The following is a 72,089-nucleotide window of genomic DNA, read 5'->3' on the forward strand; positions in this document are numbered from 1 at the left end:
GGTATTAATTGACGTTAATTTAACGATAGTTTTTAACTAAATTTTAAACTTAATTGATGTAATTCTCGTGTGAATTAACTTAATTGTTACCTTAATTGAATATGAACTCAATTATATTAACTGAGTTAAAAAATATCATTAACTTACCCAGCCTTGGATTTCAATGACCCAATGTTAACCAACGGTACGCGTTAACTTCGCAACAACGGTCTCAGTTCAGTATTCGAACAGTTCAAGTAACAGAGCGAACTTTCAAATATAATATTTTGAGCTTTTAGAAAATCTTCTAGAACAGATATATACTATAACATGTAGTATCTATGCTGTAGGTACACGCATAAGCGTGCGCACGGGGTAGTCAGGGTAGGCACTTAACTACTCTGTGAACCTTCCCTCCGTCATTAAAATATTCAATATTATCAGAATAATAAATAACCATATTATGTTCAACCACTTCAAAACGTCCGTAAACCGTAAATACATGTATAAGAATATTGGAAAAATATAATTAATATGTTAAATTAAGTTGACCCATCCAAATTTATTGTTAATATTAAATATTAATGTGTTATGTATGATTGCCAGTAATGTCTACGCACGCTTATGGGTATACGTAATGTAATTGTATGTGTGTCATTCGTGTAAGTGAAAATTATAAGCTCATTGTTTTCGGTGGATCACATGAAGTATTTCACTGCGATGTTTTGTGAAGTAGAACTACCCCGGCGAGTGTAAACGTTTTTACGCTTTATATGCGTTTCCTCATAAACAATGTGGTACCGCCGCAGTGAGACGTTAGCCGTACAGAGTTCGTTTTGTTGTGCGCTTAAAACCTTACCGGTTGTCGTCGTTTCCTATACCTTCACTGATTAGTCCGACTAGTACATGAAAAAGCGCAAACATAAGCTCCATATTTAAAAAAAAAAAATGTTATAGGGTGTGCAATGGAAAAAGGATGATAATATATTACTAAACAATAGTAATAAACAATTATTGTTAGTATGATTCAACCATAGAATAGGTCAATATTTAACTCAATCCGTGATTTAACTAAATTGTACTATCAATTAGATGATATTTAATCGACGGTTGAACGTGTTCAAGTCAATAGTTTTTGGAAGACGAGCTTAGACAAATCTAATCTGTTAATATGTTTGTTAACAAGACTTAACATCTCCCAGCTCTCCACGACTATCAATACACAGCCACGGTTCAGTCCGTCGTCAGAAATTATAATTAAGAGTATTTTCGAATGTTATGAGCTACTACATACATAGAATTTTACCGAAGATAATTAATGGCAATCAATTCGTCATAAGCGATAGCGTTCAAAGAAAGCGCGCGGTCGTCGTAGAAAGTTAAAAAAAAGTGAATAAACTAAGAAGTGTGACTGTATTAAATGGACGTTCACGATGACGGATTCTTTCAGTACATTTCGTGAATTATGGTGATGCTGTGTGCATTATGTTTCGTTTAAATTACGATTTGACACGGGAAAAATTACGTTCTGGTAACCCACTGACTGAATAAATGTAATATGTATATTGTTTACGAATATAGTAGACAAGAAAATATATAAATTTAGACATAATGGTTGCTGTTAGCAACTATGAATCACGGTCACTTAGTTTCAAACGCTATGGTTAATGTCGTTATGCATTTTACATTTTTTCTGAAACAATTAACTTTAGTTTTTTGTACCAGATCATTTTGTGATTAATATTTATAAGTAAATTAACTGTCAGATTTTTAATTTATTAAACAACAAATTTCATAACTATTTTGAATGTCATATCCATTTAGAACATTGAATCAACAACTGATTCCCTTGAAAACATACATAAAAAATACAATTAGGATAAATATTAATCTTTTATCGAATTTGCTCTCAACAATAAAAATTCAATTTGGTAGATTACAATCATACAAATCTATAACGTTTCTCTGAGATTTTCGTATTTACCCTTATTCTGGAAAAAATCATCCATAGTACCAATTCAATAACCAAATGAACCCGTTATACCACATACTTGATATCGTCCAATAAGGATCATTCTAACATTCTCCAAAATACTGAAAAAAATAATTCTAAAATGAATCTTATTTTAATCAAAAATAATACTATTCCCAATACGCTGTTTGAGTTCGATTAGGTTAAACGTTCGACTTCACATCAATTACACCGCTTTATCGATGTCATTGCATCATCTATAGAAAGAAAAAAAACATTACTATTTAGGAGCACTTTTTGACGTAGTTCAGACATTCTACTCTACAAACTTAGATTCCTGCCGGCCCCCTAGAATCTAATCATTCAATCCTTTTTTGACAATCGATAATTTAAAGTCTCCTGTGGTGATGTTTTTGTTTGAATACCATTCAATGTTTTTCAAAGAAGTATCCTTGCACCCACTCTCTACAAAATATATACTTCAGATATCCCACATAACGATGACACAACTCTTGACACTTTTGTAGATGATGCTGGTATTTTCTTCTGACACAGATCTTAAATCAGCAACATTTTAACTCCAAAACCACCTTGACCAACTACAGAATAGGTTAGTAATGTAGAGGATAAAAGTTAATCAATCTAAATGGTTCCATATAAATTTTGCATTACGCATTGGTGACTGCCCTCAAGTCTACATCAACAACAGTTGAATCCCATCCGAAAAATATAATATAAAATCTTGGAGTACATCTAGATAAGACGTTTCACATGGATAAGTGACATAGAAACGGAAAAAACAAATAAATAAATACACTAAACCAACTATATCTCTTGTTAAAATTAAACATATCACTTGAAAAAAAAAATATTCATATACAAACTTCTCGTGTTCTCTTTGGCCTCTTATCGGACCCACATTTGGGCAACATCTAAATATTCGAACACCGAAGTCATATAATCGTTCCAATAACCGTTCCCTCAGAACAATAACAAACGGCCTTACGTGGTACGTAAGTAATTGAACGTTAGATAAAGATAAAGACTCAAACGCAATGACCGTCTCTGGCTAAATACACGGAAAACGCGCAAAGGGTTCAAAATTTCATCGAATCATTTCAGTTTCGTTTCGCCGGTTCGGCGATCGATTGCAATCGCAATGTGCATCGCAGTTCGTCCGCGCGTATGCGAAGGTCGTGACAACAACAACAATGGCAACTGTTGTCGTTCGATCGTAACGCGACTGCCGACGGTCGTCATACACCGGAACGACGCCGCGTACTCATAGGCGCGACTAGAGTCCAAATATTGGGGGTGCTGAAATTTCTGAATATTAAATTAAATGGTATTTAACTGTAATTATTATAGATCTGAAAAAAAACAGATGTACTACATTTAAACTCAGGGGTGTTGAAAATCCTATTGTGCGCCCTTAGTTGCACCTATGCGCATACTCGCCAATCCGAGTTCGTTGGAGCCATCGAAAGGATCTAATAATCCTTTTATCGCCTGTCGCGGTCGCGTGTTCGCGCGCGCCGATAGGAGCGGTCACACACTACGTCGTCGTTCACGGCGGTTTGGACGAAGACATTAGACGGTTGTTGCAAAAGAAAACAGAAAAAACAAAACATCCGTATAGCCGCGATATCGCAAATGACTCGTGTTGATTATTTTCTTCGCGACGTTGTAACGTGGTATGTTTCGCGTTGGTTTAGGAACAACAGTTTTTATTTTGAATAGAAAACATAGTAAAAATAAATAAAATGCTCGGAGAAAACACCACTGACAGCAAATGATTCGAATTTGTATTTAATTATTTTAATACGAATTAATACGCTTTGTACATTTGTACGTCGAACATCGTCAGACCCAACTTAGGACCACAACAGACGCAAACGCGTTGATTTTAAAATCAGTTATTTTTTTCAATAATATATAATCAATATAATATATTGATTATATAAATATATATATATATATAAATAATTCAATAATAATCGTAAAAGAATCACGAAATTTGTTCGATTGATTCGATAGCGGAAATTTTGATCATTTATGGTATACCTAATTTAAAAAACATTTTTTGTTTTTTTTCAATACATACAGTTTTTAGGATTAAAATAATACATAGTAAAATAAGCCTTTTCGTTTGGTGTTCATAGTTTTTCGACGAATCCTACTTATTTATGTTCTATTATTTGCAATTACAAAAGGAGAAGAAAAAATATTGTTTAGTCGAACGAAATTAAAATTATATAATACGGCTTTTATTCACAACAAACTGACACCATAAAAGTTGTGACTTTTGCGTTGTGTTTTTGACTCTCATCATCGCTTCTGGGTTGAGATCTAGGTAGGTTGATGATTGAAAGCTTTCAATAACAACTCGTGATGGCACGTTGAAGTCATAATCTATGCGCATCAAATGCACTACCGTAGTAGTCTTCCCTAGTTTTGGCCGTAATCGGCGTAGACAGGCATTACGCTGACAGACGAGAGAATGTCGGTAAATGACGATTACAGTATTTTATAGATGGGATTTTATGAATTAAAGACGAGACACTTCGTTGTAGACGTCTGTTTTGTGTATCTACTGTATTAAACCAAGAATTCGCATAGATTAACCGATAAAGACGACAATTGTTAAGAAACGTGTAAGATTAAATAGACTGTGGAATACGAATATTCGATAGACGAAAATAAGCATATACATTATTTTGAAAGTTCACTTGGTAAACTTGGTAAAGTAGCACTTGGTAAACTACTAGGCACTTGCTAAACGTTTTGATGATAAATACTACAGGTTTTGATATTACTCAAATTGTAAATTATGAAATTCGTATTGACGGTGTTTATCTGAAAGCATTTATCTGATCGGTGTACGAAAATTATATAAAAATAAAAAATACAGTTTTTGAAAGGAATTTATTTTATTAATTTTTTCGTAAGGTTATAGTGAAATATTTCGAAAAAAACAAAGACAGGGAAGAAAAGTAGATATTTCGTTCCTTTAAAATCGTTAAAAAAGAAAAAAGACGCTATTAAAAATAAAAAAAAACTGCATTTCAAATCACAATATGTTGTACCGGTACGAAACATATAGCTCAGAGTTATGCGTATGAAATTCGAGGCAATGAATTAATTACGGAATAGGAAATACCGTTTTGTATGCGGGTCCCGATCCCACAATATGTTAACAACCGATGTAGGCGATATTTTGTTTTGATAATCGGTTAACGGACCCGGCATGATTAATTCGCCATAGTATACTTAGTCAATTATTCAGCTGGAAAAAAATACAATAATACCTGTATTAAAACAATATCCAAACTTTCTATTAGGTTTGTTAACAAAACGTTAACATTATCACAGTGAAATAAATAACCGTTAATGCGTTTTTTAACATACATAATTATTATAATGCACAAAGGTGAACTTCATAATAAAAATAAAAAAAAAGATCATTCGCTTCGTGTTAATTTCCCATAAATTATATAAATTTATTCTTAATATTTTTTTGTCATGAAATGTAGATTACATGAATTGTTGTAACTACATTATTTTACAGTTATAACTCTAATATTTATTCGTTGATCATTCCGAGATAATTGTTAAACATAATTTATCCTTTACTTACAACGATATTTTTCATTGCACTACCCATACCGACTCACAAATATACAACTTTTGATATTGTCTGCACCAGAACTTCATACACTTGATAATTTATTTTCGTTACTATTCCATATATACTGTCGATTTCTGTGTCTTATTATGTGTATAAGAAGAACCTTAGGAATCCGTTAGTTCGTTTTTCGATTTCAGTGTTTTTTGTCATTACCAAATACGTCACGCGATTATTACGTTTCAAAACAAAGTTCATGCGTTCGTTAGTTTTTTTGTACAACAACAATATAATATACTTAATACTTTTTGTGATTTAATCAAAAAAAAAATATATATATATATATATATATACGAATAATTTCTATTTCAATTACATACACGCGGGGTTTTTGTATGTGCATTAAATCACATTGCAGAAACGAATCTCGGGCGGGTATTGCCTACGCCGAAGAAAATATGTATCTGAAAATAAAAAAGTAAAAACGGAAATCAATTACTGGCAATATTCTAGACGACTTTGATGTCCCGGAAAATATTGATTCACTTGATATTCCTGTTCTGGCTTCAGCACATAGTACACCAACTCAACAAGTAGAATTTCATTAAAAATATTGTCACAGTTTATAAATCTTTAGAAGTACCGAATCGCAAAAGAAAATATAATATTTAATATAAAATAAAAATAGGTTCTTTTTTATTGATTTTAGATTTTGAGCAAAACGAGGAATGTATTAAATTTACCATGATGTATGTTTTTTCCGTCTGTGTAAACAATTTCGACCAGAAGAATTGCTCCGATCATCACAGTCGTGAAACTTATATGATAGGAAATGTGTAATGAATTTTTTTAAATCACTTTTGTAGTTAAATACTCATAACATTTTCAATTCTTCGAAAACAATATAGTATATTATATTTCAAAACCTTTTCTTGTGGCCATAAAAATCAAAAATTTAGAGAGGCGCAAAAAATGTTAATATTAAAAGTTCGACTTAAGTAAGAAATTTGGTTAATATAGTAACAGAATAAAATTTCATCCAAACAATCATCGTTAGAAATATGAACTTATTAATCTGACCTTGATGGAACAGCATTCTTTAATCGCATACAATAGTGAAGTTTCCCTCAAACTTGGAGTTTTCCCTTTTTTTATTACAGCTATGTGATATACTACTCGTATTTTAACATTTTTATTTTGTAATCGCTCTAAACGTGTTTTTCAATTAATTCGCTCCAACACAAACATAAACACACTTACAAGATCGTGCTCGAGAGGAAAAGGGGTTATAAATTTTTTATTTAATTATAGTTATTATTGAATAAACGCTATCGAAAAAATAAGTTTATTGGGGTAGGAAAGGGGTTGAAATTCCCTCCTCAGCATGCTTTTGCCCAAGCAAGCACGCACTCATACAAGACTCCCAAAGGTTACAGACGCTTAAGTCGCATAAAAACTATCGCACAAAGAGGGTTAACAGCCGATACATGGTCTAAAAAAGACGTTTTCTAAGGAAAATTGCAAAATTCAGAGTTCGTCTACACCGTATCATTATTTGAACTGTATGGAACCAGACATTTTGCGTTGATTCTATACTCATTCGGACAAATGGCTTGTAGTTTTTTACTCGACGTATAAAGTAATTTAGCGATCGTGGCGACATCGTAAAACCCATCTGAAAAAATCTTTACCTAAAATAAATGTTAAAAGAAACTCTCCACGAGGATTTGTTAAAACTCATAATAGAAACAGCCATGCGTAGTGTCTTAACTGTATAATGGATTTTTTTCCCCGTCCGTTTCCTTTTCGACACTATGGGTCCAAGAAAATGAAAAGATTACATTGTAATTAAGGGTTTCGGGTTTGAAATACACTACGTATTTGGGAATACAAATTCGATGTCTTTATAAATGATAATTCGCATTAAAAAAAAAAAAAAAACAATTTAAATTAAAGTTTGATTCACTATGATATTATATCAATATTAAATCGAGTGCTTTCACGAATTCGCTAATCAAGACTTTCGTGATATTTTAAAAATTCATATTATATCAGTGTTTCTATTTTATTGTATAGACGACAAAATGGCAAACGCAGATCTTTCTTCATGATACGTGATATTGATTTTGCGATTACAAAATAATTTTGTTACATTAGTTTTTTTTTTTTTTTAACACATTTAATTCCGATTTCAATACGTAGGCCTGTATGCCTATAAATCGGAATTTCGATTTTCATAAACAGAAATGGAATGTTGATAGTAAATATAATCTGTATGTTCTGCTAGTCATGTTTTGTATTAAAAATCGTTATTTCGCAGATGAAACAGCAAAGACATCCGTCTTGGCCGGAGGAACTGATTTGGTCGCATGACAGGGCACGGGTAAAAAAGTGTGAACCGTAAGAGTCGACTACGAAAACGTCGGTCGCGGCCGACAACGGAAAATTGGCCGGTCGCGTGGGCTATTCAGGTCAGTGGGCGAAATTGGGTCTGTCCCCCGACTGCGCGCGAACCGTGTCCTGATGGGACGTACGATTTGTCGGGGGAAAAAAACTGGTCGCCGACGCCCTTGAGATGAACGCGCGGCGGATTCGTGCGGCGTCCTCAACGCGCGCGCCCGCTGCGCGTTATTGGCCGCACAGTTGCGGCCGCGCATATACAAAAAAAAAAAAAATAAAAATGCGAACCTTCGAGTCCTGCCTATTATTCCGTCGAGCGATCCATTGTCTCTCCTCCCCCCCTCCCCCCGGTACACGTACCACCATTATCACAGTCACCGTCGTCGTCGTCGTCGTTATTATTATAATTATTATTAATAACGTCGTCTTCGCATTGTTATACCGTTGTAACACCAAACGTGCTTTTCCGACGACGTATCCTTTGCGCGCTCGGCGATCTTATCTGCCGAATCGATTTGTAAAAACACCGCGTGCCGCTCGACCGGTACAATTATCCGCGACACGTGCGCGTTTCTGCCCCGACCTCGCGGCCGCTACAATACGCGATGACGGTGATAAAATTCATTTTTTAATAATTAACGTGTACGATATCGTTGTTGTTATTGTTGTTTTCGCGGGTAATGATGTGCGACTGCGTGACAATGTGCTCGATCGGAGGCCGTACGCGACGGAACGATGACTGTTCGAAAACTCTCCCGGAGAACGGTGGTTTCGCTAACCGTACCTGGTAGGCGTGGGATCCCTTTTGGCCGGGTGAACGGCCAACGTTTCGGTTTGATCCCGACCGTTTTGAAATGCTGGCGACTTCGGAGAAGTTTTTACAACACTCGAAAAACGTTTTCGTTTCCCTCTCAACAATGAGCTATTATAACGTTCAACAACTTTTCCGTACCGTCTTCGCACGTTTCAGAGCAAAAATATAGATTATATAGGCGTCGGTTGACTTTAAATAATACATTTGAAAACGATCAGGAACGAATTTTTGTACACGAGTTTACAAATTTCAGCTCGATTACAAGTGTTTGGTTGGATTTTTCGAGTACCGCGGCTTGAAAAGCTGTGTGAAAAACTAAACCTGAGAAATTTCAACTTTTCAGGGTTAAAAGTCGGAAGTTGGTTTTTTTTATCGTTTAAAGTTTTAAAGTAGTTTTTTTAGTTTTAAATATGGCAAAACCAATTGGTTCCAAAAATATATTTTTTATACTTTCTATTTTTTTTTCCTGCTTTCGCGTAATAAATCTGTAAGTTTTTCGTAGACCAGATCAAAGTTGAACACTGAACAAATTGTTTTCGATTTTATCAGTCATTCGTCTGATACATGAATCAATATTGTGAGCATTTGTAACTGAAAGAAAAATTCGCAAATGTGTATTTTTTTTTTTTTTAACGTGATTTAAATTTAATTGGATAATACAATAGAATTGAGATTCTTTACTTCCCATAATTATGTACTTAAAGCAGTACAATGACCTTGAAAATCAATAGGTATATAGTACGAGTACATCACCAAATATCAAACAAGAAATCACAAGACTTTTCAGGTATTGTAATCAGGTGACTATTATACACTGATAAATTAAATTGTCAAACCTACGTATTAGTATGTTATAGTATAGTACTCTGCGATTATTTGTGTTTCAAATAAAAACATTTCGTATCGTTTTAAAGGTTGGTAGACCGCATTCACCGATCCTGAAGAGGAACGAAAGTGGTAATTTTCTGTATCCCTCCATCGAATGCCGAACCCAGAGACATAACCGTTTTTCTATTACACACGTATCGATTTATTAATGTATCAATGATTTGAAAAACTGATTTAAACTCGTCACCAATACTACTCGAGAACAACACACACGCTCAATTGGCTGCGGTCAGAATTCGGTACCGCCGACTACACGGCCCACAGTGGTTGGAAATAAAATTTTAGGCGGATAAAATTATTTTTTTTCATATTTTAAAATTAATTTTGTTTTTATTAAAGATTTAGGATTTTGGAAAAAAAATTTCCAAAAAATTTAATAGTAATTGTAATAATATTTTGTTTGCTCGCAACCATAGTTAAATAACATTAAAAATTACGACTTGATCTGAAAACAATTCTAAGTTATCTGAGTCATCTTCTGAATCAGATTATATATCATTATTGTTATACAATTCAATAAGTGACCGAACATCATCGTCTATATGCTGTACATTTTTTGGCTTAATTATTCTGAGACTGGAAATATATGGATCAGAAGATATAATAAACATTTTAATTAAATCCTCATATTGTACTACTCTATTCATTTTACGTGTGTGATGCTCTCCAATATTTTTGAAATCTTTATTTCAAGCTTCTTGTGCCTCCTCTGATAATTGACCTGTATATGATATAATTATACATATATTATTATTTATCTATTGATATTTTAACAGTTAGACATATACCTAAGTGAAATAATATACAAACTAACCAATAGGTAAAAGGGCGAAACGTATGACATCTGTACCATGTATTAAAATTGTATGTACTGAAGCTGACATATAATACCACGGATATAGAGAAACATAAAGTTCCGCTGTATTTAATGAATACTCTTCGAATTTTTTTTTATCTATAGCCCAACCACAAGCCATTGTTCTTAAAATTACTCAAAATCTTCTGATTATTTTTATGTTTAATTCGGTAATGTCAGCAGTTTTTTTAAAGTTTCTAAAAAATCTTCGAGCTGTATTACCATCATTAGTTGTTCCTGATCCTAAAAATAAATTTTGCCATTTTTTCGAAACTCCAACAACAAATCTTCATAGCTAATTTTTTGGGTACTTTCAACATTATCTAATTTAAATAAAAAAAACAAATAATAACTATATAGTATTTTATAATATGTATAATGATTATTTTACTATATGGATATTTGTTTTTAAACAGTTAATTGGTAATAAATACGAAGGTTGCAACTAGTTGCAAACAAAATTTATATATTCGAAAAACTTATTTACGGAGCCATGTAGTTTTCATGAAAGCACATTTGTAAATAAAAACGATGAAACGAATTATTATTTTATGATTACATTTGAATAATAGTTGTATTTTAGAGTTTTTAAAAGTATAGCAAGATAAAGTTTCGGGAACATCGAGCTTTTTTCGAGATCGTTCGTTCTGAATTTCAGCATTCCAAACATTTAACAATTGATTTTTTTAATTTTTTTTTTCAAATAATTGTCAACATTTGAATAGTTCTTTGACAAAAAAAAAAAAATAAATAAATAAAATACATTTTACAATATATGCATATAGAAGTAGGTTAGTTAACATTCTAGTATTTAACTCTTTATTATTCATCAGTGGATAATATTATAATTATTTGTATATAAACAACTAACTAAATTATTTGGCCTCGTCCAGAAGATACTTAAATATTCATATTTAAGATTAAAACCATTACTATTTTGATATAAAAAAAAAAAAAATGATGTAAAAAATCGTACACACTAGTCGTATATTCTAACGATATTTATTTTTATTTATACTGTAGTTCATTTACATACACCTCGAAATTAATTTTATTAATACTAAGGAGTTTGGAATTTAACCAAACTACTTAATCAATTAAAGTAAATAGAACTCTGTAAGAGGATACATTGCAAGCACTCTATAAAAAAAAAAACTTACTGAATCAAACATTTTTGTGGTTTATAAAATCAATTACTATTGGTACCTATCTGGGATCACGAGTTTTATTTATTTTATTTCTTATTTATTCTTGTACTGATTTTTGGCAGCTTCTCATTTCTATCCGTTTCGAATTATAACATATTTAAGTTTTAAATAAATTCCTTCATAATTTCCTTCGTATATTATCCACTTTTGATATATTCTTTAATCGTTCCCTTCTACGTTATCTTCCAATACAAAACTGTATCAGGTCTTGATATATACTACCTGCGTAAAACTATGTTGTTCCTTCGGTATCCTAAACCATACCGTAGTCATCGATTTACCTTTATCCTGTCTGATATCTATATTTTAGTAAAGCACTACATTTCAACGATCCCCGATGTTACCACTTCTTGTTCAGGTTTTACAGAAAAATAACAACACATTCACCGTACATGAACATAATACGATTTATTATTTATGTCTTGATTTGCACGGGCCACAGTCGGTAACTGGTGATTATCTTGGAAAACTCGTTTCGCCCGAGTAATTTGGTTAACAAACACATAATAATAATAATATTCATATTTTATTCCTAAACGCCGTTCACACGAACGGTTGATGTATGAGTCACACACTAACAATTAGTCGGCGCAAGTTCAAATGACAACACGTATCATCATTTTTTTTTATTACTATTATTATAATTATTTTTTTTTTGATGAATCGAGAAATTATTGTGAGACTTGTTATCCATCGTGTAGCGTTGCGCAGCATATTACACGCATTATTTGCATTGAGTGCATGGAGGACACGGGATTTTGTTTTACTTAACCTAAATTATAATACATTGTACATGTTGCTATCACCGTGATGTACCTTCTATGCGTAAACTTCTTCCAAATTTCGCCGTATAAGGCACTGATTAATCTATACGTGAGAAAAAAAAAAACAATAATTATACAGTTCCGATTAGAGTACGATTAATTTATATTAATATGGTATGATCATATGTTTTTACAAGTTTTGCGAACAATGAAAACGTGGTGGATATGTTGGTCTGACGGAGTGCTGGAAATAAAAAAAAATCGCCGGCCCGTTCGTCACAAATCATTTGATTGAATTAAAATTCATCGAAACGGTTAGATATTACGCGTAGATATTGTGTTCTATTGTCAGTGAAATTCCATTAATTGTTTGATAAAATCTCTTTTGGTCATTTTTTTTTTTTTTTTTTTAAATCGAATGCTCGTGTCTTTTTTTTTTTTTGTGCATTGACCTGAATTTCTGGTTATAACGCGATGTGAATTCAATGTAAACGCTAATATCGTATTTCGTCTGTGGAAACGCACGAAGCACATGTACACTACTTTATCCGTACATCGTGCACATCAATCTCATTTGCATTCGTAAACGTTTCGTAATCCAACGCCCAGTATCAAAATACCTAAAGTCGATAATGTGACCAAGTGCACGGAGATAGGTATATAAATAAAGATGCGCGCATACTTAACACATACGCATGCGCAACACGTACGATTGTTAATCATTTTCAAAACTGATACCATTTAAAAACGTACAATGTCCGTCGTGTAGTGTCGTAACAAAATATCGCGCCAACAATCGCGAACCGTGATCAACTCTTCCCTGTCCATCGGTAATTCACGAATCGGAGTCTGAAAAGTTTTGAGATTAGCGTCACTTGTATTTGTTGTCGAAGATAGATAGGTACAGGGCCAGCGAGAACTTTTGAAGTCCCCGGGGCTGCGGGGGTTCCGGCCCTCCTTCCCTTTGCAATTGTTTGACTAAGACGCACCAAAACCACTTGTACATGCTTTAGTACAAAAAAAATATTGTATACAAGGCCAAAACGACGGGCCCAATCAGACGTACGGGCCCTGGGACTCTAGCCCTCCCTGCCCCACTCTCTCACGGGCCTTGATAAGTACATAGCATTATTTTCTGCACCACACCCGCTGCAGTACCACAATTTTGTCGTCCTTAACGTCTAAATCTATCAGGTTAACTTCCCTCATCGGTGGGTTTCATCACGTTGCATCAAACTACCATGACGGTTTGCTTCTTCTTCTTGTCATATCGGTCTTCATATTCCCTTCGCTTCCCAATAAGCCGCAACTTGTATTGCTTTGTCTGAAGGTTTGCTGTTTACATTTTACGATCTGTGTGTAATACAAACGCCAGTGGAACAAGCAAAACAACGCGTCCATAAACATTTATATTATACGGTAATTAATATGATATGCGCATCAATACATAATATTGTCATGTCGGCTTGATGAAAATATTATCTATCGACATCACTTCGGCATTGAGAACAATTAACTATTTATGACTTTAGAAAAACGATTTGGGCATTGATTTTTATTATTTGATCATAAAACACACTGTACTATACGAACTTACATATTACTAGGCTATAATACAGGGGTTATATATAATACAGGAATTGTCAGGTACTTCATGAGAGATCGTCAGGGAGCTAATTAGAAACTTAGTTTGGAATAAGATGATTTATATTATTTTAAAAACGTTTGTAAAATCATATGTATTTACTGTATTTAAACGAATTGATTTACCTTTAAACATTTTCCATCTCTATAGGGAGTGTTTCTTAATCTTTTTTAGGTCATGGACCCTTTAAGATATGAAGTATACTATGAGAAAAATTAAATAAAAAACATTGATGCTGTTTATTATTTGATAATTTAATTTTAAAAAGTACTACTATCATTAAGCTGCCAAAATAATTTACAAAAATAATTTATGGTAAAATAATTATTTAAAAAAATATTGTTTATGAATTATTAGTAAACAAGTTTACAGAACAATTGTCTGAACCTTCGAATAAGCATCTACGTCTTTTATTAATAAACCTTTGTTTAGAGAGTTTTTTTATAATTATGTGGTATGTGCAGTGATAACATAAGGATATTCTATATCGAATTAACAGTCATTAACTATTAGGCTAAGTCGACAAATCCTTTGCTCTTAAAATTTCCGTTTCTTATTCACTTATTTATATATATATTTATTTTTTGTTACCAGATTTAATATATAAATAGAAAATAACTTTAGTAGCTATTTTCATTAATTTTATAAATCTAATATATAATATTTTTTTAAATTTTTTTATTTATAATTAAATTTAAACATAAGAATTAATATAAAGTACCTATTATTTATCGCTTTTTACCGCCAATTAAACTAAGAGTAATTACTTTCTATTTAATTTTGCTCATAATAATCAATGCTATTTGTATACTCGTAATGTAATATTTTTTTTTTCGTAATCACACCAAGGATACAGATATACCATGTACATAGGGGTTTTCGACCAAACCGGACCCTTCCCTTTTCGGCCGATTCACTTTTCGACCAAATTTAAAATAGGCCGATTCCCTTTTCGACCAAAACAAAAATTTATATAATACATTTAAAATAATAAAATAATGATATACAATGTTTGATTATGATAGAAACTACTATAATATACTAATGACGATTCAGGGTTTTATTCGCGTAGCGAGGTTTTAAGTTTACATACAGAGCATAATCCCATTTGCAACAGTATCAAGGTTAGTACAAAAACTAGGTTAGGCTTAGATTATAATTCCCCTTGGGGCGAAGCCCCATCCCCCGAAAAGTGCCACTCAGTGGAACTCGAGTTTATGAGTGGAGCCGGCAGTCGTATCGAGCGAAGTCTTAACATTTTTAAAATTAAAGTTCCGATTTTTTGAAAAAAAATGCAAACAATTTTCATTACGATAAGAGATCAAAACTGGATATAAATTAACGTTCTCTTTTATATTAATATTTTAATAATTATTGACAGGAATTGTACATCATTATTTTATTATTTTAAATTTATTATATACATTTTTGTTTTGGTCGAAAAGGGAATCGGCCTATTTTAAGTTTGGTCGAAAAGTAAATCGGCCGAAAAGGGAAGGATACGATTTTGGTTGAAAACGGCCATGCCCGTTAGTATACTATATAAATAGCGAGTGCATCACACATGTATACGGTATGTATAGAAAGTTGTAATTTTCAACATCTATTGATTATTAATTGAGCATATTTATTAAAATCAAACGAAATAATGTCGATAATTGCTATTTATGGAATGTTTTAAATACTATATATGACATGTAATGCAGCAGTGCGTTTTTTTCCTTATACATCCGTAGCCTATCAAATGGAATTTTAAGCTGTTGGATGATACACATGTTGTACATTGGTTGGAAATTTGAAAATTGCTCTCCCATCCGATAGGAGTTTACATAATATATTTATCAGTATTTCATTAGTCAAAATTGATCATGACGATAAATAAAACCTGCTACAACCGTTTCAGTCCTTTCACGCTCCGATTGAGACTTGCGAAAATTCTTATTTTGATTTTTCTGTCCAAAATCTTCGTACATCCATTTTTATTCCTGCACTGGTTTAGTTGTTTATTATTACAGTTCCAACCATTGTAACTGTTATAATATGCTTGCGCGTCATTATTATTTTGCGTTAATGAGAAAACATTGATGATTTTTTTTTGCTAAAATACAATTTTTCATTTTATGCCATATGTGTATGCTGTATATATTATGATATTTTTTGGATATCTCTAGTATATTATATACAGTAGCAGTAATTAGTATTCGTTGGTAAACAAAATATAATTTTTCATTTGAAATATTTTTTAACTATAATCTTCAATATATATACAGTGTAGTAGGATATTGCACGCAACACGAAATATGTAATAAATGGAAAATATTTAATACACATATTCTGTCTGTGTATATATTTTAATCTGCTGATCGTTTAATTTATATTACGCCATGAATGCATTTGAAAAACTAATTATTAACTATTCCACTACCTATTGAAATATTATTTTGTCACTTAACTTATGTATAACTTAATAATACCTAAAATCATATGATATTTATAGCATATATTTGGTCGTGGACGAATATTGATAAATTATTTTATCATTTTAAGTAAAGTGCACAATTTTAATTGATTTATTTTCGAATATATATACTACTAAAAGTTATTTTTATAATTCAATATATTTACGATTTGAACTGTTTAGAATGAACTTTAAATGTGTGTACTGGAAATGCAAATTAACATTGACATTTTAGCACCGATGTCATCTAATTTATAAATTAGAGTTTATTTCAAGTAATTGGTAACTAAAAGTTAAGTATACTCAAATACATATGCATTATTGATTAAATTAATTTTTTGTGAAAGTATTAGTATTCAATTTCTAAAAGAAGGAAATGGTTAATATGATTAATTCGAAAAAAAATTTAAATTAAAAGGTAAAATAAAAATTATTAAATTTGGAAAAAAAGCTCCAAGTTTAGAGTAAAAAATTAAATTACAAAGTATTGCAATTATTTAAATACTAATAATTTTTCTTTATAACCTTATCAAAATATTTGTTTAAAAGTCAATATAAAATGTTTAAATAGTGATATATGTATAACATGATATCAACTATGCAAATTATGTAGGTTATAAGAAAAAAAATTTTAACAAATGATTTTTATACTAAAAAGGATTCAACTTATTCTACCACGCATAACAAATATAAACTATATATTATTAATTATAATTTATAACGTTTAAAGTTTTAAAAAGAACTTACTTATGTGTAAGGTTTATATTACTGACTTACGATAGTATAAACTTTAAATTCTTATATTAAAATAAAAAAATACTTAAAATTTAATTAATTTGAGTATAAAGGAAATGTTGTTGTTTTCAAAAATAAAACTACTGATTTTATAAAAAAAAAACATTTTCTTCAAACTTTGCATTTAGCTCGAAAATTATTAAATACATTTTTGTATTATAATATGGGTATACCCATAGATCTGTGTTTTTTTATCGATCTAATACAAAATAAGATTTAAACACTTTGATTAATTTACATCTAATCAGTCAGATTTTAATTTTAAATAATCGACGAAAGATGAAGGCTATAGATATTATTAATTATAACTAATAGACGTAAAAACTAACTCGTTTTACCGCTCTGGAAAGTCATCAATCCAGAGAGATATCGTGTCCAGAATTTAATTGGTGACCGTAAACGTCGACAGTCGCCTTAGCCCATTGTAGATCACTCCGTCTCAATAGCCGTAGAAAAAAAAAATTACACTTTGTTATTCTGAAGTATTGGGATTTGATTCATTTTCATTTTCTTTTGCGTTTCGAGCTTCGAGTACGAAAAAAATATTTTCGCTAATAATAGTTAATTTAATTTTTTTTATTTTTTTAGATATCAATATATCTATTTATCTCAACAATTAAAGTATTCTACTACAACTTCTTCTTCTTCTTCTCCTCCTTCACCGAAATTTTATATTTGGGGTCGGCCGCCCTTGTTCTAATCTTTCACTCGTCTCAATTTTCTACATCCCCAGCACAAAATAATGGCTCTAGTGCTGATTTTCCTAGCATAAAACTAAACTGATTTTTTGATATTAATGTCTCACTTCTTATTATCTTCTCTATAATTTTTTCTAATTTTCAATATCTTCATACGACTCATAAGCTTTATTTTATCAGATATGTGTATCACCGTCTGATATATTATCAACTCAATAATTAAAGGATAATTAAAATTTTAGTGAACATAATAATGATTATAAGAGAAATAACAATAATAATAATAATAAAATTCTAGTACATTGGTTGAAAAATCCAATTAAAATGATATAATATATTAAAAGGTTATTATTAATAGATTAGATGCATATTATGGTAAAATTAATATTGAAAACTAAAACATAACACGAGGAAAATAATAACAAAGATATAATAATAAAAGTAGCAACGATAAGAATAAAATTGATGTTTGTGATTTTGAATTTAGTAAATTATGGACATGGATAGTTAAGGAGATGTGATATTCTTAGAAATCAATATATTCAAGTGAGCTGATAAAAGGGAAATCAACAGGGTGATGAGAGAGTTTAGTTGCTAAACAAACTGAGGTAAGATATTTTAAATATGTTCGGTTTTCTAAGTGTTCAAGTTGCTTATAGTTTCTTCTACGTATGTCTCTGCAGTAAGTTTTCCTTTTCATCGGGTGTTTGTGGACGAAGACTCATCTATGTCTGCAAAACATTTGTAGGCACTATTGATGATTGAAGTGGCGCAATCTTAGGGTGATCTTTATTGTGAGAAAAGCTTAACATTTTTTTTAACGAAGAGCAAACTTTATAATTTGCAATATGAGCACTTCGCACTTAGTTACATTGATTTTACGTAGTTCTCGGTGAGATGTTTGTTGCTGCATATGATACATCTTGGTGATCGAATACGGTAGGAGCATGTGTACCCGTATCGTTGAAAACGTTTGCATTGTGATGGGAAATGGGTATAGTGCGATTTTTCGACCACTGTTTTGAAAGTTTGGGAAGGAGGATAGTCGGTAAATGGTCGGATTGAAATCGTTTGGTTCAAGGATAACAGTAAAAAGTAGTAGAGCTTCTTTGTTTACTCCATGGCCATACTATGGCCATATACGTTTAGCATACTTGTGACGGAGAAGCCGTAACGATATCCTCTACAGGAATAGTATGGTATAGATGGTGAATAGACACTTTTATTGGACGGCTATGACTGGGTGACAACGTATGGGCCGTTAAATCTGAATCATTGCAATAATAGACATTTTTTAAGTTCTCATCGCAACTACGAGTTTTGATAGTTAAAAAGGTACCTTTGGCGATAGATGTAAAACTGTCTGTACCCATCAGAGAAATTAAATAAGTTTTCGGCGTGGGGTAGTTAGTAACATTACATATGAATATTGGTGGTGATATTTTATTCGCAAGCTCATTTTTTGTTTTCTGCTGTAGATGATATTTTGACAGGAGGAGGGCTGAAAACCTTTGGGAGATTGTCGTTCACGGAAAGGGAAGAAAAACGATTTGGCAATACATAGGTCTGGCTTTTGTTTAAATTTACATCTAGTTTGAACGAAGAGGAAAACGACAAATTTTGCTTAGACGGAATCATGTGCTTCGACCAGAGACATGACGTATTTACCCGTATAACGTGGTCACACATGAATATAGTTTAATAATAATTATACTGATAGTAGCTGCTTGCCCGACGTAACGAATGTGCTAGTTCATCAGCGGACGGCAGAGAACTGATAGTAGTTCATTATAAGTATTTATTATTATTTTTACAATTTTAGAACATTTTTGTGCTAGAAAGGTTTTTAAGATTTTATTTTAAAAATAAAAGTATTCAGATTTAATAAAATTAATAAAAATAAATATAAATAAATAAATATATAAATAATACCATGTGAAGTGGCAATATTTTTATTTATTTTTTTGAAATAATTTATTTCAATCAAAATTATCGACCAGCATTTAATGACTGGAATTTTAATTATAATGCAGTTTATATGGCAACAAATATTTCGTATATTAATTCGTAATATTATAGTTCTATAAATTATTTATACAGTATTTCATAAGAAAAAAAATAATAAATATTAATATTTTCTCTCGTTAAAAAAAAAGGAAGTTATATAAATACATTATATTTGCAATATGACCATCTATAAAATGTTAACAAATCATTTTATAGTAGAATGTACGAAAACAGTACATCGATTTAACCCTTTTTATTTGTTGCGATACTATATAAACACGATAGTCATCTTAATATATTGCGTTTTGTAATTGATTTGAAGACTATCAAAAACACATAATAAAATCAACTATTATTACTGTGAAATAATGTATTATTCGCCTTTTGTTTTAAAAACGAACACAAATAGCTTATTGTCTATATATATTCGCCAATGTATAACATTTTTATATAAATATCTAACGTTCTTCGTTAGTCGGTAATAATAATAACCGTAATAATAGACTAGTTCACTAATTTTATATTTTATAAGTAAACATTATTTACCATGGTTTCGCAGTTACTATGCACGGTTTTTAGTCGTCCAAGCCACTTCGAAGAGGTTGGAAATTTGCAGTAGTTTTCTCATATTCACGGAGGAACATAAATAAGACCGTTATTCTGAAATCTCAGCTTATGCGTATAGCACTGCAGATAATGTGCATTTTTCAGATATATCTGTCTACATCTTCTCTTGTTAAAACTACTCAACACTATTTCGGTCTCTTATAAAAAACAACACGAATCAATAAATAATAATAATTATTATAATAATCTAAATAATAAGAATTACGAAGTTTGGATTAGTTTAGATTTGCATCTTGAAAATGTCCTCCGATCAACGGTTTGCTTAATTTTACCAAGTCCATAAACTATTAAAAAAAAAAAAATGAAACAAATGAAATCTAGTGTTTGCTCTTCATCATGTTAATTATTTGTACTATTTGTATAGTAAAAAAGTAAATAATCGAATTCAAACAATATTTTGAATTAAGGCCATTATGGCGTAAATTATATTTAGTATTCAATATTATAATTATTCATAGTAAAATTTATAATATTTTAATTAAGATATGTATCAATAAATTTATAGGTCAAAATTATATAATTCTATATTAATTTGCTAAGCATGTATACATGAAAACCAAAAAAAAAATCTTACATTTTTCCGCAAATCGAAATTACTAAAACGGTTTTGTTATGTTTGAAACATAAAAAAAAATGGATATAATTTAAAAAAAAAATTTCGATGCTCATTGTTGTAATGTTAAATACTATAGTCTATAAAAAGGTTGCATATAGTTTTCAAACAAAATCATACAAAATGTTACATGAGAATTTTTGAGTGAACCGACCAGTATTAATAGATTTTAAAAAAAGTATGTAATATATATATGAATAATCACCAAATGCGGACTTTGTGTTTTGCTTAGAATTTATAAACAATAAAGAATCAAATACATGTAATGTTATATATTTTTAAATTTTCGAATGTGTACGTGAATAAGAATGTAATATCCATAAAATATTTGGAGCATATAGCTTTAAAGTAATGTAAATTTAGCGTAAAAAAATTGTAGTAGGTATATAATTGGATCACTTAATTTCATAATAAATTAACATACTAATAACATAATAGTTTAACGTTTTCACTACAGTTACTGTAGACCTTTTTTTTTTTCTTTTTTTAATCTAAAATAGTACCTACCTAATTATTAAGTAGTTATCAATATCATTTTGTTTTTATTCGATGTAAGTTATAAATATTTATATTTTAAACTCATTATTTATTTATTTGAATATATTATATCATAAATACAATGGTTAGTATATATTATTATTTATTTCGTAATGTATTTAATAATATGCTCATTCATACCTAATTATTAATTTAACTATGCATGAAAAAATAAAAATATCTTTTCAATATATCATAACATATCACTAATCAAATTGTTTGTGTAATTAATACATTCCACGAATAATAATTCCCCTCTCTATATTTTCTTACGGTAAAATGTAGTTCATTTCCAAATCCTATGAACACCGACACATGAGCAAAATAACAAATCGTTATAACTAAAGAGCGAACTTAATTGATATTGCAACTTTTTATTGATACCCAGTAAATTAAATCTGATCAAATATGTATACGAATCGGATTAATTATTGTCTTCCTATTTAATTTAATAATGCAATTTTTCGCAATTTTTAACAATTTTGCAATTTTTGTATACTTATGGTTGTAAAATTTCATGAAATATATAATTTAAGTGAAAAATAAAAATTTTGTTTCATTTCAGTAAAAATATAATGTTTTATGTTTTATTTTTTATGGAATACTTTTTGTATTATTAATGGTACTAAATAGAAATAAAAACTAATTTATATAAATTAATATATTATATACCATATTAGTTTATAGTTATCATAATTTATAAATATTGATTTAAGAGGTAAGAGACCAATAGTCATTGAAACACTTAAAGAAATTTACAATATTACAAAATATAGATGAATTTATAAATAAGTTGCCAGTAGTCCCATTCAGGGCCGTATTAGCGCATATACACTATAGGCACTGTGCCTAAGGCCTATGAACATTTTTGGGCCTACAAAAATATGAGGCTACGATTTTTTTGTAATATACAAATTGGTATAAAAAAAAATTTATGGTGTTTGACAATTTATATTATAAATGTTTTGGATTAAAAGGAATTTTTTTAACATTTTTTAAAACTTTTATCTTATAAAAATGTATAATAGTTATCATATAAAAGTTTAGATTTGATTTTTATGTTGTAAATATTATTGTTTTTAAAAACTTAACAATGTATGAGATTCAACACTTCCTTTCCCAAAGAGAAGGTTTCTTAACCATTTAAATACTAGACAATGGCCCTGCAGGGACTAGGGGCCTAGAGCCTACGATAGTGTTAATCCGGGCCTGGTCCCATTACTCATCAGCTGTCACATTATTTCAGAAGTTTCTCATCAAAAAAATATATCGGTACCTAGTGAGTTTAAAAGTTAAGCACATATTTATAAAATGTATTGTGAATATTGTGAAACACACAATATTGTACCAGCATCTGGAAATATTTTTAAAGAAAGATGAAAATTACAATTCAATATAGAAGTACAATATTGCATTTTATTTATATACAAATAATAAATAAAATAAATATATATATATATATATATGTATAAAAGATAATAAACATAATGTAATTAAATAAATCTAATTTAATAAAAAATAAAAATTAGCACCTTTGCATAGGTTAACAAATAACTTAACAGTATAAAATATAAAATCATAATAATTAGCCATTAGATAAATATTCATTTTTAAATACTATACTATTAAAAGTATGGAAATTAAAATTTAAATGACTGAATTCATATAATATAAATATATTATTTAAAGATAACAATATAATAAAATTAAAATAAGCTCCTTTGCATAGTTAAACAAATCATAAATTAGGGAAGTATAATGTTCTCATTAATATACTCAAGAAAGTATGGAAATAAAAATTTAAATGGCTGAAAACACTTCAGAAAACTTGACTAGTAATATTTAAATAAATCACAGGTGATTAGAACTATTACTTATTAGCCGAATATTATCATAAAAATAGCTGCTATCAATAATAATGCGCCAGTTTTGTCGTTACTACTTATATATATATATATTAATATTAAACATATTTGTGGTCGTTACCTATTTATAGGCAGCTGATAGACTATACCACGTTAAATGGGAAAGCCATTATCACTATAGTCACTATCTTAAATATAAAAAAAAAATATTTTTCAATACTTCATTGAAATATTTTATAAAGCGTAAAATTTTCAATTATGAAATATTTCAAATTTACAACCCTATGTATACTTCATGTGATAAAATATAAAAATTATTATTTTCAAAGTGATTTTATAAAAAAAATATAACTACTACGTAAATTTTTACATGTAGTTAAATGTTGATTAAGATATTTAAAATTATATTTATCTAGGTTATTCACAAAACTCACAACTTTAGAAGAATCAAATAGTCAATTACTTAAAACTTTAAGCATATTTAGTATAAATATTTCTATAAATATTCCCGGTCCTAATGGAAAAATAGTTAAAGATTAATTAAAATATATCTTAGAAAAAAATTAAGGATATAAAACTATTAAATTTTACTCTGAGATTATAACAGGAAATCAAAATGTTTATTCAGATATAACATCCAATATTTAAACTATTTTATATATGCATCGATAACAAGTGTCGACGTTGAACGTACTTTTTCATTATATAAACATATTTTAAGTAACAGACGATACAATTTTCAAGAACACAATTTAGAGATGTATATAATTATGAATTTTAATTCAGAAAAATGATATATTTTGTAAATATTATATAAATGTCCATAATATTATTTAAGTAAGCAATTAATGATTGTATATTTGATATGATTTTACTATGTAATTTTAATGTATTTCATTGCAATTTTAACATATTTATACTGCAATTTTGATACATTTTCATTGCAATTTTTGCATCTTTTTAGTGCAATTTTAAGATATTTTTAATGCAATTATATCCGGTATTTAGTCATAACAATAAAATAATAAATATTTCAGGGAGTAATTCATAATATCGAGGCTATTTTCTAAAAGAATTGAAAGAATAACAATGGAAAACGGTAAAAATCTACCTTTTGCATATTGTGTTTAAGATATTGTACAAACACATTACCGACAATATTGTACAAAAATAACTTAAAAGCGACACAAAATATTGATACTTTCGAAAACACTACTAATAATGCTTTATATAAAACACAATTAGTATAGAAAAGATAATTTCGATTTCGACGGTTTGCCTAAATTCGTCCAGTAGGCGCATTATCCGATATGAAAAACGTTTAAATTGAGTACGAACTGGACGTCCGTCCGTTTCTATATATTTTTTATTTAACAATCCGTAAATTCATTATGGACACGTGTTGGCAACCACCTATGGTGCAAATATTTAATATTTTAAAAGTTAGTGTAAGGTAAAAACTTTATGGATAATAGTTTTATAATAAAATTGTTGTTTGAACTCCCCTTATAATCAAGCAGTGCGTCCCTGTAATAATTTACCCATATTGTCTATTGTATAAAAGTAATAAAGATTGTCTATTTTATTAGTTTTTCTTAAAAAAAAAAAAAAAATATTCCATATAAATAGTACGTAGTATTTGATGGACTCCCGAACTCACATCACTGAGAACGAAAGATAGTTCTTCCACCAGGGCTAAGGAAACAACAGTCCGAATATAAAGAACAGCTATTTCTTTTCGTTTCTCGATGATCCTGCTTGGCGGTAGCCTTCTTACTACTTATTTATATTAATTTTGTCAAGGCATTTTTGTCCACACTAAAATTTTTCTGTTTTTATTTCGATAAGCGTAAAATGATTTACTACAAAAAAACATTTTACGTCTTATTGGATTTCTTAGTACAAATTTGCAGTAATGCATATAACGCGCTGCACACACTACAGCTAGACTAATCGCCATTTAACGTGATCTTTATTATTTATTCAAATTGATGGCGTTGAATATTGTCATACTGATTTGTAAAATGGATTTCAATGCAAAGAATGGTTTACAGACTTAAACCATACGAAAAATGCATGTTTACACTTAATGTAAAGTAATAAAAATGGGCACAATGAATAATTATTTATAATAATTATTATTTATTTTAATAATTATTTTTATATTCGTTGCATATAGTTTTGATAAGTTGTACAAGATTTCACTATGATGATGAAATAATCATAATTTTTTTTCTTTTTTTTTTCTGCAATATTAAATGTACATATGTGGCACGGGGCTAAATAATCATGTGATCACTTGTCGTTTGACATACACGCATATCCTTACATTAATCTGATATCTATTTTTTTTAATTCTAATGTTTGTTCATTGTTTCCGTTCGTTATCGTGAATTTTGTAATCAAAAATACCTGTGTGTGTGTATTTTACCGTACGTTTGAGCAATGAACACAATTATACTTTGCTATTATTTTTTGAGTTAAAAGCGCGTGTGCTAATCAACCCAAATTGGTTTTTATACTGCTGGGGTGGCCAACATGAATATGTTCACGAGCCACATGGATAAATACAATGATATCAAGAGCCGAAATGTTTATAAACACATTTTAATTTTTAATTTGTATAATTTGATCTAAGTAATATTAATTTTATTTTTAGTTTTTGTTTATTTGTCTGTAACAAGTAAATTTTATCTTACTAAGAAGCAATCCGCAAGTTGATCACCCCTGTTGTATATTATTATGCGTAAGCTAATCGCCATGAACATCATATATTATTATTAAAACGTGAACGGGAAGCGCCGCGATTTTCGTTCAATTATTGGTATTTTTTGTGCGATGTTATAAATCGTTAAATAATGTGTTTTAGAATCACATTTTACTGGAGGTGGCTAGTCTGCGTTACGATTTGCACACCAGTTTTTATAAAATGAATTTTTTTAAATATGATTGTAAAAAAAGTACGTATTGGATCAAACAAATGTCAAGTCAAATTACAAGTGTTGTCGATCCAAAATGACTTAATAATGTTATTACATTTTTATTATTATTTTTATGTTGAGAATTTTTATCAGTTTATCGATTATTTCATTTATTTATTTTCGTTACTGTAATTATTATGTGTATCACCCATTGGATTATTATTCATTACACAGGAACCAATGCTAGATAGCTGATCAGATTCGCCAGGTGACCACTCATTGATGGAACTATATTACATTTAAATATGCGTACACAACAAGGTCGGACGAATGGTAGGTTAGTGGCTCGAAGCAATAAGCGCCCGATCTCGCATAACAAAATATTATGCACTTGACTTAGACAAATAATCAGTTAATTTTTTATACATATTTATTTGTGTGATAAAATACCCACAGTGGTCAGTTCAATAATCTTTGAGGGAATATAACATTTGCAGTGAGTTTTCAAATATGTTAGAAATTTTCAAATCTGTTTACGAGTAGTTTTACATTGCTTTTAAATTTAAACCAACAGAATTCTTTTTTCCGTTGACAGTGGTATTATTTCTTAAAACGTTTAATACATCCGGTTGAAGACATTGTTGATAAACTTTAGAGGATTTTTTTTTTTTTTTACTTTTCTCTGAAAGTTTTTTTTTCCATTGTGTGATGCTGACTTAACGCTACTATACCAATGTGATCTGTCAATTTTTTGGTAAATATTATAAAATAATTTAATTTTTGATGTTTTTATATTTCCCGAATAGTCTTACGTTTCTCATTAATGATTTGATTCTGAAACACGAAAACCCGATGAGATTCTTTCGGACGATCCGGTTATTCATTCGTCGAACAAAAACGGCGTTTAATAAATCGTGCGCGTGACCTCCGTCGGATTACAATTGAGCCTACATTTTTTAGTCTCACGAATATTTTTCTGCGACTTCGCACACCGTTTTTTAGGTATATTTTGCTAAAACGATCAACTCTAACGATACGCGTCGCAATATTTACATGTTCAACCGACGGATTATCTTTTAACACGTATACGTCGATGTGGTTTGTATTACGCGTACGTTTTATCTTACTGACACGCATTTAAATTATTAATTTCGCGAATGTTATTCCGATGATCCGTATAATCAATCGGACTAGTTAATCGTACCAACTCGCAAACTCGGAAGCGAAATGCTTTTCATTGTTTCCCCTGGGCCACCACGGTACCGTAGTTTTATGTTAATGAGAAAGAATAAAAATAAAGCGTAATAATGCACGAGATGCTTTAATAGTACATCGCGTATTTGTTTACGGAGAGCTTGAATATATTAGTCGACAGGCACGTACACAAGGTGGGGGTTTAGAGAATCAAACCGTTTCCCGGAATTCGGAAAAAATATTGAATACGTTCTTGTAGAGTAAAAGTGGTATATATATTATGTAAGTATAAAAATTTACAACTTTATACCCCCTACCCTCGAAAATATTTTTTTCGTGTACGCGCCTGTTAGTCGACACACACACTATTTATGCTGTACGTACAACTCACGCAAATCAGAATCGTCTCGGTGCTTGGGACCATTCTCGTAATCGAGCGTCTCCTATTTCCATTCTTTTCCAGTGATACGGCAAATGTTTCGGTAACCTAGCAATTAATGTTCAAAAATGCATACATTTGATACATTTTTAATATTTTAATTCAATATGGAAACGTTTGTTTTCCGGACACATTTCCAACTCTTTTCGAATACTGCAGACAGTTTCAAAAATACTACACGCTCGTTATTGTTTGTGGGTAGCAGATTATGGTCGTAAGGTATTTGTGTGTCATCGGTAAAGACTTTAAATAACGAACGCACAGGTACATAAGGTATTTCGATCGATTTTTCAAATTATGCGTTTGGAACTCTTAACGCTGTTCGGTGTTGTACTTAATGAAAATCAAAATTAAACGTTAACTGTCGTTTACGCGACAAACGCAGTAGTACCAGTGCATTAATTATTTTTACGCGGTCAACGCACAAACCGTGTTATGAACATTGTTGTTTGTCGTCAAAACTATAAACCGTTCGAGTGCGCGTGAGAACTATCAACGTCAGGTAATAACGTATGATCACGGTCCCGAATTTTGGCGTGTTAGCAGTGGTGACTTCCGGTCCCGTTGGTCTGTTTCTGGAAGCTCGAATGGCGTCAACGACAAAATATGTTGTTAAAATGTCGGAACTTGTAGGTGATAGGTACCATAACAATGTTCGTCGATCACCCCTACCGCGTATCGACGACTTCGTTAATAAGTTTTTTTTATTATATGTCCTTTTGCTTTGTCATTTAAACGGTCTTCTATAAACACAGTAGCCACGAGATAATTCGAAATTTCGAAATTCAGAGGATCTGACTGAAAATTCGTGTAGAATTATTTGATAAAGATTTTTTGGTTTATCGTGTATTCGAATAATTGAGAGGGAAAAATAAATAATTCGAATCAAAGAGTGGTGAAACATATCTTTATTTACATTTTTATCAATCATTTATTATACATTTCGTTCGAAATTTGTTAATGCGTACCGTTATATGTTGTTAGAAAAATCTATTATTTCCTTATGGTAAATAATTGACCACAATCCGGTTAATTGCATTTGTTCTATTATAGTTGAAAACGTAGACGTTGGGACACAAAAACGTAGGGCAACATCTTTTTTTTTTCATTAGTTTCAACTTGCCATAATAGTTTTTTTTTTATTTTCAAGCGAAAAACAATTGTACATTACACGACTTATATTCTGACTGCCTACGTATTATTCGATTTAAAAAAAAAATGATTGTCTATTGCAGAGGTTTATTTTTGTAAAATAATACGATTTATGTCAAAAAATGTATTTAAATTCAAGTGGCCCTGAATCAATCGAAATCCACTACAAACGTGTAACAACCACTTGGCTCATCATAAAAACCCTCTGATATCTAAATTACCATTTGTCATCTAATCTAAGCAACCCGATAAAAATATTTAAATTACAGTAGTGCCATGACATACTAACCTAACCAATTCATTAGTTTATTATGATTTTATGTTTATTCTAATTTATTATGATTTTATCATGCCGTAATACCTCCACTGGGAGTCCTGAACACTAACTAATCCGTCGTATTAAATATTAATTATTATTTATATTTATCTACTTATTTTCATCTATTATTTTTTTTTTGTTTTATATTGTAACAGATTGAAAAAAAAATGTATGTGATGTAAGATAAACTACGATAGTATTTTATCACCGTCGTTATAAAGTTTGTTTACGAGTAAGTAATTTATGTACCTACTTTATTTATACGTAATTGTTATATAATCGCTACAATAAATTTATTTGAGCTTAAACACAATATAAAAATTCGAATAATAGAGGTTCTGTAGAAAAAATTATATATAGATACAACTATCTATATGTTGTATATACAGAGTGTCTCCTATCGCTAAAAATTTCGAATTATCGAGGGTACGATGTACATATATTTTCTTCTTATTGTATAGGGGACAAAGCGTTTAGTTCGACTTATGGAATTTTTCGAATCCCCTAGGTTCAAACTATCGAATGACTAACTGCATTTTTAATCATTTTTTATACCTTATGTACAAGATGATAAAAATTGTATAAAGTTCACTTTTAATGAAGTGGCTACTGTCCTTAATCTAAATCCTTAAGCTAAGTCGTATAGTTCAAAGCATTTGAGATTTCTGATGTCCTTAAAGTTATCGAATAGTTGTATGGCCAGTGGATGTACATGATGATCTAGCCTCGTCTCGTGTTTGTGAATAAATGTTTGGATTTTATCTGCAAAATGCAAACAGCATCATATCGCGACGAATCGCGTCGTTTTGTTCAAATCGGAAGGCTGGAATACGATGGTTCGACTTTTTTTACAACTTTGCATTACTTCAATATCAATGTAGGTCTAACTACAGATTAGTGTATGTCTGAATGCTACAAGTCCAAATTGGTTTGATAAAAACTAGAAAAAAAAAACCCTTGGGCGTTTGTTTTGAAGAACCAATTAACCCGGAATAGTATCCGACTAACCAACAAAGTTTTTACATTTTCTTTTTTTTAAATCTGTTTTCTTATTTCCCGACGGACGAGATATTTTTAATTTAGATAAGAGTTGAGGTGCATTCCAAGGCATTTGTAAGATTATTGTGAAAATTACAATGAAACTGCATTTGGATTTAAAAATTCTTATGATGTAGTGAACTTTCATCGACGAATCGACTCATTATTAAACGATACCAAACCACTGACGGTGCAAGGACAGATGGTACCAAGGGAATATTGTCGTGCGGTTTGTCTGTAATGAATACGTATACCAAAATTTATAGACGTTATAGAGAGAGATACAGAGAGAGAGAGAGTGGGAATATTTGATGAAAATTACATACGTCGCATTGCTGTTGACAACCGACTTCGATTCGGCGCGGGTAGGGAGGGATGACTTTTCTATTGAGTTCGATTTTTACGTACATCGCTTAAAATAGCCGTGGTAATGGCGAACGACTGTGATCAGGTCGTAAACCATTCTTTTAAACATTTACGCCGATCAGATCTAACAAATGTGAGTATAGGTACACCACAGGATTGCGGAAAAAGCTCGATTGATTTCGGTTTTAATAACAAAAAAATGTATAAACATAAATAACTTAAATGTATCACTTCAAACCGGATAAATAATAATTAATATAACATTTGGGAAATGTTCTCTTTTCCCGAGTTTCGTCCCATGGTTGTATTTCGACGCAATATACGTAACAACGTGAATAGTTTTGATTTAGTATAATTTTGTTGATTTGGCATACCAAAATATTTCAATGTTAAATAGATCGATTTTTTTTTTTTGTGTGTGAACATTTTGCACACCGACTGACGATCGCCATGAAAGAGAAAATTAAGTGTAGAAATTGTTTTCATTTTTTTTAATTTTCTTACATTTGCACGCAGTGTTTTAACATCGATATATGTAACTGTGTATAATGCGTTGAACAAATTACTGCGGATTAATATTATTTTCTACTACCAGAGGTGTATAAAGCATATAATCGTTATTTGAATGCACTATATTAGAGAAAATGCGTGATGTAAGCACTTAACACTAGGCTATTTTTTAGTATTATACAAATATTGTGTATATTTTGAAAGAAAATAATTGTTTTATCTATGTCTATCTTGTTTGTAGTTTGTACGTAGACTTGACGAAATATTGTGTACACTGAAACGAACGAAATTCAATTGAAAAATTGAATTTTATAGCTGACCTATATTTTTAGAGGTTCGAGAAAAATACTATAAGTGTAGAAATTATATATCGTGTTTAATTAACAAATATTACCTCGAGAATAGGAATAGTCAAAGAAAGCATGATCAAACAAATACCTTATATGTCTCATTTTACCACGTTGTAGAAAATATAACTTACAACAAAAATATGAAAACTCTAAAGACTTCAAACCACCATTCTTTACACCTACCCATTATTTGAAAATATATGAAAACTGAAATGAAACGGTGACGATCCTTTCGCTTCACCAATGCGTTAAGATTATTTATAATTTTCAATATGTAGTTTGAATAACTTGATGACAAGTGTAATATTATACCACGTGCACTCATTCAAAAAGGTAAAAAATAAAAAAAGCAAAAGAAAGATAAAATTAAAATCTGTACTAAAACGACCGGATACTTTATATTGCTACCGGGCAGGTATGGTCAATATTGGTATACGCTAAGACCACCGGTTGGCTATCTACGTCTAAAATATCTTTAACGGAGATCTAAAAAGTGATAGAAGTGGTATCGTAGTTTCAGTGTTTTCGGATAACGGTGACTTCGTGAACTCTAAACGAGCGCATTGAAACAGATGTTATATCGGATTAATAAGTGTAGAAAAAAAATCCACTTACATAACAATATTGTTATGTACGTAGATTAATAATGTGCTAATATCTACACGGTTATTACTATATCGTTCGACGATTCGAAAATTTACATTAAATACGGATAAAATTGGGGGGAGAGAAGTTCAATAGGAGCTCAGAATTCGTTACAAACAACAACTATACACACATAGGAAGACTCTACTATCAATATTGCGTACAATTATAGTTTATGATTATGCAATTCCAAGTGTTATCATATCCAACAATCCGTTTTGGCCGACGTCGAGTTGCGTACAATCCGAAGGCTTAACCGGACCCATCCGTTACCGTAGGTAATTATTTTTGAGTTTTTCTTGTAAGACAGTGAATTTTTTTTTTTGCAGTTCATCATAAAGAAACGATTAATACTATGGTATCATCAGTTTCATCCGTTCAATTTTACTTTTATTACTAGACAGGGTTCCACGACAGGCAACTAAAAGAATATTCAAACGTTCAAGATCAAATTCAATCGTATACTCGTAATATAACACATTCAGTAGGTAATCGTTTAAATGATAAATTTCAGTTTTTAATTATTTCAACAGTTTCATGTGAACATGTTTTTCTATTGGATATTTAGCTTGGTATAAGTTACTTAGTTTAAGAGAAATAAATTAACTCTAAGAAAATAAAAAAAATAAATTAACGCTAAATAATCACACCACGAAAGTTAAACGTTTTAGTTTTTTTTCATTACCACATTTACTAATTATTTGTAGATAAAATAAAATGTTGGAGAATGTTATAGATTTTAAGAGCTGAAGATTTACCCAATTATTTAATTTAATAAATATCACACCTAATTAAATTAAATGATAAAAATAATAATTTTACTATTTTAAAATACTATAACAACTAATTCGTCTTATTCTGTTTCAATTGTATTCGAAAAATTGATAGCCGTACAGTGTTGCTTTTATTACAAGTGTATAAAGTTTGTGTGCCATTATAGACGGACTATTTAGTTTACTTACATAACAATTAACACCCGTTGGGTTCCAAGATTACCTTGGTTATTATTCTTACCGATGACCTCGACTCTCATGTTATTTTATGAAAAATGATAATATCTCCAATGATATTAGCTACAATGGTACGGTTTGGTATGATATTAAATAACTAATTAACCACTATTTAATTTTTAAATAACGCGCTTTAAGATTTAAACTCAAAAAACTAACAAAAAATAATAAAAAATCTTTCTCTCATACTATATAAAAATTATTTAGTTCTTACTGAGTTCCAAAGAAGACGCTGATGTGTTGTGTTGCAAGAGCGTGAGGTTGTGCCAACAAAAATAATTTATCTATACAGCCATCTTAAAAAAAAGTTACATATCTTGGAAAACAATTTTCTTCAAATACAACACGAAAGCACGTCATTATAATAATTTGTCAAAGAAAGTAAATACTAGAAATTAATTAAAATAGGATTTATTTTTACGGTACCGCGATAAGATTTCGTTGAGAATGGTAGGGAAAAATTACATTAGTGTATTATAGCACTGTTTGCGCAAATATGTAAACAACCAGGTATTCGAAATTTCTTCTTTTTTTTTTTCTATAATATTACATTTTAAAACTGTTTTAAAAGCGTTTGGCTGAAATCATTTTCACATAAATATTACATTGTGTTCCAGCGGTGTAGCATGGGTTTTGAGAAAATGTAAGCAGAACAACTAGTGTATTCAAAATGAATTGGTCAGTCTACGTTACACTACAATTAACTAGAAAAAAAATGTAACTATGTATAATAATGTAGTTTAAAAACGTATAAATATAAAATCTTCCATTTCTTCGCTGTAGAAATGATTTTGTTATGAAAGCTTCGATTTGGGCCGTCAATTGCCCATCCCTGGTACATCGTATCTTTGAGCTCACGTAAGACATAATACACAACTTGCAAACATCAAATATTAATGTAATGAAAATATTTTTCACCGCCAATCACGATGACTGGCAATTACAAAAGTTCTGTGTTCGTCTAGGTATTGTTATCTTAAATTTTTAAACACGTTTATAGTTTTATTATTGTTAAAAGTAAAAAAAAAAAAAAAATCAATATAATTTAATTTGAATTATAATTATAATAACATTTTAATAACTTTTTAGTTTTACTTTTTCTTAAGTGAATGCAGTGCTTAACGTGTGGTGCTTGACGTGCACAATACGTCGCTATTAGTACAAGTAAAGTTGTCAAATGACAAGAAAGTTTATATTTATAAAAAAAAGACCACACCACGTGTAGGACCGCAGTGGATATTAGGTGATATATATATATGTTGTTCGTCGTAACATCAAGGGAATACTCACGTGTTTTTAACGAGAACTCCAAATCGCACATCGTACGTACGTAAGAATTCTCTGATAATATTATATTGTGAAGGGCTCGATAACGCACTCGAATCGATGACGCAGCAGCGGTGCACAATGTAGTACATAACAAAAAATAACGGAAACCAAAAGAATGTCTGATAAAGGTTCACGTATAACGATCGGTCTGTTGTTGATCGGAGGGTCTATGTTACATTTCAGTAAAATCATCAATATTATAAACGTCCAAGAGAAAATAACGGTTTCGTGAACACACGCAGTTTACAATTACAATTTGTACTCATAAACATTTAACGTTTGCTAATGAATGTGTATGTAAATTCAAGTAATGCGTTGATCCATATAAACTAAAAACGTCATCAAATTCGATAGAGCGCATAATTTTCTGAATTCTATGCAACGAGAGGCATACGTAACAGTTACTTACCGTGGTCCAAACGAACATGCCTCAATAAAAGTGCATCAAATAACGATGAAATACAACATATTATCCTCTGGATGGTCAACAGCTCTAAGCAATTATGTAGATCGAATTTCGGATGCATGCACGTAATATGAAACGTCAAACGTCTCTTGGGACCAATAAAGTGGTGTAATAAGAAACACCGTGGGACTGTGAATAAAAATTATACATTATGATTTGTTGATGAATAGAATTTAAAAACTGACCCATTCGATACGATACGTAATAAAGAATAAGCTTTTGGTTTAGGTTAGGTTTTGATGTATTCCGATTCTGAATAAATGCAATCAATCCAACGTAATCTCTACTAGTTATGTTGAATGTCATTTTTGTTAACGTTATTCTACAAAAAACTTATAATAATTGATACTTATAATTTAAATCAAATATTTTACTAAAAAACATCGAGTTAATAATTGTTGATACTATATAACAATGATATAATTGGTAACGTCATTACGATTTAGATATTTAAAAATATTGTCATTTATTTAGTAATCACCCATAAATATTATTGAATAGTTCTTAGTAATCGAATAATCAAGATAGTTCGTTCACTAGTCATTGCATTTTATAAAATAATAAAATTCAGCGAAATTGTATATTTAAAACTTGTATGTGTACACGAGTAATAATGATTTTTTTTTTCAAGTCTATTTATTTGTTTAGGAAATATTTAATGTCTGTTAATAAGATTTTGCATTTGAATATATAAAAGAATCTATTCAAATGATATCTGAAATATATTGAAATCGTGGTCAAATAGTTTTTTTAATGAACAATTGAATTGGATATAAAACATATTGTACGTGAATCGTTCGAAATCGTTTTTCGAACGCAATTTTTTGATTATTTCACTGATCCAGTGTACTCGTATAATGTATGTTGGGTTTATAATAATACAAAATAGTAAAAATAAAACAAAAAAAGATTCCGTACTTGTATAACCATAGCAACGAGAATAAAACAATAGCTGATGACGATAAAAATAACGAAGATGACGTTGGCAATGGCGATGGATGAAATAATATTACAAATAAAAGAATAAAAAAATTACTTTGGGGTATTGTGTTTGTTACGAATTCGTTTCCATGCGCTAACACGAGGCACATGACTACACGAAACGAACCGAAGTTCAGCGAATCAGTTTTGTTATAAATGAATCGAAAACAAAAGAACACAGCAATTGCTATGCGATAACATCAGATTAATTTGTCCGGTCCATCTATCGGTTTAAATTTCCAACGAACGTGTCCAAATTTTGTCACGAATCGTATGCAAATCCCCTTTGCCCGAGGTTCGGTTGTACGAATTCTAAACCAACCTTTGAAAATGTTAAAAATGATCCGTTTAAGTTTTCGGTCTGTTGCGTTATTCGTGAGCAAACGCCATCGGTCTCGTTGATCTCTGTATGTTATTAAGTAGGTACTAGTATAGCATTTCGATAACACTTCTAACATTTTTGATGACCTCGAAAAACTAACCGGTACAAATGACGAAAATAAACGATCACCCATGGTTCATCAGAAACACGATATTTCGCATTGATTTTCAATCAATCAAAACTTATGTAAAAATATTATCGATCAGATTTAAACCACAATTGTCCAAATTAAAAAGAGCACGATTATTTGATTTCCCCCAATACCGTCTACTCGAATGAGTAGCAATACCATAGACGGGATAACTGGATCTACGATTTCCTTGATTTTTATACATAATTTTTTGTTAACTTTCACTATGTTAGTATAAGATTATTAGGTATTATCTTTTTTTTTTATAAGCAGCTGCAAATATTATAAACTTCAAACTACGTTATAATTATCTTTAAGTCTAGATGACATGATCGACAACAGTAAACTTTTATATTGAAAATAATAAAATGGTTTTAACACGTAGATTAACAATTCGAAATATCGTTGACAAAGCGCGATTTAAAAAGAAAAAAATTCATCCTGACCGCATCAAGTTAAATAGTACGTTTCAAAACAGACCTGAATCCAAACCAATCGATGTGCCATCAGTGTACACCTAAACGGTTACTCTGCTTAGGTTAGACAAAGAGCAACAAAATGAACGGTACGGATCGCGTCATTATCGTTCGGTAAATCGTCGCCCACGCATTAGCCGCGACGAAACTGACATTTTCACGATCTCGTCGCGCTGGAGTGGCGCGTTTGGATGATCAATGTTGACGTCGAATCCTCGACGACGGTTTCCTCCGCCGGACGGCCACCGATTATACGGTGGTACACGTCGTATGTTTTCCGGCGGTGTACAGAACGTGTATTATTGTCCGCGCCGCAAATGACAACAAAGCACGACGACGGTTAGGATGCAATTGTAATGACGACGATGGACGTTGACGGGTAGAAGATTTTTGACCACATCGAATCCGTGAATTATTCGTTAATCGTTTCACTTTTGTGGGAAAATGTGTTGCGTTTCAATATTTTCGACCTATTAACATTCCGTCATAGATAGATGTTACGTGTATTAGGTGTATTAGTAGGGCGTGTACCAGAGCATATTTCAACATAAAAGAGCACGTGGCAATAGTGCCCCATCCCCCAGTGATAGTTGAATGCTACCCAGTGGTGGGTAATTGTGTCACTAACCAACACATAACATCACTACGATAGGAGTTGATTTTCCCTGTATGTTTCTCCGCAGAAGAACACCACGTCTATGAACTACGATGGTAGACAATTTTATTGAAGTGTCACCTAGTGAAAATTACTTAAAATATGTTCTGGCATGTACCGGTACGGACATTGCACGACTGGCCATCGATTGCGTTCCGATAACACGATGAACAGCCGTTAATACGTTTCGACCAGTGTTCAAAATACCATCGGACGATATCGATTCGTAACTATTTCGAACGTAGCACCGGACCGGAAGTCTCTGGTTTACGGGCCACCTGTTTTATTCGAAATATTGTCGGCTGTGTGCGCGCCGAGTTACGGACACTACCGGTTTAAATAAACCGCACGCGTTTTACGCGTTTGTAGTGTAAGAGACGATTTACCGTTGGCATTGGTGTCGGTGGTACACGGATACGGATGAAATGTCATATTTTTTAGCAGAACGGTTTGTTTCGAATCTCGACGAATCGTTATGTCGCGTGCGTTATTAAAACAGCACAATTTTTGCGGTCAACATCGCAAAACGTGATCTTCCCCCGGTCGGTGTCGATCAAACACTGTACGAGACCAACGACGACGGTAATAAATTGTCGCGATACCGACAACGGCCGGTGTGAAGAGCTTATCGAAACCACGGAAACAGTTTTTCATGTCCGTGCGCACAGTATTTATACGGAATATAAGCTAAATCTAACCGGACCCAGTGACTGTTTCCGTACGGTTTCCCTTTCCAATCGGAAAACACGGGCACAGATGGTGCACCTCTTGAGATTCGTGTCCCCCGTCACCACTACAGGAGCAAAATTCAAAAACGCCTTAGCTCATGACCTCAAGAATGTTCCATTTGCCGATTCGATACTCGGTAACCGGTTCTGACGACCGCCCGGTAAAATATACCGAACCCCTAACGAGTGCCCCTCGTTTTGTATATATTTTTGTTTAATTATTCACCTCTTATACATACTATATTGCGGGACACGTAGGAAATGTCATCGCGCAATAGCCGTCGTTAAACATTAATTTCTCGTCTAATGCTCAGCCGCCCGTAAAACAGTACTCGAATGAAATGCTCGCGTCTATAATAACGATTGTTATTCGGCGGCCGAGGTGAACTGGTACGACCGAGTGGGCAATGTCGTCGTTGACAGTTGGGTGTGCGTCATCGCGTGGTCGACTTTTACACGTCGGCCGATACGAAAATAGACATGCCCCCCCCCAACGTAGCAGTAGGACGTTACCGAGGACCCGTCTAAATACGCTCGGTGGAACGCAGGGATCAGCAAGTGATCATCTATCGGAATCCTGGTGGTTAAGGCGATGAATACGCACGAGACCCGTGGGGAGGGGTATTTGTATCCTGTATGTTGGAGTTGTTTCACTAAAATGTTTTGCAAAAACTATGCCGTGTTTTGATCACGAAACAACTCGGACGAGACCGTAATCCGAGTTCGTTCGATCGAAGCACGATTAAATCCATCGAATCCCACGCCGTCATCGCCGCGGTGACGTCGTAGTACTTACCTACTGCATCCGAAGACGTTCCCACTCTTATCTTCGTTTCGGAGTTCGTGACACAGCGGTTCTGCGGATTTCGTAACGTCTATTGCAGTGTACGCCAACACCCGGACCGGTGTACTTGCCGTGACGGCACGAGTGCAAATCAATAACAACAGTCCTAAATTATCGAACCAATGAACAGAAACGAATAATGGTTATCGACTAAAACTTCTTTCGACGTATTTTATGCATGATATAGGCACCGTTGGTAGTAATGGTAATATTATTACAACGAATGTTATTCGATGTCATACATTGGCACGTTAAATCGGTATAGTTGATTTTTTTGTACTACGATATTTCATGAATTATGCCATTTTCAAACGATAAATATAATAATACGTTCTAAAACCTTATATTATAACTACATAAATAATGTAATGTTATTATTACAAGCTTTGATATTGTAAAACCGTTTTTTTTTTGGTAAATTAGTGAAGTGCAAACGAACGTAAGAAGAGCAGTAAAACGACGGTATTCTCCCGATCACCGAGAAGCTTCTTGAATGACTGAACATTTTTCATCATTACCAAAACAAAAAAAAATAATAATAATAATAATAATAATAATAATAATAATAATAATGAACAATAGAAATTATCGTAGGGCTCACTTTGTATTGTTATTATTAACCGATAACAATGTGTTGTTTAACGTAATGTGTTTCGGATTCAAAGCGAAACGAGAAATGTATATTTATTTGACAAACATTTTTTTTCATAAATAAATATAAATATAAATATTTTAATCCTCTTCAATCTTTTGGTAAACCATAGCAACTGAGAAATTCAAAATTCATGTAAGAAACTCTTTCGGAACACAATTATTGTTGAAAATATTTGAAATTAACAATCCTCAAAAATCACAATGTTGATGATATTTTTTTACCTAAATAATTGTGAAAAGGATGATAATCTTAGGTCGTTTGAAACATCACGATCAGCTAAGATACAGGGTTAGATAAACGGTATTGTTGTATTAGTATATCAATGCACCATTCATCTAAGTGAAAGAGTTTAGTTGAATCAGTTTATATTTTTTAAGATATAGTTGAATTTATGATGTTTTAACTTTCGCAACAAATGATTAGGGAAAATCGAAAATCTAACATTTTAAGTACTTATTTCAGCCTAACCTATTTCAACGCTACAAACTTCATTAAAATATTTTGAAACTATGTCTCCAATTAAATAACTAATATCCTTTTTTTTCCATACGAAGAAAATCATATAAAAATCTTTAACCTATAATCTAATAACTTTTGAATATTTTTTTTAACTTCTCGTCAAATCAAAATTATTTTATCGATATTTTCGATAAAAATCTAAGAAAATATCAGCATTTTAATTTAGGTATGGTCGAATACCACTTTATTTATTTTTAAAAAATTTTTACCTATTTAATTAAATTTACCTTGCGCCACCAAGCTCACCCATGTGAAACGGCATGCTTTAATTTTAATAAAAACTTCATTCGTCGCTTCAATAACACCGATTTCAAAATCAAAATGTAGAATTTCAATTTATGATAGCTTTTTGCAAAAACTTAACAATTATTTCTATACATTTAAAATTTATTCTTAAAAAAAATTAACTTAATATATATTAGTTCGGTTTTTATAACCATGAATAATGTATAATTGCAATAAAAACATTTTGAAGTACAATCGAATGTCCCGTCAGCAACTACATTTGTGCAACTCGTCAATTCAATTATCTTCAGTTGTTATACATATAAAAGAACAATCGTCAGGTAAATGGATATATTTTTCCCCTCTAAACATTAAGAACTCTTCCTTTTGTGATCATTTCAGTTGCATAATGGCGTGTTCCAAATATTTAGGGAAGGGTCAGGAGAATTTCCGTCTTTCAATACACATTGGTTTTCTAACAGATTTTAGATCTTTATGATCTAATGTGGTTCTACTGCTATTCGTATATTCTCTTTTAATTATTTTTAATGGCAAAAAGTACGTATGGAATTTGTACCTTTTCATTTGCAATTTTCCCGTAAAACTTGATTTTTTGAACTGAATCTACAGTGCAGTTATGCTCACTAGTATTTTTTGAAATTGAGTTGTCAGTTATCGTTAATAGTGTATCTGTACACTGTTTTTTACAACATCCTCGTCTAACATATCCATCAGTCGACTGTCTGATGTATCGAAATTGGTACCCACTACAAATCTCAACAAATATTTCCTTTTTTCCGAACTCATATGGCGAATTTTATTTTCCATTTTAAAAAATCAATATAAAACGTTAAACTAAAAATATATGAACACTGACTGACACAAATTAAATCATGAACTGTCATCATATACGCGATTATAGTATAATCGTATCCGTTTGGGAATTCACAATAAGGATAATTCTTAATATCAGTGGACGATATTGGCACTATCGGGTATAGGAAGAATTTTACCGGCCCAGCGATATTATTATTATTATATTATTCACCGCAAATAAATTTGGTAACGTTGCATAAAACTGAAAATTATATAGAACGTCCAATTGTACATTTAAAAAAGGTACCATCGATAAGTAGCATTGCTCTCCAGTTTGAACACTACCCGTTTTTTCAACCCAAATGTAATTCACCATTTTATTTAATTTAAATAGCCTAAACAATTAAAAAACTAAATAATAATAAGTAATACATTTTGTCAATTATACCTATTATAACATACGATGATACAAGCATTAGATGAAAATTGCACACACATATGACCATCGTTTTTGGATCTACGATGAAAAAAAAAATCAATATTGTCAAAAACCGGTAAGTCGTAAATGTTGCCTTAGTATAACTTTTCATCAGTTTTTCGCAATGATTAAAAAAACTGTTGGGGGATTGGTATAACCCTTGAAATTACAAAATTTAATCCAAATTCAATTTTTTCATCGAAATCATATACACAGACACAAAAACACACACACACACACACACCACGGTAAAACCAATGCATTTTTCGCTTTACAGAGAGTTTAAAAGACATCAAGTGTCCGAATATTTTATGTTACAGTTACGTTACAAGTAATTTTATGATGAACAATTCATCATTTTTTTGACAATATACATAATTTCCAAAGTATTTTTTTAAATTTTTTTTAATTTTAATTTAAGTTTTCAATAATATTCGAAAAAAATAAGAAAAATTTGAAAAGTAACATATTATAATGTATAAAATATAAACATATATAAAGTGGATAATGTAAATAGGTGCGTTTTTATCAATAATTTGATCGTTGTTGATAAAGAATGAATTGGTTTTTATAATAACAATTATCAAAGGGCAGTTATTTTTCGAGCTTTAGTAAAAAATATGAAATGTCACGTATTGTAATCTCACCCGTAATTAAACATTTTGTTTGATGTATTTCAATTCGTCATTACATTTTTCGACCACTTCAATGTTTTATGGTTTCCCGAGATCTTCTTTGAATTTTATGAACTGTCAGATTTTTCGAATATTAAACCAAGTTGAACGTAAGTCCGTGAGATATATTTTAGGTCTTGCTAATTTTGTACGATGGAATTAATTACAATCATATTATATTATTGTACAACAATGTGCAACTGATCTTAAGCCGGGGCACGTTCTTCTGGTATATTCGAGAGCGCACATTCAACGTTTAGCTTATGAGCCCATGTTGCCGTTTAAGACTCACGTCAGCTACTAACCTCGGTAAACCGTGAACATTGTCAAGATCTGACAGACGATACAAGTGTAATGTTACTCCGTTATTTTATGAACTACGTACTGTATTTTGTCACTTTACTTATTGTAGCTATAGGACATTCAATAGTCAAGTGCACGGGCTCGCATTATTATATTATTATATTATATGACACACGACACCGTAATGCAGATTTACCGTTCGCCGTAATTTTCGATAATTATACGTTTTGGTCATCGGTTTTAGCTAATCGTGTTAGTCGTGGCCTACGAGTTCTTGAATAATACCTACCTCACAACGAACACATTCATTATAAACCGGTTATCGTAACATTATAATGTATCTGTAGCAAGTTGTACCCTGGAACCATGTGTTCGGCACCAAAACGCACTTGAATTTGTTGTAAACGAAACACATTTTATTTTTAACTAAACAAATCGTGTGGATCCGATCAGCAAAAAAATTCGATGTAAATAATTATACCGGTATAACGATAAGAATATACGTGCACCAGTGAGTTCCTGCGTGAGAGTAGCAGGTAAACAATTGCATACGTTAGTTCCTACTTGATAAGAAAAAAGTTGTGTTAATTAATTTCTGTACGGTGGAAAAATTACACTGTGATTTTTGGATTTTTTCAATTTGGGATTTTGTTAAATTTTTAAGTTATAGAAATAAAATATGAAATATCGCGTTATACGATTTTTATTACATTTTATAATCATCACATGTTTATTTGTGGAATGTATTTTGCGATTCTTTTTTATATTTTTTTTTTCCACCGCGTAATAACTGATAAACATTTCTGGTTTATACCGTGTAGGAACTTACTCGTGTGTAACTTTTCAGCGCCGTGTAGGAACTTTCATTCGCCTCATACACTAGATAAATGTTTTGCGTTGTTAATGTTAATACTTTGGGCGGCGAATGAAAATTTAGATTTAATGACAAAAATATCGGTGGTTTCACACATTTTTTTTTTTTAGATTAAGCCTATGACCCACTGGGGCACTACCATACTCCTAGTTGATTATTAATAACATCATCCATATGGTTACAGTTGCGCAGCACGCGTTTAACTTATTTAACTATTTGATACTTCCCGAGGGTATTTATACACGCATTAGTGTTGACAAAAAAAAAAATGTATATATTTATAGTACGTCACATCCAAATTGTAGTTTTCAAAAAATTAATATCCATTTCATGAATGTCATTCAGATTGTGTAAGTTTCTGTATTTCGGTCAGTGTGATGGACAAATCTTATCCATGAGATGGACATTTTTATTTTCACTTGTCGCATTACTTTTTTTATTTTTCGTTTCAATGGTCAACTTTTCATAAAATCAAAATGTACATGGTGCATAAAAAAATAGTATTGTTACATAGTTGATTTTCAATAATTTAAAATCAAACTCCATAGAATATCTTTGAACTACATTTAAATTCCAATATCAATGAAAATAATATAAAACTATATTATATCTTTAAATATAAATTTTTTATCAAGACATAGCTCGTCAGGTCTTCACGGAAGATACAACCAATCTTATTGAGCTACATACATGTAAATACACCTAACGCCTAGTAAGGCTAATATTTGATACAGCACATGATAAACACAGAAAAAAATTACTAAAATATTATAGTTAAATAAAATATAGTAATATTATTACTATTTAATAAGTAAAGTAAATACAATTATATAATTATTAAGAATACGTATATAAATATAGTTTTTTATCATAGCAATTATTATTATATTTTGTAGTTACTGCAATTTTTAATGGATAAATTAACAATAAAATATTTACTTTATTATCGGAACTAAGATTTTCCTAGGCATATTTTATCCCCGGTAAGATTATCATAGGTTAATTATACCACCTTCAGTGGGTACGATTATCCTAGAAAAGTTTTACTTCCGATAAGACTATCCTAGGATAATATTATCTCTCAGTAAGAATTTACTAGGATATTTTTACCCCCCCCCCCGGGGTACAATTTTCCTACGTTCTAAAAACACAACATAAATATATTTATTTTTTTTAAATGATCTGTTTTTTAATCTAAAGACAATAGTGTAAGTATTTTATTAATAAAATTTGTTTTTTCTCCTTCCTGTTATCTACTGAAAATAATTTTTATTAACAGATCATATGCAATTTTAGATTTCAGTACCACAATTTTGCTAATTTTCTATATTTTATGATTTTCCGGTAACTGGCATAATAAACATGCAGAAAATTTGGTGTAATTAGTAACGCCTTACAAATAATATCCAAAAATATTATGATTTGGGTGAAATCGATAAACGTTTGGCTGTCACAGTACCAATCTAAGGAAACCGACGATCAGTAATTAAATACAGACATTTATAACGCACGTATACACGAAAATATACTGATCAAAGTTTCGTATTTGTTGGCCCGACAGAGTCAGCTAGACTATTGTATGCGTTGCGATTATTGTGACAATATACAATTTATATTTTATTTTTTGCCGTCTATGCTCTGTCCCAGTGGAAGCATAAGCGCCAAAATGAGATAATAAAAATTAAATTCGTACCGTACAAGAGCGCCCAAAATCCTAGGTGCGCACAGTGTGTAATAAATGTAGTGCAAATGTATAAAATTACAGATATGTGAAAAAAGTGGGATTAAAAAATCAAACAATTTATTAAATTTATATTTATATATGTATAATATATATCATAATTTATTATTGATATTTTTTTTATAAAATCGTAATTTTTAAATAACTACTTACATAAAATTTTGGCGCTTATATTAAATGTTAAGTATAACAGATATACAATATTAGATTGGCGCTTAAGTACTACACATTTTGGCGCAAATGATAGGTAATTTTTGTACCTTTGGCGCTTATGTTATATAGCCCTCTGCCCCTCTAGATTTTAATTTTTTAAAAATTGGCCCGATAATAACTTTGAGGTGCCCACCCCTGAACTAAAGCATAGTTATTATTATCATGCTTATCAACATTGTTTGATACGTACCTACATTGATACATAATTACCTCATATAGCTATTGTATATTGTCACTATTTTACCTGTACACAAACGGGAACCAATGCGGCTACTCTCGAAAATCTTAGCCCCCCCCCCCCCCGGTAATATTTTCCGGGGGTAGGATTTGACTGGAAAACCGGTCCATGAAACGATATATGATGAAAAAAAAATATTTTGCGTGGAATATTATTAATTAAAAAATTATTAAACAAAACATTCAAACAAGTTGGAGAAAAAATCAACTCAATCAAATTTAAATAATAAAAGTTTGAGTAAATCATATTTTTATGAATACATAGGAAAAGGAAATAAATGCATTTTAAATGTACCCCAAACATGAGCTAGGGTGTGTGGAAATAATCAGTGCTAATAGGGAGGTCTGGTATATAATTATTTCAAGTTTAAGTTCAACCCGATCTGTATAAAATTCAAATATTTTATAATACTTCAAATGGCTAGGTATAACAAAGAGAATATAGAGAAGTTTAGAAACATGGTAAAAGAAGTACCTTGTTAATTAAAAGCTTATACAAGGTTGATATTATTTCATTTTTTAAGTGCCTCCGTGTGATTACACTAAATATAATATATTACATTTTGGGTGATATAATTTTTTTTTTTTAGGTTATCATTTTCAACCTCACAATTTCTATCACGTAATAAATAATATTTTTCTTAGCACATTGAAGAATATATCAATAAGATGTGTTATGTATATGTGGTATTCATTTCATGTAAATTTACTATGAATTTAACTAGGTTTTATTACTTTTATGTTCATGAAATGGAACGCAATTCAGTTTAGGGTAACGGTTTTCTATTTAATAAAGACCTGTTTCAATAGAGGTATACAATTGTACTTTATTAATCGAACACATATTTCATTCATAGTTATTGAAGTGCCAATTTTTTCTGTTATGAATAATGGTTATTAATTAACTTAAATAATTTAAATTCAGATAAAAACAACAGTTCGGTTCCTAAGTTAAGGTTAAGGTTTTATATCCATTCCAACCAAACAAGGTATAATAATATAAAATAAGAAAGGAGTAGGTTATTATAATGTTTTCCCTATAAAGAAATTGCTGCTCCACTTTAAAAATCGTATAGTGAAGAGTCTTTGAAAATTAAATATTTTTTTTTTTTTTTTATTTGACTGATGTATATTATGTGTTAATCGAATTTATTTATGATATACATTATTTATGTATTCAACTAAAGTAACCTTTACAATTCTTATTATTAATTTATGTTAACAGAATAATTTTTGGTTCCGTATAAAAGAATTCCGTGAAATACAGACGCGTAAACATATTTATAATTTAAAATAATTTTAGTTGTAAATTTTTATATTTTTTTTCCCCCTACTCTGCTATTTAAATTATTTATTCTGCATGCAACTAACTTCTGAAATTGTATTTATATTTTTTGATTTACAAAAAGGTATTTAAATTTATTTAACCTCTTAGCCTTGTCCACAATGTTTCTTTTGTAAATTCGTAATAACATTCAGCAACAATAATATAATGACGCACTCGTCTATTTATAGTTCCATACAATTTGAATTTATACATGACTTGTGAACGAAAATCCTTTTAACTATTACAGAATTAGGTATATTACTTGTAAATATTATTGTTATACGTATCAATACGATAGAGTTACACGAAGCGAGTCAAGTTCATATTGATTTTTCCTTGTATACCGACATATTGGTGATGTTAGTGTTTTCGTTTTGAAACGAAGAAATCTAACAGTTTTACGTGAATTCAAGCGTATATCGTTATAATTCAAATATCAAATAGATTACAATTAAAATGTCGCAATTTTAATATTCTTTGTATGGCAACAGCAAGTGGATAATATTTCAGAACTAGGTCTGTTCACAAACTTAGCGATTTACAATATCGAGAATGATAATATTATAGTTATCCGTGTAGCATAATGTCACTTTAGTATTCTATTAAAAATATAACTTATTATTAATTATTTGTTATGATATTTAGAAACGTACGTTGAAGAAATTAAAAAAACTGAATTTCATATCACGGCCATTTAAGAAAAAGATCAAAATTGTGTGTCATCATTAATGATTCCAAAAGTGATAAATATTTTTATTTTTTTTTTTATTTGCACAATTTGTATTCTTCTTCAATAAACATGTTTTGTGATTTCAGTCATCAAACTGGTTATATTCGGGTCTTCTGATTTTAAGGATACCCGATTGCTCATCACATTTACTTAAACAATGTACTTCCAAATATAATTTTTTTAAATATAATTAGTATATTTACAATAAATTAACTATTCAATTTATATTTTAACTTAATACAATTATTTTTTAACATAAATATATTAATGCTTATTATATTAGTAAGCTTATTGGCTGTGACATGTGGTAAAAATTAATTCAAATTGGTTATGGTTATAGTTAGTGATGGGCAAATTCCTGGGAATATATTTTTGGGAATTTCCCCGGTGAAAATCTCGGGAATTTCCCGGAAATATAATAAGTTTTTAAAAATTGATCATAGGTTTCAGTTTTAAATTAAACTTATGGCAGTAAATGATACAAATTACAGTATTTTACTGATATTATTACAGTTTATATTTTTATTTGTAATAACAGTAATCAAATATCTTTTTGCCATTTACAGTTTTTTCTTGTTAATATGACCAACACGCCAAATTTTTTTATCAACAGCCATTTCAACAGAAAATTTGACTAGCGCCAAATAAATAACGTACTTTATATACTAATACGTACACTAGATTTAAACAGAAAAAGTTATTAACAGAAATGTTAAGAAGTTTGTGAAGTGTGAAACTAAAAATTTAACTTACTTGGCAATATAGTAACAGAAATTAAATGTATAAAACTAATAACTATGTAAATGGAAATTACTAAACTGAAATAACGATAATTCTATAGAATATATTGCTTATCAATACTCAATAATATGAAATTTCTCGAGATGCTGGAAATTATCCGGGAATATTCCCTATTCCCGAGAATATTCCTAGTGGCACATTACTAGTTTTAGGTACGTAACCGTATAAACTATAGAAGTTTTATAATGTCATTTTGATTTATTCACTTTTACGTATACTGTGATTTTTCACATTTATATCTGTTAATAGACAAATAACCAGAGAACGGATTTTGAAGGCATTTGCTTTTTTTTTTCTATTGCTCTAAAATGAAGGTATGGCAGCTAAAAATTCGATTTATACTACTTAGAATAAAATACACGACATTTTATTTGGTTTATTTTGCTTTTTTGGGTATTTTGGATACTTTTTTTGTTTTCAAATTACATTTTTCAAAATGTGTACTAAATAAACGTATTTAAAATATTAATATTTGTTTTTTATATAATGTTTTCCAAAACTTCAATCTCTTTTTGACAACCTTTCCCCGTATGTTCAGTTTGTCACGTATCATATGGTATAGTACATTAATTTATCTTGAAACGACAATAAATATGCTCTAGTTCTGGAAATAATCTACTCAGAATTATAGTTTAGTTTTCGTTATAACACCGTATAGTAATTTAAAAAATGCGGAAAATGATTAATTTTTTTTTTAATGTTTTAATTTTTTCACTATGAATACTTTTTTTAATTTTTTTTTTTTTATGAGATTTGTACAGATTTATTGAGTTTTTTTTTTAATACTTTTCTTTAGTTTTTTATGGCCTTAAATCCGTATTCTACAATTAACACATGTAGATACATAATTTGTATTCTTTATTTATTGTTTTGATTTGAAATTTTTAATTTATATTTTAAAGATAATTTTAAGAAGATTTGGAGAGAATATTCAAAATTTAATTTTTCTTCTATATCTATTAGTCTTACAAGTTAGAATGAAACTATCAAATTTTTCAAACATAAAAATTTCACACAAGCGCTAAGTGAACAAAATGCGGTATAACTTGAATGATAACAGTTGCATATAAATCTTTAATTCACGTTAAAACTATTTTACGGATTTTCAATCGGCTCCTTAATAATACCATTTATCTGTACTAAATCGATTTGCAGTTGAAAATTAGTATAAACAAACAACACAATATGCCGTCTAATGATTGTTGGATTTATTATATTATGACACATGGTGCGTATCATTACGTTTATATAGTTCATACACATTATAATATGAATATCTTGTAAGCACTAGTAAAAATGAAAAACACTTGATAAAAACGGTGTTATGTTATCGTTATAGTTACCGTAGGATATTTACCGATAATCTCATTCGATAACACAATTTACACGCATGGCGTTAATACATTATTTATAACCAAATTGTTCTATGCTTTAATGGCATTGACTTATAGAGTTGATCCATCGGAATATCTAATAACCATATCTACATATTACACAACAGTGACTAAACTTCTCGTTACCGAAATGTATCAAAACGACGTTTTATGAACATAACAATATTACAATGTAGGTAGATACGTAAATAGTTGGCTCGTAAACGTAACAAATGTTCGGACTGTGAAAAAAAAAAAAATCACTATTGGTCTTGCACACCTAGATAGAAAACACATCGTTAAGCGTGACACCGAATAACAGTGCAAATGTATTTGAATACTTTTAAACTGTTTTAATGGTATTTATATTTGGAATGACGAAAAAAACTATCTAAATCTAATTATAAATGTTTTAGTAGGTGACTAAATAGTATTATTTTTCATGCTTAAATCATTGTTCAGTCTGTCTACTAATTCGTTGCTATTTGATACTATTATTTTTTCTTGAAATGTGATTGATGCGCAGTAAATATTGAGAAAACCAAATGTTTCTTAAGCGAATCATAAAAATATGACGAAAATACAAACCATAATAGATTCAATGTTCGCCCCATGTGTATTATACATTTAATTAAAACGGATATGAATTATAATTTTAATGTTAACCAAAATTATATTGAGGCCAATGATCGCAAATGCCGTTATAAATGTTTCTTAATGAAACATGTAATATGTATGAACGAACACGTAAAATACGACACAGTCCCAAGTTTGAAATGAATTCCTAAAACGACCCTTTAGAACACCGTTAGGAATGTATTATTTTAACACCGTATTAATAAACAGGAAAATATGTGAAAAAGATTTCAATATAAATTATGTCAAAGAAGTCGAAAAACAAATATTTCCAAACTTTTCTAAACTTTTACTAGAGGCTTTATCTATTCTTATAAGTTCAGACACCTGTGAAAGGTCGTTCTTTTCAATGAGACGAATAAAACATTGGCTTAGATCTTCCATGGCCCATAATCGATTTACAAATTTATCTATTTTAAATATAAAGAGCCTCATTCGTTCCGTGACTGTTGTCCGCAACACACGTAACAGTTGTCCATGTACACAGTTTCTTTTATTTCTTAAATCTAACCTAACCAATTTAATTGTAAATGGTGTCAAAAAAATCCGGGTACCGGCCTGTATATCCTCCAGCCGTCATCGCCAAGAGATTTTAACTTCTCAAACCCAAATCAACAAAAATCGGTAATTATAATTACTATATGGCATCTACGTCGTCTGCGTCGTCCGCGCTCCCCAGCATTGCCGGCGGCAGCTGTTTATCTAATCCAACCCAAGTCACGATAACGACAATACGCACAATGAACCGCAACAATAATATAAATACTACAACTACCGTGAAAAATAAAATCTCAAATAAAAATAAAACAAATTCCACTTCGTCCAGTCGTATATAGAGTGCATCAAGTGATGTGTTCGAAAATTCTGATATGAACATGAACGATACCGTAAATAATTCTAAAAAAACTGGTAGGATTCTTTCATCATCTGGCGAACCTTCCACAAACAAAATAGCTAAGACGACACAAAAAAGTATATTTTCAACAACAAATAGATACTTCTACCTTCATGTTGAGGACAATCATGAGATAGAATACCCACCTCTGAATCCATCAAACGAAGCATCCGACGATATCAGTGAACCCGCCAAACCTCCACCATCTCCACCACCAATTACAGTTCAAGGAGTACTTGATTTTGTTGCACTTCGCAATGATTTTCTCAAACTGCTTGGTACAGAAAATTTCTTATTCAAATCATCCTCTAATGATTTAAAAATCCTCACTAAGAATTCCGACTCTTATAGAGCTGTGATAAAGTATCTAAATAAACAAAAAGCCGAATATCATACCCATTAACAACGTGAGAACAAAGCTTTTCGTATTGTTGTACGTAATATTCATCCTTCCACCCCATTAAACGAGATTGGAATTGCCATTTAAAAAATTGGCTACACAGTGCGTCAAGTTGCTAACGTCCGTCAGAAAGTAACAAAAAAAAATTTGCCTCTCTTCTTTGTCGATCTTGAACCAGCTGAGATCAACAAAGATATATTCTACATAACATCCATTCTTCACACCAAAGTTCGAATTGAAGAACCATATAAACGTCGGGAATTAATTCAATGCCAAAACTGCCAGAAATACGGCCACTCTAAAAGCTATTGCTCACATCCATCTCGCTGCGTCCGCTGCGCTGAATTTCACACATCTTCATCTTGTACTAAATCCATAGATCAACCGCCAACGTGCGCTCTCTGTGGAGGAAGTCATCCGTCAAATTACTGCGGATGTACCGTTCACAAAGACCTACAGAAATTTCACAATAATTCTAAATCCACAACTAAACAAAATGTTAATTTAAACTGTAATGTAAATGAGGGTAAAACCACTAGCGATGGAACACTTTCTGGTCAACCTTATCTCAATTTAAATAATACCAAGAAATTCCCAAACCTTTCAACAAACGCGTCTCACCCGCAAGATAGCAAAGACAAACCAAATTACAACAAAAAAAAATCATTACAATTCAAATATGTTTAATACTCAACTCGATAACAATTTAACCTCTCAATTTTCTTCATTCTTATCAGAATTAAAATTAGTGATAAATCCTTTAATCCAATTTCTCACTACTGTCATAAATAAACTAATTCTAAAAGATGTTAAATAAACAAGCGAACATTAACTACCTTAGAATTTTTCTTTGGAACGCAAACGGTCTTAAACGTCATGAACCTGAACTGCTCAACCTATTCACAGAAAAACATATAGACATTGCATTTATCTCAGAAACTTACTGCACTTCAAATACTAAAAACTTTTTCCTAGGTATAACATTTATCAAACCAACCACCCTGATGATACTGCCCATGGGGGCTCGGCCATTATAATTTCAAAAAAAATAAAATGTCAACCGTTACTTAATTACAAAACTAACACTATTCAAGCCACAAACATCTTATTACTCTGAATCATATTTCGACAACTATATCCGCAGTTTATTGTCCTCCAAGGTCTGCAGTATCATCTGAACATCTATCTCAATTTTTGAACTCGGTCGCTCATTCCTTATAGGCGGTGACTTCAATGCCAAACACTCACGATGAGGTTGTCAGACCGATAACACTAGAGGTCGGTTGCTTCAAAATATTATACAGAACACAAGAATTACATTCATATCTCCTCCGGGGCCTACTTACTGGCCCTCCCACCAAAACCGGCACCCCGATATTTTAGATTATTTTCTAATCACAATCCCAAGACACATTACCCATTCCATAAAAAATCTAGTAGATCCAACATGTGACCACATTTTAGTTTTTCTTAATCTGAATTGTGAGATTTACTACAATCCTCCCCGCCCTTCCTTAGCGAAAGAACCAGTCAATTGGAGTTCCTTTTCAAAAAATCTAGAAAATGCCACTAACCTAAAAATCTCACCCATATCAACCGACCAGATCGATGAAGCAGCGCAAAACCTAACGACTTCAATTCAAACCGCCGTTTATAAAGCATCGTATGTCACAAATACACCTGACAACTCAAAATATAATATCCTGCCTCACCAAATCCAAAAATGAATAGTAAAAAAAAGAAGAGTCCGCTCGTTATGGCAAAGATCCAACCTGCCTTTTGATAAAAGATTATTAAATTATCTATCATATTTAATTAAAAAACTCATTATAAAACACAAATTCAACTTTTTCCAAGAAAAATTTCAATCACTAAATTCTAATGAAGGTTCTCTATGGAGAACTGCCAGAAATATTCTCAAAATCAAAGAACAAGCTACGCCGCTCAATGAACCAAATGGAGAGCTAGTAATCTCTAACAAAGATAAAGCTGAACTTTTTGGAGACCATCTTTCAAATATATTTACATCACATTTTAATGTTAATCCTGATTCTGCGCACATCGAAAACATTGCCAGATTTCTTGACAGTCCTTTACCAATGTCTCTCCCAGCAAAACACACAACCCCAAATGAAATCAAACACTTAATTAGCAAACTAAAACCAGGGAAGTCACCTGGATATGACTTAATTACAAACAAAATATTACATCACTTACCCAATAAAACTCTATTACTTCTCACATTTATTTACAATTCCATGTTAAGACTTTCTCACTTCCCTCAGATCTGGAAATTTTCTATTGTAATATTTATACATAAACCTGGTAAACCCAAACACCTACCGTCATCCTATAGACCTTTAAGTCTATACCAATTTTAGCTAAATTGTTCGAGAAAATTATCATCAAAATAATTAGACCACTCATACATTCAAACAATTTAATACCCCACACACAATTTGGTTTTAGGACATCTCACTCGACAGTAAATCAAATACACAGAATTACTGATAAAATTCAAATTTCATTTGAAAATAAAGAATAACTCTATAATAAAGACTAACTCCTGAGTTTTTCTAGATGTGGCCTAAGCCTTCGATAGAGTTTGGCACGATGGCCTCCTATACAAGTTAAAATTATTCCTCCTAGCTCCCTACTATCTAATAATCCAATCTTACCTCTGTGATCGTACATTTGCAGTTCGACAGGGTGACTCAATATCGTCCTACTTTTCAATCTCTGCCGGTGTTCCCCAAGGAAGTGACTTATCGCCAGACTTATTTAATATATATAAATCAGATATTCCAAAAACAACAAACACGACCATAGCAACTTATGCAGATGATACAGCTATACTCTACTCCAATCCAGACCCCGTTCTATCTTCAAGCTATCTTCAAAATCACCTTAATTTAATAAGCACTTGGGTAACCAAGTGGAGAATTTTAATAAATCCCGATAAATCTTTCCATGTGCCATTTACATTGCGAAAAAACAACCTTCCCTCGCTTCAACTCCAAAGAGTCGAGATTCCTACCTCGAATCAAGTAAAATATTTGGGAATTTTATTTGACAAAAGACTGACATGGGGACGTGTGCGGCTAACGGGACGATTGGAAAATGATTAAACGCGCGAAAACGTTGAACCGAGAGTGCCAGAGAAAAAAAGCAAAAAACTCAGAGTGCTCATAATCAATGGCGCCGAACACGTACTTTTATGATGCAGTTCGCCTTTTCATTTAACTATGGTGGTAGGTGTCTAGTGTTTGGGTGAATAAATTTACACTCTAGTTAGTAGTAAATCTTAGGAATACTATATACAAATTAAGTGACAGTCGATCTGTAGATGGTAGGATACTTTGATGCGATAGAGCAATTCGCCCATTAATGCATTCATGGGCGAAGCTAGGGGGACAGGGGGGCACTTTCCCCACCATCTGCGCCTCAAACTGAATTCTATTTGTTTATACCAAACGTGTAAGTTTTACATTGAAATCAAAAAATAGTTTAATGGGACCGAGTGTTATCTACACGTGTAATCGTTTGACGTTTTATGTGTTATCCAATGGTCTATCTGTAGATTATTTGAATTACAAGTTTAACACTAATCTCTTTATGTTTTTAACCCCTTCCCCCTGATTCAAATCTTAGCTACGCCCATGAATGCATGTCTTTATACGATATCAAGTATACAGACGTACGAGTACATTGACATTTATATCTATTTCACACATCTGATGAAGCTAAACGCCTCTTGGTTCTCAGTGTTTAAAAGTGATTATACAGCATACAAATACACCTTTTAATCATTTTAAGATAGTTACTTAAATTACCAATAGCCCCGTGAAACATTTTTGAATATCTTTTTTTGAATTATAGTTGTTTAAAAAATGAAATAAACTGTTTTTTTGTTTTACATTTCTTTAATTTTAATAGGTAACGTATTTAATATTTAAATAATTAAACTTATATTTATATACGCTTCAAATTGATATTAATTGTTTTTTTCTAAACCAACTATGAAGTAGGTAAGCAATAAGTAAGGTAAATAGGTAACAATTAATACCTAATTTATAATTATCATTTTCAGTCTATATGATTATTGATTTATAATAAAATATGAGGCATTTTCCTCTATCATAATTTATTTTAATATTATGTACTGTTTTAAGCAGTACGTTTAACAATAAATACAATTGTATTCTAAAATATACTTTAAGCGGGCTGTCGGTTATAACCCCTTAATCCCCTGGATACGCCACTACTAAATAGTACCTACCTAATAGATGAAATTGAAGTGATATATTGCGAGTGAAGCGAGCGACTTTATGATAGTTAAATTTAAAATATAATTATTCAATCATGTAACCTGTCATTATTTTCATTATTTTGCTCTAACTTTTTGGGAGGTGGTAATAATAAATTTTTATACTTTGCCCCACCAAATAAAATACAAGTCGGTGCCACTGTTCATAATCCATACCTTTTCTGGTGGAAAACGGTGAGAGGAAAGAAAAAATACATGAACGTATCGTTAATATCGCATTAACGCTTGTTAAAAACGTACACATCGCAATAATACGTTGCACATTCATTACATTAACGCCACGAGCGCTGACGATGATATACGCGTCGTTTTTAATTCAATCGACGTTCAAAAAGTTGTCTGAAACAGTGTTTCAGCACCGATTCGGTTTACCGCTGTAGTGTTTATTTCAGGGGCTCCGGGGGGGAGGTAATATCCCGGGGGAAAATATATAAACCTTCCCAACAAAATGTATGACATTATTATGTAAACTACATATAATTGTAATAATATTATAGTAACTATATATGATTTAGCATGATGGAGTGTTATATAGAGTATAGTAATATAGTAAAATAATATAATGGAGTTTATTGATATAGTAATGTAGTAGTTATTAACATATGTATAGTAAATGTCTGTTCCATTTTTTTTTCATACAACTAACCAAAGTAAATTATTTTTTAAGAATTTATGTATTCTTAGGTATCTATCTAATACCAATAAATTGAGCTCGAAACAATACTCTTACTTCCCTTAATTATTTACCTCTAAGGCATAAACCCTTGGAAATGTACGATACTCCCTCCCCCCCCCACGATAGAAGGTCTGAAATAAACACTGTCGCTAAGTCATATTATTGGGTGCGCGCGAGGTTTACTAATACGTAGTTTGATGCATCGAACGATCGCTTCGGAGGTAACAGAAGAAAAAACATTAACCCCGAAAAAAATTGGCTATTATTATTTATTTTTTTTTCACCCTTTCTTGCTCACGTGCAGTGTCCCACAATGTTGACTTGCCGGGAAATTCGGCCGTGAAAAATCCGTCCGACACGTTCCGAAATCGTGGTTGTACGAGAACGTTATAACGTTACAGCATTATTATATCTTTTCACGCTTAGGGAAAAATCTAATCGAAAAACGACCTCATTCAAACGTCTATACCTGATGAGATTTCCAACCGATTGATATATGTGTAGCGTGCATTTTTTACGTAACCATCCTGTACGAAAATTAAACGCGAAACGCCTTCGGTTCGGACAGACAAATTAATAGTCATTGTAAAATTAAAATTGTTTCTCGTTTCGGTATTGTATAACGTCATAGAATCTAAACGTTGAACACTATAATGTGACCTTAGAACGTTTTTAATTCGCCAGTGTCATAATGCGTATAACCCGATAGAAATAGAAAACACGTATTACACGTATTGGTAATTTTCTTGGTGAAAATGTATGATAATAATTTATTATACAAAGTGACAAAAAAAAAATAATAATAATAAAAAAAAAATTTTAACCATATTGAAAAATTACGCAACGGTTTAAATACTACTACTTTACGAGCTCCAGATGCTTTTCGTCGAAGATTGGACGAATGTGCTGTTCAAAAAGTTTGAAGTGCGATAGAGGATGGACTAAAAATGGAATACGCGCTAACGGTTTACGAGATCTCACGTTGCTCGGTTATTGTTAAACGTTAAACACGCGATGCATCATTCCATGAGTACACTGCGTGACGTTTTATTACGAATAAACAAAATCGCGGGGATAATTCGGTTCGTTTATAGGTTGTATGAAAAATTTTCGAAAAAGAAAAATTCATCTAGTTTTAATATGGTAATCGCACGCAATTATCCAAAAAATAATATTCTCTCTCGTCGGAATTTTAATTTTAATTGAAAACGTCAAAAAATATATACTTAAATACATAACAACATTATTCTCTGGGGTTAAAATGAATACGATGCACACACAATTTATGTCATATTATGTCAATTTATGACATAATGAAATTCGATTGTTACGAAAATTAAAGCAGTTTATGAAGCCTGTGTACACCAACTGGTTTTCCATCATTGACTTGCACGTTTCTAGATGTGGCGAAATCAATAGATCTTAAAATTATCTCGTGCTACTGCTTAATATATAATACATAATGCATAATACTGTTTTTTTTTTTTTTTTGTATATAATATTTAACCTGTATTAAATTAGAACTGAAATCGAAAAAAACTACATTAGATTTTTATTAGGTACCTAAAATAATGATATTTATTGTCAACGGTAAACAACAAGAGACATATTTGTGTACACGGTAATTTTTGAATTTATTTTCACTTTTGCTCTAAATAATACAGGAGTATTCGTTAAACAATATCAATCCACCTAAAATGTCAACATTGATAAAAAATTTATCACATGGATAAGTTTCATCGTAGTTTGACGATAGACAATTTTGGCGCCATAAATAATAATATTTTGTATATTTATATTATAAACCATTCGGAATCGCGAAGAAACTAGTAAATCTAAAATGTGTTATTTGAATAAAATTAAAAACTTTTTATTCTTAATTCGTATCATTTTCGACAAAAGTTCAAAGATGTTTGTAATCTAAATATTCGGACGAAATTGAATCATTTGAAGAACAATCGGTAGATCAAACTTTTAAAGTTTACGAACTAAGAAAAAAAAATGTTGACACGATTCGGACCATTATAAGCGGGATTTCACTAATTATCATAGTGCCCCACATGAGGGCTTGGACTAACCAACACGATGGAAAAATTTAGTTTTTACCAATAACCACATGACCGTTCTGGTAGGTATAACCCGCAATGAGTTAAAATTTTGACGGGTGCATGTAAATTCCGCCACAAATACCTTTTTTTACTATAAACTCCGTAAAAAAAAAATAAATAAATAAAATTGAGTACTATAAACTACGCTAGTGAAGAAAATCAAATAGTAGTATAAAATGAATATGATATATTATTAAAAAAAAAAAAAATTATGTTATATAATATTATATCGTTAACAATAAATATGTAAATATGTAAGAATTTTAACAGAAATGATGTGATAAAATTTGTAAATATTCTAAGCCTTGTATCACTCCATTAGTGTACCTATTTATAGTATCCTGTAATACTATAATTTTCTTTTTCATTTCGAATTCTTTAGCTTATTTACTTGAGATATGCCGTTTAGTTTTATATAAGAATGGGTTTGAAATTCGGTAAGAACTTTACTAAAAATATGAACATTCGGTTGACTTTTATAAAATGAATTTCTTAGATGACTAAGAATTTCATAGTATGAAATGATTCAGAGGTGAAACTCAAAAGAAACTGGCGGAATTTACATTAGACCTTTTATTACCTTTTTATCTTAACCGATATTCTGGCGGAGTTTACAATCGCCCCGTTTCGACGCGAAACTCGGGTCACAAGATTCGAATGTGAGCGTGTGCACACAAGCGCCGGTGGAATCCGAAGAAAGGCTGCGGGTATTTTAGAAATCAGAAACCTGAGCCGACCGATAATAATAATAATAATAATAATATATGCTTTCCGAGTTGTTTAACACGTCTGAAAAAGGATACGACTGAACTCGGCATAGAACATGTAGCACAAACTGAAAAACATTTCATTCCGCGATTAAACGAAAAACAAACCAATAACTGAAAATAAAAAAAGATAAGTATACGTTTATTTATGTACGATAATCGCCCAACGTTTATGTCCTACGCGAACTCGCAGCCAACCACATTCCGATATTTTTTGTTTGTTGACAAGCAGTGCGTAATCTGTTCTCATATTTTTTTTTTTTGTTAAACTTATTTCGGGGAACACTTATTAACCTCAGATACAAGGAGCTCCGTATTTAACCGTACAACAATATTTAATGTACAATATAATTGTAATATTATACACATTATGGTTCAGCAATTCATACGAACTGTTCGTTCATTCGTACATCTTATAAGTTAATAAATCAACAACTTGATAAACCGTAATGTACGATCGCTTTGAACACGTCTACTCGCTTGAACGCGCCACCGAAAACGAAATGATTTAATTTTCGTCCCGTCTGCGTTCATCGTGTTCGATGGACAATCGCGTAATGCAATTTTACATGTTTTGATCGTTTCGTTTGCCGCGTCGATCGCAACCGCGTTTACCGCGTTCACGTAGGACACGGTGTGCAATGCGTGTAACGTTTTTCGGGTAACGATTTACGGAAAAGTCGAATTGTATAACGTTGCAATGTTAATATACAAGAACTGCATGATGACGAATCGATTCTCAAAGTGATTTTGTTTGGACTGCAATGAGTGTCGAACAACACGAGTAATACTATTACAGAACGCGGTGCGTTATGTAATCGTTTGTACTCGAATTGTCCGGCACTTACCCGGATCGCGTTTGCAACGCGTATAGTGTAATCGATTAAACGGTACACAATCCAAGTCGATGGATAGAGGATAGTTAAATGTAAGCGTTTTTAAATAAATAACTCTCGGTAACTACCTGTATATCGATTGCCATAAAATAACATAATTGTTTTGTGCCCAATGCTATAACTAATATGTTAATCGAATTGTTTGTCAATAAAAATATCGGCACTTGTCAAATTGTTTGTAAATCTTTTCGACTGCTGTGAACCATGGACGTTCAATAAAAGTCCGTTCGTTAAGTATTTGTTACGTTTTAAAATAAAATTTGGAAAATATAGGCATTAAGACAGCACGTCCATCATGGATCTGATCATATAATTTTTTAAACCATACTTTGAATACTATTACGACTGTCGAGGGTTCACGAAACTAATATCAAAACGATACTAAGACTTTATGTTTGAGTTCGTGTAGAAAAACCGTACAATACACAAGTATATTGTCTTTCAACCGCTTTTATCTGTTCCCGATAGCAAAGTCTAATGATCAACGTCGCGCCCAGCGCTCGCTGCGTTATCTCAAACAGACGGTAATGTATAATCTATATTACGTCCCAAGTCCAATAACTTCATTAGCTCTCTATCGAATCCATTATGAATAATAATCATCAAACAAACAGTCCTAATAATAAAATTAAAAACAAAACGAATGAAACCGTTCTACCGCTTTATATCTCAAAAACAATTACAACAATGAATTTATATGCAAGTACTTCAAACACTGGAAGGTCAACACGTTCAAATAAACGACTACTCTATAATTCCTCAAACGCATTGTCTGAACTTTCATCTCCAAACACGGATACAAATATTAAACAAAAAAACAATAAAAAGAAAATCTTTGCTTTTTCAACAGGTTCGAACTGCTTGCCCAAGACGATACATTTGACCCGCCTACTACTGAAAATATATCTATCTACTCTCATCAATTTGATCCTGAAAATGAAAAAACGGGAAATGAAAATATAACCATTAAACCTCCTCGTCCTATATTTGTTAAAGGAGTCGAAGATTTTCCCGCACTATGTGCGGATTTAATTGAGCTAATCGGTGTTGACAATTTTTTTTGTAAATCTACAACCAACTCTTTGAAAATACAAACTATGGACCTTAGTACATACAGAGCACTAGTTCATTTCCTAATATCCGAAAAAGCCGAGTATCATACTTACCAGCTCAATGAGGACAAACCACTCCGGATAATAATACGTAATCTTCATCCATCCAGCCTCTAAATCTAATAAAAGACGAGTTAGTAGTTTGACTCTATAAAGTTAAGTACGTTTTCAATGTGCTACACAAGGTCAATAAAAATCTCCTCCCGTTATTTTTTGTTGATCTTGAACCAACACCGAAATCTAATAAAATTTTCAACTTTCATCATTACTTCACTGTAAAATAAAAATCGAAGAGCCATACAAACTGAAAAGAAATAAACCAATGCTTCAATTGTCAAAAATACGGACTCACCAGAACCTACTGCGGTTATCATCCCCGATGTGTTCCCTGTGGAACGGACCATCAATCAACTGCTTTTCCGAACCCACGCGATTTTTCTTCAAAATGCGCTCATTGTTCTGAAAACCACCCAGCCAATCACAAGGGCTGCTAAATTTATAAAGAACTTCAACGACGAAAAATATTCAGCACATTAAGCAAACGAATACATAATAATTTTAATACCTAAACTACAAATGTATAAAGTAGCCATCCACCTGATCACACTTTCCCTAATCAACCCTCTCCTCAAACGCAAACTTACGTTCAAGTCACGTCCAACACATCAGCTAACGACGCTCCACCTCCTACTACCGATACTCAGACTCCTGATTTAAGCAAAGTAATGACTTAACTTTTTAGATGAATTCAAAAATGTCATAAATCCACTTATATTTCTATTAACTAAAATAATCTCCAAACTTCTAGACAAAAAATGGCTAATAATAACTATAATAAATCCGCCACCGACAATTTGCTCTTAATATTAAAATTTAATGCTAATGAACTCAAAAACCATGCCCTTGAACTAAAATCCGTATTAAACAACAAACGCATTGATATTGCCCTCATTTCTGGAACCCACTTCACTCAATACTCTCATAACCATATCCATGGTTATAAATTAATTAAATCAAATCACCCCGACAACACCGCTCATGGAAGTACTGCTATTTTTGTTAAATCTAATATTGAATTTTTTCCCCTAGCTAGTTTTTCTCAATCTTTTCTTCAATTTTGTGCCATTAATCAAAAGATAAACAATATACCATTCACCATTACTTCTGTATATTTCCAACCTCCAAAACATAAAGTTACTAACATTCAATTCGCCGACTACTTCAACTCATTTAATAACTTTTTTATCATTGGCGGCGGATTTCAACGCCAAACATCAGTCATGGGGATGCCGTGTAAATAACCCTCGAGGTGTCACCTTATACAACTTTATAAACGCAAAGAAATATAAAGTTTTAGCTCCACCTGATCTAACCTATTGACCTTTATCGGCCCGTAAAAATCCAGGTATTCTTGATATTTTTGTATCCAAAATAACAAATAATATATTCCACACTACAGAAAACTACCATGATCTAAATTCTGACCACTCATCGATACTCCTAACTCTCAACACTTCCCTATCTATTAAAAAAACAAACAAATTATTTAACAAATTCACAGACCATTTTAAATTTCTCAAATTAGTAAATTCAAAAATTAAGCTAAACACAAAATTAAAATCAACCTATGACATAGACTTAGTGGTCTACAATCTTACTAATACAATATAAACCTCAGCATGGTCAGCTACAAATAATATTCCAGCTCCTCCTTCAGCAGACTCACTCCATGAGTATATACGTAATAAAATTTTAGAAAAAAGGAGGACAAGAGCTCTATACCAGCGCACGCGCCCACCTTCCCATAAACTTAATGATAACAAACTAGCTATTTCACTAAAAAAAAATTGCTTACCAAATTTAAGTCAAATAAATGCAAAATCACCTTATGAAACTTACACACAAAGATGGTAGCCTTTGAAGAGAGACAAAGCAAATACTTAACTATAAATCACCAAATCTCCCTATTAAAACATCAAATAGTAGCTGTGCTATCACAAATCTCGAAAAAGCTTAACTTTTTAAGGATCATCTTGCTAAAACATTTCAACCGCACGGTAATATTATAGACGATGAAAATATGAATCTAGTCGAAACGTTCTAAAATACCCCCTTCCAATAACTCTTCCAGTCAAGTAATTTACACCTAATAATGTAAAATATGCATTACTAAAATTTTCACTAAGTAAATCATCAGGCTATGATTGCATTACTGTGGAAGTAGCCAGATCACTTTCAACTACAGCTATCGTCCATATCACTCACATATTTAATGCTTCACTTAGACTTTCTTACTTCCCCTACTGTGTGAATTCACAACTATAATCATATTCCCAAAACCAAACAAACCACCAGACCTTCCATCATCACATCGGCCAATCAGCCTTCTCCCATTTTTTGCCAAATTATTCGAACCGTTAATTCTGAAACGAATTCTCCCGATCATTACTGAAAAGAATATTCCTCCAAATACTCAATTTGAGTTTCGCGCATCTTACTTAACCATACATCAAGCACATAAGTCATAGACTCTATTTCGTATTCCCTGGAAAAAAAACTGAATTGCAATTGCATATTTTTAGACATCACACAAATCTTAGACCGCGTATTGCATGATGGGCTATTGTATAAACTTAAGAAATTCCTTCCTCCCACCTACTACTTACTCATCAAATTATATCTATCAGATCATTATTTTCAAATACGCTACGGATCTTCTCTATCTGACATAGCAGCTATAAATGCTGGTGTTCCCCAAGGAGGCATTTTGACTCCTATACTATACAATGTCTTCGCTTCTGACCAATCTACTACCCCCAATACAACAGTAGCTGACTATGCTGACGATAAAGCAATAATATCTATTAACATTTATCCACTCGTATCATCTAAAAATCTGCAAAATCACCTTAACATCATGGAAAAATGGTTTACCAACTGGCGTTTCAAATTAAATCAAAGCAAATCTGTTTATAAGACCTTCACCCTCAAACATGTTCCTTGTCCCAGAGTTTTTTTTTACGGTATTCCTACCCTCTACTCCTCAAAAATCAAATATCGTGACTTCTTTCATCAAATGTTTCCATGTCAAGAAATTGTAAATCTCATCAAGTATACTTATTGTGTCTAGTCTGATACAGATTGTGTATTGCATGTCAAAAAAAAAAAAAAACAAAAAAAAATTTTACGTTTAAAACGAAAACCCGATTTGATATAATTAAAACCGGTAAAAATCAACGATCAAATCATGATTAGACTTAATTGGATCAATAAATCAATCAACAAATTAAAAAAAAAAACTAGTAAGACTTGTATTATAATTAATATCGATTGCTAAAATATATGAGTAAAATATGAGTAAATCTGAATTCTTAACACTCTCGAAGTTCGTAAAATTAAACTCATCGTTAAAATTATTTAGATTGCATTAGTAGCCCATTTTTCGATAAAATATAAAATTATTTTCTAACCAATTATTTTTTTGAATCGTTTGTTGTTTTACATTCATAATAATTAACTAATTACTATTATTATCATTATTATTTTTTTTTTTTTAGTCAATACTCTTTGGAATTTCATTCAAATGGATTCTGGAGCTGGATTATATTCAATATAAAAAAACAAGATTTGATCAAAACAATAATACTCAAAGACGATATATTTATATATACGACATGGTTCTTAAATCCCGAAATAATTGAAAGTCTACGTTTCAAATGTATTGAAAACAAAGAAATCCTGAGGGCCAGTCAGTAAAGTCGTTATGAACCCGAAACGATCCATTTCGGTCCTAAACACTGCAGCGAAGAGTGTAATAAAATAAAAATAGCTCTTGTCTACAGTGACTTGTGTGTTCTGCAAGTGGTAACACAATGTCCTGTCCGGTCGCACTCAGAGCGCTCATCACTGATCAAGCGGTACATATATTTTCGATTAACATCTACGAGAACGGTCAAAACAACTGAACTGTGTACCAAATAATACGTTTAGATTTCCGCGTATCACATTGACTTTATAAACGCCTAACCGCAACGATTACTACACTTGTCCATCATTAACATGAGCACGGTGACAGGAACCGGGTCGACGAAAGAAAAAAGTTTACCTTTTGGGCGTGTCAAAACCATATTATTGTTGTCGTCGACGGCGTTGAGTAGCGTACAGTTTGTATAGGACACGTCGCCGTCGTAAAAGTGTGTACGTTCCGACAAGAAACCCTTTTTATTCGTGTAAGTATATCATTTACGCATTACGTTTGTGTGTGTACGTGTGTGTTAAAAACATATATGTAAACCATAAAAGTGTGTATACGACGTATCATAACCGCAACGATGATAAAAACTTTAAACTACGGTAATTATCACGTGTTGATTTTGAAAATATTATGCGTGCGGCGGTGGCGAATATAATATCTTAATTATATTCATCCGACGATGTAATTATACCACTCGGCCCTGATACGACTAATATAAAAATAATAATTACAATAATAATAATAATAATAATATCATGATAATTTCTCTGAATGCAGTCGAGGTTAGACGTAGAAAGATGGATTTTAACGTTGAACTGTATAACAGTGAAAATGTTACACGCAGAGGCGAGTTGTAATAACGTATAACATGCGAAAGACGATGTGTATACATTGAAATTGTATTACAGCCGCGGAACGTAACACGAGCTCAGTACACACAATTCGTATCCGCAAAGCGTAATTGTGTACCGCGTATGGAATTAAATTGTATCGGACGTGAATACATACTCGACCGAAGATTGCTTTGAAGTCTAATTATTCGGATTTTTTTCTTTCGCTGAAAGCGATACAACGTCGAGCGGACCGAACGAAATTAATAATCCTTCTTTTGATCGAAACGCAAACGTTTAAAAGGAAAAACACCGAATAACGAGGATATCCTGAAGAAACGACGGTATCGTTCGATTGGACCACATAAATGAATACATGTGCGCACACGCAACGGCAGTCGAATTTATTCACATGATTTCAACTTACAGATCACGTAAATTGCACAACGTTTTATACGCGTATATATGTCTACGCGCGCGTTCCGACGACTATATCGAGGTTGATTGAGTCAACATTTTCGGGAGCATGCGTTCAAAGCGTTAATTGGATACCGTCAGATGTATTCACGTTTTAATTACCGTACTTAAAAAACGCTCACGGCAAGTATTAGAGCTCTACGCGTGAAATAACAAAAAAAAAAAAATTAGAATTATTTGTAATTATGCATTTATAATTATTTTGGACATGCGATTTATTTTATGTAAATCGAACAGAAATCGGACGGATTCGTTTTATTTGGTTTACTCGTAGAATATGCGTACTTCATCTCAACATAAAGTACCCCGAACCCATTTCGTAAACATATGAATACGTGCACGCAATAAGACGAGTCACGTGCAAGGGGTTGCGAGGTGAAAACGAGTTCGTAGACGAGTGATGCGTCGGACGAGGGATGTTTTGCGAAAGCCTTTTTCTCCCCTATTTTTCACAGCTTGCGGGTCCGGATAAACGTGTTCCACGTGTTATGCAGCATTTTGAGCTTTGCTGTATTATATCTGCAATAATGGTGATGTGGCGAACATCAATGAACGTTTTTGCACCCCCAGCGGTCGTCCACAAATCGATAGTGTTCACTTAATCGATCTTACCGTTGAACCCCGTGGACCATCGTCCCTCGACATTTTCTCTCCATTCGCGTATCCCTTTCGAAGGTTAGCTCTCGTCAAGAGTTTTACGTGTCCCTTACCGATCTGACAATCTCTGTTGCCACTCGTGACTATGTGCAACTAATGCCGATTATTACCAATGATAAAAACTGGTTGACACGTGTGACAACAAGATTTTATAACGATTACTTTAGACGAATAAATATACAGCTACGTTCTTCCATCGCTATAGGTGCCCATTTTTCATTTTCCATTTTTCATCGTCGCTTACACCTTGAGATCGTCTCGTCGGAGCATCCGAGTTGAATCCCGGATTTTTATAGGTACTACACTAGTTGGGTCCTGAATTATTTTAGGTATTTCACTAGTTCCTGAATATTTTTTGGTAAGTACTACATTATACTAATATTTTCCTTCCCATTTTAACAGACTTAAGACTGTCTATGTTCTATTTTGACCACAGGTATGGTGAAAAAATATTTTTTATATTTTTTTTTATATAGTTTATTTTCCATTAAAATATAAATTATTAGAAATGTGTTGGTAAAAATATTAAATATATTAAAATTTTATAAATATTATTGTATAATATTTTTATTACACTATACTAACTTTCCAATATAATTATATAACAATATTATATAAATTATAAAATTTTAAAAATATGTAGTCCTGTGGTTTAAAGAGATCATAGACAGTTATAAATCTGTTAAAATGGGAAGCAATATGTTAGTATAATGTAGTACTTACCGAAAAATATTCGGAAATTAGTATATACCTAAACCCATTCAGGACCCAACTAGGGTAGTACCTATAAAAATCCGGGACTTAATTAGTGTGGTACCTAAAATAATTCGAGATCCAACTAGTGCAGTAATTTTAAATTCGGAACCCAATTCGGATGCAACCCGTCTCGAGTGCACTCCGGTGAAATACATAAACGCCAAAATGAGATAAAAAAAAAAAAGTCGTATCGTACAAAAGCGCTAAAATCGTATCGTACAAAAGCACCAAAATAGTAGGTACATGTGAGCCTCGGTTAATTAACAGATATTAATTTCGACTGAAATTCCGGATAATGAGGTTATATGAACTACAAATGCAGCTCAATCATATAATCGACATTTAAAAGATCAATTTTATGTGGCTCATTGTTCCGTTCATATTGATGTATTATTAAAATTACAAAGCGAAACATATTTATTTATGAACTCTCCTCGTATCAATAAATTAAAGATATCTCACGAAGAAATAATTGTTCAATGAAAGAAATACTAAGATGGTGAAATAAATCGTTCAGAATACGTGAAAAGAGTGAGATTAAAAAAATCAACCAATTTATACATTATAATATTATATAATTTTATATTATAATTTATTATCAACATAATAATATTAATATAATATATAATATAATTTTTATAAGATATGGCAATTTTTAAATAACTACCTATTTATATGAAATATTAATTTTGGCACTTATGTCATATGTTGGGTAAAACAGGTATACAATATTACTGGCGCTTATGTCCTACAGATCTTGGCACAAACGATAAGTCATTTTTGTACCTTTGGCGCTTATGTCATACAACCGTGCGCCCACGTTTAGGTACCGCAGGTGGTCTAGAGATAACCGCGTACACATATACGCACACTAGTGTTCTGAACGTTCCGTTATTTTAAGGACCAAACCGGACTTCAAATTTTATCAGGGGACCGAAGTCGGACCGGATCACACTTAAACGTTAATCAAAGACCAAAATCGGACTGCTTCATATTATTTTTAGACCGGACCGGACCAGTAGTTAAATAACATTTGATAAAATATACCATGGATCGTACTGTCGGGCCGAACTTAAAACATTTTGGACCGTTTATGGACCTGTCCGTAAAGTTCAGTATTAGCCCAGATCGTACCATGTAACGCGTTTAGTATTACACTGGATCGGACTATCCGACTTTATAAATAAATATATACCTAAAGTTGTAGGTTTTTTGTTCGTTTTATTCGTTTACATAACAATATCTATAATTAGATTTTAAGTACCATGATTGGTACCGGACTGATTTTCATTTTTTTTTTTTTTTGAAACCGGATCGGACCGAAAATAATGCATTTGATCCGAGGACTGGACCGAACTACTCCTAAAAATTATTGAACCGGACCACACCGACGATTCAATAATTTTTGTATGGTAGGACCGTACTAGACCGAACCACGCGGAGCACTAACACACGCATATACATAAATCACAGTGACGGATCGTCAAAACGTACTTCGTAACACTATAATAACTATATTATGGCGGGGCCGGGGAATCGCCGTCAACGAATTGACACTGAGATCGTTGTGCCTCGGTCCGAGTCCTTGGTCGATCACGCGTCGGTGTCGCGCAGCAGCACCTTGTACTTGTACATCTCATACTTGTACGCGCGGCTACCGACCAATTACGGTTCGGCCCGTATTCGCCGGAGCCAAATACACCGGACCGTATTGCCGCCCGGCCGGTGCGATCGTTGTGCAATTGTTCTGCCCCTGTGCTCAGCACTCCAAGGCGAACCGTTCGTAACAAGCACGGACCCTTTCGTTGTCGCGTCGTTCGCACGTTCGCCGTGTTCTCGGACGCTGACGACACGCCTATTTCTCGCCTGTTGCGGTGCCGTCGAAAATCCGAATTATCGTACTGGCACGAACGCCGAGCGACCTAATCCTTTGGGCGACGTACCGCGGTCGGATAACCTGTCGTGTCTTGTTCTTTTCGAAAATTCGCCGCGTTCCCACAACAAAACAGTGTTGGTAATGAAATCTACACATGATAATAATAATAATAATAATAATGGACTACACTGCGTTGATATGTATTGCCCAAGACAACTCTGCGGTCCACATAGTCGTAATCCGACGGTCCGGACGGACTGCAGGCGATTTCATATTGCAAACAGCTGCCGAGTGGTGGAAAAAAAAAAGAAAAAATACTAGCTTCACTCTGAATAATACAAAAAATAAATAATAATTAAATAATAATCAATAATAATAAATAATAATTAATAATTAATAAACAATAATAATAATTAAATAATAGCTTCACTCTGAAGGATCTAAAGTGCACTTTCTTAGCGAGCTCATGCTATCGGTCTCTCCCATTTTCCGAAACGTTCAAAATTCAATAAAACTGCGAGCCGTTCTACGCTTGGACTTTTAACACACGGAGTTCGAGGATACCGGGTATTACGAATAGATTAACAGTATGAAATAAATATTATAACAATGCGTGATGTTTGTACAGTTGTAATATTTTTTTTAAAGCACTAATCCAGTTTGCGTGTAACGCAGTGGCGTATATAGGGGGGGACTAGTGGGCTACAGCCCCCCCTTCGAAATGTTTCAAAAAACTTAAAAATTATTTTAAACGTATGTTATATTTTAATGGTGTTTTATGCTCATTTAGAAATGGCGTCCAAAGTGAAATCGTTTTGAGATGTTCTGTAAATGAAATGTAGATAAGTATCTACTGTGTCTTGTTAGCAATTCCTTAGATTGCATTGGTAATTTAACTCTGTCCGTAGTAGCCCCTACCGAAAATATTTTTCGTCCACGACACTGATGTAACGGTTTGTATTGGTTTTCGCACCGTCGAGCCGTAGCAATCTGAAAGAGAACAGAGAATACGTGTAAAACCTAGGGCTGAATGAAACGCGTATAGGCGCACCAGTAATTAGGGGCGGCACTAGGTGAAACGGTTTGCGTAATCATTATACACAATGATATTCCGATGGTCGTGTGCACGTACTTACGGATTCCGACGACGACCACCGCGGACTGGTTCCACCGTGTAGACGTCACTTATTTCCTGTGTAAACGTCCTAACCGACGGCCACGGACAATAATAACACGTGCACGTATGCGCATGTTATACGATTTTCGTTTG

General features: G+C 31.7%; 1 pseudogene; it reads right to left on the minus strand.

Annotated features, from left to right (window-relative positions):
• Positions 1 to 10,166: 10,166 nt before the first annotated feature.
• Positions 10,167 to 51,672, minus strand: LOC112686466 (annotated as a pseudogene).
• Positions 51,673 to 72,089: the final 20,417 nt, after the last annotated feature.

Source organism: Sipha flava, unplaced genomic scaffold, assembly GCF_003268045.1.
Source record: "Sipha flava isolate LNK unplaced genomic scaffold, YSA_version1 309_pilon_pilon, whole genome shotgun sequence".
NCBI classification, from domain to species: domain Eukaryota; kingdom Metazoa; phylum Arthropoda; class Insecta; order Hemiptera; family Aphididae; genus Sipha; species Sipha flava.